At 41.2% G+C, this 72,089-nt stretch overlaps 3 protein-coding genes and 1 pseudogene across 4 annotated transcripts; 1 reads left to right on the forward strand and 3 right to left on the reverse strand.

The window, feature by feature from the left end:
* Positions 1 to 10,980: 10,980 nt before the first annotated feature.
* On the reverse strand, positions 10,981 to 12,213 carry LOC115258684 (trypsin-7-like). The gene is made up of 2 exons (XM_029859009.2): positions 11,988 to 12,213; positions 10,981 to 11,577 (listed from the first exon to the last, which is right to left on the reverse strand). Exons 1-2 carry the CDS (start codon positions 12,203 to 12,205, stop codon positions 11,037 to 11,039), a joined length of 759 nt encoding a protein of 252 aa, XP_029714869.1. The 5' UTR covers positions 12,206 to 12,213; the 3' UTR covers positions 10,981 to 11,036.
* A 3,708-nt stretch (positions 12,214 to 15,921) lies between these two features.
* On the forward strand, positions 15,922 to 17,476 carry LOC115258501 (uncharacterized; annotated as a pseudogene).
* A 14,451-nt stretch (positions 17,477 to 31,927) lies between these two features.
* On the reverse strand, positions 31,928 to 39,933 carry LOC134286218 (uncharacterized). The gene is made up of 3 exons (XM_062847801.1): positions 39,907 to 39,933; positions 32,181 to 37,130; positions 31,928 to 31,969 (listed from the first exon to the last, which is right to left on the reverse strand). The coding sequence occupies exons 1-3, from the start codon at positions 39,931 to 39,933 to the stop codon at positions 31,928 to 31,930; spliced, it is 5,019 nt and encodes a 1,672-aa protein (XP_062703785.1).
* Positions 39,934 to 41,602: 1,669 nt separating this feature from the next.
* Positions 41,603 to 44,473, reverse strand: LOC134289083 (uncharacterized). 2 transcript variants are annotated; one of them, XM_062855079.1, is made up of 2 exons: positions 44,191 to 44,473; positions 41,603 to 44,113 (listed from the first exon to the last, which is right to left on the reverse strand). In XM_062855079.1, the coding sequence occupies exon 2, from the start codon at positions 43,610 to 43,612 to the stop codon at positions 42,443 to 42,445; it is 1,170 nt and encodes a 389-aa protein (XP_062711063.1). In that variant the 5' UTR covers positions 43,613 to 44,113; positions 44,191 to 44,473; the 3' UTR covers positions 41,603 to 42,442. The 2 variants fall into 2 exon arrangements, with proteins under 2 accessions (XP_062711063.1, XP_062711064.1); XM_062855080.1 differs by having other exon boundaries at positions 41,603 to 43,715; positions 43,775 to 44,473.
* Positions 44,474 to 72,089: the final 27,616 nt, after the last annotated feature.

Here is a 72,089-nt window from a genome sequence, read left to right on the forward strand (position 1 = left end):
GTCGCTCCGGCTGGTGTGAGCGCATCATCATACCATCAATTTGGCTGGGTGAAAAGCCTGCTCGAAATTTCTGGTTTTGGGGAGTTAGAGGTGTAGCTTTCCTTTTGGTTCTACAACAGGTAGGATAAGAGTCGGAGTCGAATTTCTCCCAACATCATTACAATCGAATTCTGGAAAAATGACCATCGTCTGCAAATCAACAACTCGAATTATCACTGATTATCTTGTTGCATCTGTCCGGATCTGACTATCCACCACATACAAATATTGCTACAACCCCCAACATAATAAAACAACAGCGGGAGTCCGACACTCGAACAACCACCGGATGAACCAGTCGCCACCCCCTGCCTATCCATATAAATGTACAACATTGCACCGAACACGTATAGCACTTTATACGTCTAATTTTATTTTATGCAGATATAAATTTCACTTTCACTTCCAAGCTGCGCCGACAGTAGTAGCGGCAGTCGGGCACATTCCGGCCCCTGTCCAGGTGCACGACTACAATGTACGAAAGAGGCCCGGGCGTATGGGATGGTATGTGATGCATTCCTGTTTTATATCACCATCATCAGGCAAGACCTCCCCTGGTAGGAGTGGCGAATGAAACCGTTGTGAGCGACCTTGTGTCCAAGCGGACCCTTTCGTTTTCATTAGGCGGGGAACATACGGTTGGTTGAAATTTTCACGGAATCCAAGTCGAATGTTTCATGGTGGAATGGCCACTATTCAATTGAATCTATGTGAAGGCAGTCTGCGCGAACTGATTCAGTATTTTGAAAATCTTCGTTTAGTATAGATTCTTCCTTATCAGGACAATAAACTTATGAGTCGACAGCCTGGATGCTTCCACGGGTCAATCAATGACACAAACTGTCCGTGGGGTGATGCCTACAGGATCGTGATGGCCAAGACGAGAGGTGTAATGGCTCCTGCAGAGCAATCTCTAGAGATGTTTGAGGGGATCATCGAAGGGTCCCGCGCCATGATCTAGAGGCCAAGCTTTTCATAGGACAGCCGGGAATTAAGGCTAGCGATGAGGAGAGGGTCACCGATGTGGAACTTGTGGGGATAGCAACGTCTCTTAGCGTAAGTAAGGCCCCAGGTCCGGACGGAACTCCGAACTTAAAAGTAGCTATTACAGAGACTCCCGAACAGTTCAGGTCTGCTATGCAGAAACGCCTGGACGAGGAAATTTTTCTAGAGGTTCGAAAGCGGCAGAGACTATTTTTATTGCCAAAGGCGGGAAAACAACCCAAAGAAATATAGACCAATATGCTTGGTCGACACGGCGGGGAAGGTGCTTGAAAAGATCATCCTCAATAGAATATTGAGGCGAAGGGTGTAAATGGTCTTTCGAGTAGTCAGTAAGGCGTCCGGAAGAGGAGGTCGACCGTAGACGCTATCCTGTCGGTTACCAAAACCGCCGGGAAAGCAGTCGAGCGTAAGAGAAGGTGATTTTACTACTGTCCAGTAGGGACTCTGGATGTAAGGAACGCGTTCAATAGCGCCTATTGGGCGGCTTTTACCGATGTGCTCCTGCGACGGGGTGCCTGTACAAGATTCTTGGAAGTCACTTCCAGAATCGAGTACTAGTTTATGACACAGAGGTGGGTCGGAAGTGCTTTCACATAACCTCAGGAGTCCCGTAAATTTCCATCCTAGGTCCGGTGTTATGGAATGTTATGTACGACGCCCAAGCAACACGCTTGGGCATTAAAAAGTTCCTGTAATTTGTATGCAACTATATTGAAAGTTATGTGATTTGAACCAATCGTCTCATTAACGACTAAATTGTAACCAAAAAAGCGCAAGAGGTGGAGCCAATATAAAACAATCATTCGTGATATAAACGGTTTTAATACGCAATCGAATTATAACCAATATACAACTTATAGTCGACTTAAAAAATGGTGACCGATTCGACAACTAGTCAGCTAGTCACCACATTCGTCACTGCCAGTTATTATGCATCAACAGTTCCATTCATATGATTAATAAATTGTGTGCATAAATATACCGCAAATAAGGCTGACCGGCGAGAACGTCAATTTGTGTGCCGTTCCAGATTTATCGTTAAGTTAAGCATTTTAGCTCCGTATTCTCAACGCGCCTCAGTCTACCTATCATTTTGCGAGTGAAAATTTAGACATTTGTGGTAAAAATTAACTCGACATATTGCTTTGGCGGAGTGCATTTCAGCAGCTTATTTAATGCATCCATAAAATGCTGAAAATAAATTTAAGAATTTATAAAGATACTATTTGCTGAATCATGTCTATGGGAATCCGTATTGACAAAGTAAATGTTGCACGTGTTATACGGAACGGCCAAACTACCAAAAATTGGATGCTTTTGACGCAATCCTATAGTTCGGCCCAATAAGTCAACATTTGAGTGAATCGATTAAACTCACGCAAGGTAAATTGCCTTTACCTCCAAATAAAAATATACTCAAGAGAAGGTGAATTCAACCATCCTTTATTCAACCCAAAATTGACTTATTGACCTCAAGGATCCCCGTTGGATAGACGCATCTCTGTTTATTTACGACAACATCTGTGGGGGAGAGAAGAAAAACAACCTAATTTTTGGGTAACTAATCAATTTGACGGGGTAAAATCGACCCCATAGTTTGAACTTTCCGTGTAGGACATAAATAACCAAAAAAGCAGACACATGGACGTGTACTTCCCATTTACGTCGACAAGAGGCTGTCCATTTATTAAGTAACGAAAATTTACCGTTTTTAACGTTTAGACCCATTGTAAAGTTTTTCGTGGGAAACTCCTAATATTTTTGTACGTTACGTTAGATTTCTCAAAACGCCTTATATTCAAATCTTCCCAGTGGCAGGTACCAGTCGTTCAGTACTACGAAAATGAGACAATTTTTTTTATTGGGTCAATATTATACTTCCAAACAGATTTTTTTTTCTATTTTACCACTTTAATTTTATAAAATTTGGAATATGTCGATACATTTATGAAGAAAAGGTTACATTTTATTTGTACATGATTTCGTAATTTTTGAAACATTTTGGTTTTTTATAGTGCATTTTATATTTTTCGTGATCACAAACACATTTTGCCGCACATTTCGGAACTTCTATCTCTCCTGTCAAAATTGTTCGTTATGCTCTAAATAAGTTCCAAGTGCAACATATTTATAACAATCAGAATCAATGTTTTGGTTGATTTGGTTTGTAAACGGTTGTAACTAAGATTCGTTGAAACAATCAGATTATACTTTAGTTACAAATTGGTTTCGCAAGTTTCGACTAATGATGATGTTTGTTTTTATTTTGCTAGTTGTTATTAAACTGTTACTCCTCAGTTTGGCATTACAAAAGGATGATGATTAACCTGGGCTTGTTAGGGGAATATCTGTAAATAAAAAGAAAATCGGGTTAAGTACGGTTCCTTTGAATTCCACTAAGAATTTGCATCCTTTGACAGATACGTATTTCGACCTCAACTGTAAGGTCGTCTTCAGTGTCTTGTACTTGACTCGAGTCAAGTACAAGACACTGAAGACGACCTTACAGTTGAGGTCGAAATACGTATCTGTCAAAGGATGCAAATTCTTAGTGGAATTCAAAGGAACCGTACTTAACCCGATTTTCTTTTTATTTAATTTCAAAAGGATTTTAATAGGTTTTAATTTTGTTTGTTTCATGAAAACTCAGTTGCAACATGTTTGCAACGATGAACATTTCCATTTTAGTTTCAGGAGCTACTTGGGCGAGGTGTTGAGGTTGGAGTTCCCGGTGGGAGTGGAGATTGTCGGCTTTGCTGACAACATTACGCTCGAAGTCTACGGTGAGTCGATCGAAGAAGTGAAGTTGACTACCACCAACTCGATCAATGTTATGGAGGCGTGGATGCGGTCCAGGAAACTGGAGCTGGCTCACCACAAGACAGAGGTGACGGTTGTTAACAACCTGAAGTCGGAGCAGTAGACGGAGATCAGTGTAGGAGAGTGCACTATCCTGTCAAAGCGCTCTGTCAAACACATGGGCGTGGTGATCGACGATAAGCTTACCTTCGGTAAGCCAGGATGGCCTCCATGGTCAAATGGCAGCGCGCATGGGACAGTTCCACCAAAGGAAGGTGGACCCATAGGTTGATACCGAGGGTAGATAGTTGGATTAATAGGCGCCATGGGGAAGTTACATTCCACCTGACACAGGTCCTTACAGGTCATGGTTGCTTCCGACAGTATCTACACCGATTCGGACATGCGGATTCTCCCGAATGCCCAGAGTGCAATGGTTTAGAGGAAACGGCGGAACACGTTTTGTACGTGTGCCCGCGTTTTAGCACAATGCGTGACCGCATGCTTGCCACATGCGGGGAGGACACAACTCCGGACAACTTGGTCCAGAAAATGCGTAGGGATGAGTTTAGCTGGAACGCCGTTTCAACGGTTATCACCCATATCGTCAGCGAGCTACAGAGGAGGTGGCGCGTGGACTCGGAGAATGGCTAGTTCAGATGCAGTACAAGAAGTGGTCCAGGGGTTCGGAGTCAGCTTCGTAGGTCATACCGGTGCCCTGCGGTCGAGATCAACCGTACAGCGATTAAGTGGCCGCGGAGAGGAAGTCCCGGTAGCGGTGCTGTCGTGGCGTCGGTCTACTGGGTTGGATCCGAGCCCGCGGTTGGAGAGGGGTCCCCGGCAAGGGTCGGGGTAGGTGAGACTCTGCTGTCTGCAACCTTCGGGTGCATCTGATAGGGCCTGAAGGGTAGTGATGCCCTTGCCTTCAGCAGGTCAGATCGGGTCGCACGTGGGCATCAGTTCTTGATGTCTGCAAAGCAGTTGGGCGCGGGCGGGGTTGATCCTGCCCGCCTTCCGAGGACAAAGGGAGTGGCGAGGACCACTCGGGAAACTGGCTAAGCGCAAGCATGTTACTCCAGAGCGAGTCATCGATGTTCGTTGCTGCAGGCTACGCAGCCAACCTTGAGAGTGCGATGTGCACCAGCCCCTCTCTGAAGCAATACCTTCTTGGTGGTTCCGGAGAGACGTAGGGTTTGGCGACCATAGGAATGGTTTAGTGGGTACGAGGAGAGAGCAGTCCTGGCTTTTACTTTTGTTGTAGAAGACGGCCTCAGCCCCACACTACCCTAACCTTCCTGTTAGGGTGTCTGTTGAGCAGATTATCCCCCTATGGTAAAGAAGGAAAAAAAAAATACACACAGACATCATCTCAATTCGTCGAACTGAGTTGACTGGTATGAGGCACTGCATGTAATTCTCCCCTTCTCTTTCACTCTTAAATAAATTGTGTAATAAAACGATAGAGATAGGGGTCACGGGCTCTTCGGATAGCCAACCGGTCTGAACGCACGGGATGCTGTATAGAGACTAAAATGGTATATTCAATTATAAAGGTATAAAGAGTATCTTTGGATGGATTATGATTGTGTAAGTGTTATAAAAATTCACAGAGGGTTCTTCCCATTTGGTATACACATTACATTCGGACACCCAGAATTCACAGATGCCCCCATCGTACCCCTTACAAATTATTGATAACAAATTCAACTCAATTGTCTTCATCACTGCTGCCAATTGTGTCCTCCAAATCGGCAATCGCACACCATCGCTTCATCCGGTCGGCGGAATACACAGTGGTGAACCTTCTCGGAGCTTCGAAGCCAGGAACAGTGGCCACCCGGTATCGATCGTTATCCAAAACCTCCGTCACGATTAATGAACCCTTGAATCGAGCTTCCAGCTTGCGGCTTCCTCCAGGAACATACTGGTCCTTCGCAACCAACACTAAGTCATTTACCTGGTATCGTTCTGCTTCACGTCGATGATCGTCGAAGTACTTTTTCTGTCGGGCTTGACTCACTTGCGTAGCGTGCTGGACTCGTTCACGCAGCTCATCGGTTGTCGCTTGAGGATGTTCGCCTTCCACTGCTATCACAGACACAATTTCGTTTTGTACCATATCCTTCGGCCGATACGACAACACCAACGACGTTGGCGAGATTCCCGTCGTCGCGTTTGGCGCCGTGTTAATGGCACTCTGCACTGCTCTCACTTGCTCATCCCATTTACGATCTCCGGAATCCACCATGGTTCGAATGGCAGTTAGAATGGTACGGTTGCTCCGCTCCACCTGACCGTTTCCTCTCGGAGTTCCTACCGCTACCAGGACGTGGTCTATTCCGTAGTCGTCACAATACTTCCGCAGGGCATTCGAAGTAAACGCGGTACCCCGATCAGTCACGATGCGAGACGGTAACCCAAACACACACGAAAGTTCTTCCAGCATTGTCACTACAGGCTGCGCATTGGTCGATTTCACCGCTTTCATTAACAGAAACTTCATAAAGCCACAAATCAGCACCAACAGATGTTCGTTCCCTTTTGCCGATCGAGGAAACGGCCCTAAATGGTCCATGTGCACTGTGTGAAACGGCACAGGAGTTTTCGGTATAGGGTTGAGAAATCCTTCCGGCCGGCCCTGCTTTGATTTGAAAAACGCGCACTTTGGGCACGCCGCGATGTACGCACGAATGTATTTTCTCATTTTGGGGAACCAAAACAACTCCTGCATCATGGCCAGCACTTTTTGCTCACCAAAATGGCCTTTCTCGTCATGGTAACTTCTCACTATACGCCAACGCACATTGTTCGGAACCACCCAGCATTTCCTATCGCCAATCTTCCGATACAAACGATGATTTTCCACGACGTAGTTCTGCTGCACCTGACGATCTTCGTCACACCTTGGATCACGAGTCAGTATATCAATCACTTCCAACAGTCGGTGATCTTGCCGCTGCATACTAACAATAAAGTCCGAATTCGACAACTCCAACACCATAATACAGTCCGCTACACTCTCAGTCTCTCTGGGTTCTTCAGCTGGCGATCTACTCAGAGCATCGACATGGAGCATTTTTGAGCCTTCGCGATGCTCAATACGGAAATCGTACTCTAAAAGCTTCAAAAAGTACCGGGCCACTCTCTTGTTCATCTCCTTCTTCGCGTAGGCATCCCGCACTGCCGAACAGTCTGTACGAATCACGAAAAATCGCCCGACGAGATATTGCCGGAACCGATCAACGCTCGCCACCACCGCTAACATTTCCAGCTCATAACTGTGATAGTTCACTTCGGTTTTCGAATTCTTCTTGCTAAAATAGCTCACTGGTTTCCACACCTCGTCCACTTTCTGTAATAAAATTCCAGCAACACCCATACTTGACGCATCGGTATGTAGTTCAACTTCTGCATTCGGGTCGTAGAGCACAAGCACAGGTCTTCGCACTAAAAGTTGCTTGAGCTTCTCGAATGCTCGCTGTTGTTCAACCTCCCACACAAACTCGGCTTCTTTCCGCAGCAAGCGGAACAGCGGTTCCGCTATGATACTGTAGTCCTGCACGAATCTCCTGAAGAATCCTGATAAACCCAGGAACTGCTGTACTGTGTGGACGGTTTCAGGAACTGGGAAATCTGCTACAGCTTTTATTTTTCTTTCACCTGGACGCACACCTTCAGCACTGACTTCAAATCCCAAAACCTCAACCCGGCGCATAAAAAAGTAGCTTTTCTTCAGGTTTATGGTGAAACCTTCTTCACGCAAAGCCACTAGCAATCTCTCAAATTTGAATAGCAGCTCTTCTTCACTTTCCCCCCACAGGATCAGGTCATCGATGTAAGCCACGATAATAACCTTCTGCTTTCTCAGCTTTTCCACTATTTTGTTCATCGCTCTCTGGAACACCGCGCACCCATTCGCCAAGCCGAACGGCATTCGTAGGAACCGATAGTGACCGTCTACTGTTGAAAACGCGGTATAGTTCTGACTCTCGGGTTCCAGTGGTATTTGGTAATATCCACTGTACAAATCTACGGTAATGAACATATCTGCTCCTGCCAACTTCTGGAGACACGACTCAATATCGGGCATTGGGAACTTGTCCTTTATTGTTCCGGAGTTGAGTAACCGATAGTCAATAGCCATCCGGAACTCGTTGTTCTTTTTCGGTACCAACACCACTTGGCTATTATAGGGCGACTCAGTTTCGGCAATAATACCAGCTTCCAACAGTTCGTGTACTAACTCAGTAAAAACACTCTCTCGGGCGTATTCCAGTTTTCGGGGTTTTACGAACACAGGCTCAGCACTCATCAAACTAATTTTCATCTCGGCCGATGTAGCACGACCCATCTCTCTCATGTTCACCGCAAAACAATCTCTGTAGTTCGTTATCAACTCACACAACCGCGAATTGCACTCATCCGATCCATCACTGTTGATCTGATCCTCGGTTATCGCTTCCACTTTCGAGTCAATGTCTATCGCATACATATGCGCAATCGCCGATTCTACACTGCTATCTCGTTGCCGAGGCTCACGAGGGGGTCGTTGTTGTTTTTGTGGCGCTTCCCATTCGAACTTCACATCCCCCTTGCGTTTCACCATCACCAATCCATCACTGTCGATGATATCTTCGCCCAAAATCACCGCCGTGTCTTGGACCCAGGTTGGCACGACCTGCAGCTCCACCGGTAAGGACACCCCATCAACCTGTAACTCAGCGCAAACTTTCGAGGTCACGTTGATTTCCCTTTTCCCGAATCCACGGAACACTTTTTGGCTGGGTTTTACCTCACCTACGTTCTTCGCAAACTTTTCTTGTATCGTAGAAACCTTGCCACCCGTATCCACTAGCGCTCTCATCGATACTCCGCCCACTAACACATTTTTTACGAAAGCACTTTTCTGGTCTACAACCCGAATCGGTCGGGGTGTGGAAGCTTTCACATCACGTTTAGGACCAACGTTAGGACATTAATTTCTCATATGCCCATCCCTTTTGCACAGATGGCACATCACTCTTGGACAACGGCGCGCGATATGTCCCGCTTGGTGACACTGAAAGCACACTTCTGCTGACGATTCACTTTTTCGCTGAGCACTGTAGACAGTTGGCGTCGTATCTGCTACTTTGGTAACTGCCACCGCATCAACAGTGTCAATCCATCGCAACTCCTCAAGCAACTGTTCAACCGTAGACACTTTGCTGAGAGCCATCCCTGACCGCTTCACATATTGCCGGAGACCACTTGTAATGTACGTCACCGTGGTTTCTTCGTCAAATCCACCTTTCCGTCCCAATGCCATCATTTCATAGACGTATTCTTCCACAGTTTCTCCAGTCTTCCACTTACGAGACGAAAGCAAGTTGTGGTAGTATATTGGGTTCTTTTTAGATGGAAAGCCTTTCACGATCTCAATCTTAAAGGTTGTCCAATCTCGCATCGCACTTGGACAGCTATCCAACCACAACTTTGCACAGCCACCGAGATTTAACCGAGCACAATGAAGTCGAACCGCACTTGACCACTGATACACATCCCCAGTATCATCTATAGACTTCACCCATATGTCCGCAGCTAGACATGAGGGAACTTTCGGATCAAACGTCGACACATACTCCTCCAACTCGCGAAAATCAGGCATTCGTGTGAGGTTCCCCATACTGCTTGAGCTGGCTACGGCCTGCGACGCAGTTGGAGTCGACAATTTAATCTGAGCAAGCTCCTCTTTGAGAGCTTCTATCTCGGCTCTATATTGCTCTTCCATCTTCAACTTTACAGATTGCTTCTTTCTTCGATCGGCTACGTTTGGCGGTAAATCGTTTGCTCCCGGGATTCTGATCTTCTCCGAATCTCTCGGGTCTGTGTCGCCAACGACACTCAGGCGACCTGAAGCTTCTTCAAATGATAGATCACTTTCAGTCTCACTCATCACATCACTCTCACTCTGCTGGTCAGCTCGTCGTTGAGCTCATCCCGTTAGCTGTTCTCACAATTTCTCACTGTCTGTTCTCGTGTGATGTGATATCACGATATGATACGGTTGAAACTTTCTACGGCGCGACGATGCCAGAGTCGTTCCCCGACGAAAGAACGCTCAACGAAACGGACGCGACGAAAACGGAGCTTTCAGTCTATTATTCTCCGTAGATAATAGGCATTCAATAGCACACTCACGAGCACTTATCCGTGGTAATGGCTTAACCACGCGGTTTTCACGAGGTTACTGGGTACTTCTAGTACCACTAATATTGCAGCTGTTTTACTTCACCGAAGCACTGCACCATGCTAGGTAACAGTTCGATTATGTTCAAACACTAGCTTTTCAGCGGTCTTGATCCCGTGCCGCTCACAATTTGCACAACTCACTCCGCGATATTCCCACACGGAATATTTAATCGCGATTACCACCGACTAACGCGCTAGTACGTTGTTACCCAAGATCTCTATCCTGTCTACAGGATGTAATAAAACGATAGAGATAGGGGTCACGGGCTCTTCGGATAGCCAACCGGTCTGAACGCACGGGATGCTGTATAGAGACTAAAATGGTATATTCAATTATAAAGGTATAAAGAGTATCTTTGGATGGATTATGATTGTGTAAGTGTTATAAAAATTCACAGAGGTTTCTTCCCATTTGGTATACACATTACAATTGTTTAACCCTAAAAGGGATACCTTCATGGCCTCAGTTTCATCACCTCGCTGAGTGTGTTCCATCAAAGACGAGCTCTGAAAGGCGCCTGGGGTCCAATGGACCCCAGGTATCCCTTTTAGGGTTAAACAACAAGGCAAAGAAGCGTCAGAATCCCATACAAAATCAAAACAATGCAGTGTCCTGTGACTTAACCATCCGACCCTTCTATCAAAAATTGAGTGAACATATAGCCTTTCAGTTCACTTTGGTGTACAAAAAAGGCAAAAAATAGTGAAAAATTATATAAAAGCACTATTTTCAGCTGTCACTTGAACGAATTCAACATTATGGAATTTGACAAACATGATTGCCGAATAACCACGATGATTGTTAACATTTGAAACAAAATAATGCAAACAACCGGAAGATGAATACATGTAACTCGAAGACTCGTACTAGATCGGACAGTTAAAATATAAATCAAAGTCACTGTATCAGTTCGACAGAGAAAATTTATTCCTAAACGATATTGTTTCCTTTATTATTCGATTCAATATCCGGTAACGCTCCTGATCCAACCTCTTGCAAATACAACATTAGCATAAACCCCCGGATAGTCACCGCATCCTTTCCCCCAAGAAACAATGCCAACCTGTTTCCCCCGGCCAATTAGGGGCCCTCCGGAATCGCCTTGGCACGAGTCCCGACCGGCTTCCCCAGCGCACACCATCGTCTCCTCGTCCACCTTTCCATCGTAGTACCCGTTACACTGCTCTTGGGGAACCAATCGAACCTGTGCCGCTCGCAGCTGATCGGTGCTCTGCGAATCGTTCAGAGTTTTGCCCCATCCGGAAATCACACAATCAAAGTCGAAATCCAAATCCGAGTCGGACGATGCCAACGGAATGGGTTGTACGGTCGCAAGTCGAAAATCTAACGCAGTCGTCAGCTGCAGCAGGGCAAAGTCGGTCAACCAACTGTACGGAACATGATCGGGATGTTGAACGACTGAATCCACTTGATGAACCACTCCACCGTGCTGGTGGAATGATGAACCCACTCGAACGGTTAGATAGCGGGGGATGGTGTCACTGCAAGTATTTAAATGTTTATAATAATATCATAATCTGTTTTCAAGCATACAGTTTATTTCATCGATATCGTTACTGGGTAATTTCATAACCATTGAAATATCATGCAAACAATCGTTCTATGAATTTATTTAATCATATTTAATTTAACGAAGAAAGACAAGACTTGTTATGATTTTTACATAATATAATATTTAGTCAATTGCTTGATTTTTTTTTATTATTTGTTCTGTTTTCGTAGGACTGTTATAGACGCATTCTCTGTCGAAGCGGTATTTTTCAATATATCAATAAAATATTTATTTATAATTTCCATCTTGTTGACAAAACTGATGATAATAAGAACTGATTGCTTTTTTTCAGCGTGATAACAGTCTTCAATCCACATCTTAGTAACATAGAAAACTTACTCGGTGCAATGGGCTGCCGTTAGGATCCATCTATCGCTGATTATTGAGCCACCACAAATTTGGTTATCCACATCAAGCACTGCCACCTGATAAGGAAATTGTTCAATATTCACGATTTCTCCTCCAACGATCTTGTCATGAGTCTTGAGAACAGACCCGAAAGTGATACAGAACTGGATCGTGAAAGACACGAGAAGAAGAACGGAAAACGTCTTCATTGTAACTGTTTAAGTGTGAAACTGAATGCAACCATTATTATCATAATGGGAAGCAGTTTGTGTCTTATCGGTCGCTGCAACTCTCAAGGAGCAGGATATCGGAAGAATAGCTTGATGGCGAGGTTGATTTGGCGGATAACCTACCGGATGATAAGATAGCTGGATGATAATGGTGAGTGATAATGAATTGCTGGGTTTAGCTTGTAATAACCTGATAGCTAGAATTCTTACTCTTGATCGCGGTAGACTATCATCGTTCATACTTAAAGACTGCCCCAGAAAGTATGGACGCACCTAGTCTTCAGTTGTCTGGGCCTGATCGATGGTTCTTGTTTCGGGCTCCGTTTTGTCTGTTTCTGCTTACTATATGATCGAAAATACAAACTTTCTTTGCCACGATGAACATTGGAATTCAAAATGGTAACTTTTTTGGTGTGTGTTAGTTAGAAGGTTTTTTGTTGTGCTCAAACACCTTCATTATTTGTTTATCCAAACGAGGGATAGCAGGATCTGTATTTTTTACCCAATTTTCGCCTATGCTTTAACGTGTTATTCCCACCGTGGTTGCTAATTGCTGGTTGCACAATTTTCTAACTTATTCCCACCATATTTTGTTCTTTTTCTAAGTGACCTTTCAAACTCTGTACATCGTTTGTGCACATTTTTTCAATGATGTTCCGTTGAAAGTTCATGTATTTTGAAATACACTCAAACCTCCATTTAGGTAGGATCCATTTAGGTAAAATCTATTTAGGTCCCTCCATTTAGGTAACGTTACCTAAATGGAATTTGATTGTGTTCAGATCAGTTGGAGAACTTAAGATTAAGTATAAGGTTCGTTTACGGGACAGAAGTAGTAAGTGGTGTTAAGGGGATATGGGGGGAGGGGAGGGGAATGTAATGTTGAGATATGCCCCCTAACCACCCCCCCCCCCCCCTTTATGCAGTGTTGAAAACTGTCAGTATCCAGCGTCATTCCCAGCTGAAATAGAGAGAAGCAACCATCCTTCCATCATACAATTGATATCAGCTCCAGCATTGATGACGTCAAACCCGACATCAACCTATCATTCACCTGTTTTTATTTTGGCCACCAAACCCAACATAGACCCAATAGATGTTCGATGTTGGTCCAACAATGGCCCAACATACGATAAAAATTTACCCGACTTTGACCCGACATTCAATAATTTTTCAGTCTGACGGAATTTTGCAGGGTTTTTCGTGTTTCGTGCACAACTAGTCATTTGAATGACAATTCTGATCTAAGCCCCTCGAAATCCCCTGAAAACGCCCCTGAAACCCCTCCCCTCCTGAAACCCATTCCCCACTGAAACTTATTGAAAGCCATCTGAAACTCCCTCCACATGACCCAAACATGACATCCTTTAAATCTCCTAGTAAATCTCCCTTCTTAAACATCTTTGCAACCTTGTACTCCATTTAGGTAATGAACTGAATCCATTTAGGTAATGAATCCATTTAGGTAAAAATTCTATTTAGGCAGTCCCGACTCGTTACCTAAATGGAGGTTTTGGTGTACACTGTTGGAACCGCAAAAACCATCATACAAATGCTGAGAAAATAGGTTGACCAACAGGATGTAGCTTTCAAAAAAAAACTAGTCATCAATAGTTATGAAATGCCAATATTTTCTTACTGCGTCCATACTTTCTGGACCGGTCTTTATTTCAATATATTTGTTGAGGATAGAGCATCTTAGCCAGATAAAATACACAAAAAAAAATTTAAGAAAAAATTAACCAGATATGCACTATTGGACATTAAAAAGTTCGGCATAAACACAATCAAGCATAAAATATGGTTTTGTGCTTACCATACTTAACTTTAGGTCATGGTTCCCCAAACTGTGGGTCGTGACCCCCCAGGGGGTCACCGATCTTCATTCAGGGGGTCTCGAGCAGAGATGCCAGATATACAGATTATTCTGAATTATACAGATGTTTTACCTTCTGTACAGGCAAGATACAAAGTACAGAAAAATACAGATTTTTTAAATGTGATACAGAATCCTCCAGAAAGAATAATTTTTATATTAATTTTAAACTTAATAAATTGCTGCTGAAACTTCAAAGAATTTATGAAAATTGGTACATTTCCACACAAGTTAAAAAAAATAATAATACCAGTAAATATTGAAAACCGTCAAAAGTTGTAGTTTTTTTTATTGAAATCTAGAACTCTCGGTGTCTGCTATACCCTCAAATAGGGCGATACAGAAAAATCTGTATTGATACAGATTTTTGATAAAATAATCTGGCATCTCTGGTCGCGAGGGGTCTCCAGTTAGCTTAGTGGTTAAGGCTATGGATCGCCAATCCGAAGACGGCGGGTTCGATTCCCGTCCCGGTCGGGAAAATTTTCTCGACTCCCTGGGCATAGTGTATCATTGTGCTTGCCTCACTTATTCATACAATGGCTGGCAAAGAAAGCCCTCCAATTAATAACTGTGGAAGTGCTCAAGGAACACTAAGTTGGAGAGAAACGGGCCAAGTTCCAGTGGGAACGTAGAGCCATACAGAAGAAGAAGAAGGTCGCGAGGAACAGCCGAATATTTTACAGAAACAGAAAACAAATGAGAGAATTTCTATATTGGTTGACAATATCAACAAAATTAAAATAAAGTCCAGAACAGTCTTGTAAACATTCGACACTTTTCATTACCTTCATTTTGGTGCCGCAGACGAGTGTCAGCTTGCTTTGTTACATTGATGCGCTACCGTTACCTCTTACACACAACACGATCGGTAGGACGAAAATCAATAAATATAAACAAGGGTCAAATCAATGTCGTCTGACACGTTGGCATTTGTCTAATTCTAGCGTTTCGCATGGATTTCAGCCAATTCCGATTATTAATGTTAATATTAGTTTGCGTAATTATTCGACTGGATGATTTCTCAATTTTAACTGGCTTTCGCAGTCTAGGGGATCAAAACGGATAGTTTTGTTCTGCCCGACGTTTCGGCACTTTGTATTTGGCCTTTTTCAAGGGTGGACTAAAATAGAAATTACATTGGTATACAACATTGAACACTGAACATATAGCATAAAACATAATATTTGTTATAACATACACTGTCTACCGTTTTTCGTTTTTAGTTTTTGCTGTTTTGTGCATTTGGAGCTTCTTGTATGTCTAGAAGTTTCAAATCTGATTACATTAATTGTTCGGGACATGATAGGTACAACTTACAATTTTAAACATTTATACAATTATTGGTAGAAAATGGGGCACTAACTATTTCTAACGACTTGCACTACACTGTTCTCAGAGATGTTGTTTAACTGCTATTTTGAAGATGGCGTAATAGTTGGTAAAAAAGCTTTCTGTTTATGGTAACTGTCCTAACTGTTCGAAAGCTCGTGTGGTGGTATTTTGTGTATTGGTTTGTTGGTTTTCTCTGCGAGAGCTCGATGTTTTGACAGTATGCAGAATACCGGCGTACGCTATGTTGAGCCCGTCTACATCTGTACGGAAGTTGACCGTGTTAGGTGTGTTTTGTATGTGGCACATTTCTAACATGGGCAAAGCTGTTGATCTGAGAGTGCGATCGATAATCTTGGTTCTGTCTTGGTTCTTCTTAGACACAGTAACCATCCGATGCGAAGATAACTCTCTAAAAACCAAATGGTACGCGAAACCCATCTCGTCCGGCCGCCTGCTCAACTATCACTCTTTTCATCCGATTAACATGAAACTAAACGTAGTTTCAAACTTCATCCAACGTGTGACGAAACTCTCCACCGAAAACTCAGCACAACAGCAGAAACACCAAATCTTCCAAATCCTGAGACAGAACGATTATCCTTCAACGCTAATCAACAGGATCATCAATCGCAGCTCCATCAACAATCCCCTTGATACATCCAACCGCCGAGAGTCATCACAACCAATCAGCCGCAACCAGCCATCCCAACCACCACCACCGCCGCCGCCACCACCATCGCCTCCAACAACATCCACCGCCTCACCGCAACACATCACCATCAATGCACCATCCACCGAGAATCCGATAGTCAGCAGTTCACAGGAACCCAATCATTCATCAACTAACGACGTCCAACAACGACGTCCAATACCGATCGATGCCGAACATCCCAACGCTCACACGTACCATCTCCACAATCCTACAAAGAGACTACGGTCAGATAAAAATAGCAACACGCAACATAAAAACAGTAAGATCCCTCCTAAAACCGGTAAAAGATCCAGTACTACTCCAAGATCAACATAACGTCATCTACAGCATCCCATGCAATAGCTGCGAGAAGACCTATATTGGTATGACAACTAACCATCTAAAAAAACGTATTAGTGGACACAAGTCTGATATAAACAAACTTGCTAACATCCCAATAGACGGTAACATACACGCGAAAACAGCTCTCATACAACACATGGTCGACAACGAACACACTTTCTCATTAGACAGAACCTGAGACGAGACTCGCGAAGAGGAAAAAAAGCAACGTCAAGTGCAGCCCAACTGAGCTGTCAGTTGTAGCCCGTTTGATTACGTTACCTAAAACGAGGAAAGTATTGCTATCCGAGATAAAATCTGAAGCCAAAATTCACTCCAAGCAGCATTTTCTTCTCCTGTACTGTCAAAAATAAATTGAAAACAAAATATTAAAATGATTACTTTGCTTGGCGATTGTTGGCGATGCAAAATTTCACCTCAACATGATTTTGTGCGTGAATGGGGTTCAGTCACACTCCATGTGAGGTGATGCGGTCACGTACGTGTTTGAACCACCAGCCCAAAACATAATGTCAACACAGATAGGAAGGAGAAAAAAATAACAAAGTGGAGAAAAAGAAGACCGTCTCCGCGAGTCTCGTCTCAGGACAGAACCAAGATTATCGATCGCACTCTCAGATCAACAGCTTTGCCCATGTTAGAAATGTGCCACATACAAAACACACCTAACACGGTCAACTTCCGTACAGATGTAGACGGGCTCAACATAGCGTACGCCGGTATTCTGCATACTGTCAAAACATCGAGCTCTCGCAGAGAAAACCAACAAACCAATACACAAAATACCACCACACGAGCTTTCGAACAGTTAGGACAGTTACCATAAACAGAAAGCTTTTTTACCAACTATTACGCCATCTTCAAAATAGCAGTTAAACAACATCTCTGAGAACAGTGTAGTGCAAGTCGTTAGAAATAGTTAGTGCCCCATTTTCTACCAATAATTGTATAAATGTTTAAAATTGTAAGTTGTACCTATCATGTCCCGAACAATTAATGTAATCAGATTTGAAACTTCTAGACATACAAGAAGCTCCAAATGCACAAAACAGCAAAAACTAAAAACGAAAAACGGTAGAGAGTGTATGTTATAACAAATATTATGTTTTATGCTATATGTTCAGTGTTCAATGTTGTATACCAATGTAATTTCTATTTTAGTCCACCCTTGAAAAAGGCCAAATACAAAGTGCCGAAACGTCGGGCAGAACAAAACTATCCGTTTTGATCCCCTAGACTGCGAAAGCCAGTTAAAATTGAGTTAATATTAGTTTATTCTTGCTTGTTGAACAGAATAAGGAATATCAAAAGCCGAACCATCTCCCGAAGGCGCAATCGTGGTCAAGTGCATTCGTTTGACATTTTTGTTTCGTACGGTAGTTTGATTGCGTGTGTTGCCAATGTCGGAGACAAAGGCAGCCGAATGTCGACGAAAAAGTGTCAATGACTGTGATCTCTAACAAGACTGGTCCAGAATGTCAACTAAACCTGAGAACTCTCTGAAATTTGAAGATTTTTTTTTGTTTCTAGGATAACCGAAAAAAATCTGTGTCGTAACGTGTATGGAAACTGACATAATTATTAAAAATTATTAATGTCTATGTGGACCTTATGGCCTTCCTAGGAAAAAAAATCACGTGTACACAAATTTCCAATGAAATTTCTAGGGATTCTGACATCCCTAAAAAATAAATGTAAAGAAACTTCGATGGTGAATATTTGTTTGTTTTCGTCTTAAATATTAAAGAAACATGGTTTCATGACCTGATTATGGCTTGAAAATTTTAGTTTTAATTCGAAGGCAGATTTCTTCATGGAATTTTCAATCAAAAACATGAGTTTCAGATAAATTTCAACACACTTTTCGTTTCAAATTAGTCACACATTGATAGGAAATATTTTTCCCAAGCTCCAAGGGTTCGATACCTCCCAAAAGTTTGGGAAATACCGGTGTAAGGGGAGAGAAAAAAATCCATGTATTGTAATCGGTGTCCTATGTAGTTCGTATCCCATGTATTTTGTCCCGAAGATCAAGGTGAATGAGGTTGAGGTATTAAATACCAATTTTTAGTTTGGTTTGTGGCATGCAGGAAAATGCTCTTACCACAGACAAACAGACGTAACACCTGGAACAATTCTCGTGAAAATAATTGTCCGGATGACTCTACCATCACCTGATGGATATGTTACACAACACATTGCGTTGTTCAATAACGTCAACAAAAGGTGATAGTGTGAAACTTCGAACGCAAAGAAGAACGATGCGCGTGCCTCTGGTTGTGAAAACCATGACTATAAACATCCAAAATGGTCGTTAAAAGCGTGGTCCATGGAAATTTTGCCAGTGTTGCATCTGATTGTAGGTGGTGGATGTTTATTGAGGATTTCTATTGCTTCACGTACGTTTCTAGAGGTTTTTGAATTCTATTGTGTAAGTTACTGGATAGGTGGCCCGAACATGATCCGGACCGTTCTGTAGTCTTTCGTGGGTGTGTTAGTAGTATATATAGAGTTCAGAGTACACTGTATTCGTAATCACTAGGTAACGAGAAATAAAATACAAGCATGGTGGTCCAGTGGCTTCCGATTCTTATGCGTATGAAGAAGATCCTGGGTTCAATTCATGGCCCGTCCCTATCCTCCTACCTTGTATCTTTCTTTATACTTTCTCCCTCCTCTCTACATATATACTACTCAGGATATGTACATGTTCACAGCCATCTCTAGAACCAGATACGGGTTGAAAAAAGCCGTTTCCCTTCTTTCCAACTTTCACAGCAATGAAATGACACCTATCAGTTAACGCCTACGAGTTATGCAATCAAGCGAACTGTGCTGCTCATCTTCAGAATAAATAAAACACACAGTTCGATCACCTCTCGCCTGGCATCCACGCATCAATGTATGAATCCTCTGCCACCCATATCCCACCAACGCTCCGACCTTGGCTACGACATCCGCATAAAGTTGTGCAGACGCAGAGGTATATTCGGTCTGCTCTGGATACGAACGATTGCAATCATCATTTCCTCCCCCCTCCCCCACATTGACCTGCAACCTGACGTGGCAGGCGCCCTTGTCGCCTAGAAAACAGAAGATCACCAACGCTCACACACTGAAGATGCCTGCTAGCACTGTCAGATAATCTCATTGGTTCCTTGTGTGAGTGTAGCTGGTCTGGCGATACTGGAGTAGCATCCACGGGGTGTCAATCCTTCTCAGTTCAGCTCAGCAATCAACTATGGCCTCATGTATGTATCAAATTTATCAAATAATGTTAGTGATGTTTCATGAAATTGTGGATTAAAGAATCAAGGATCGCCTTGGTGATCGGTAAGTTAACGCAGGATATTTTTTGTTTTATTTAGAGACACTTTACCTCTAGGGAATTCGTCGCTGAGGATATTATTCAATAAGCGGCTTACGCTGTTTAGTGAATCTCCTTAACCTTTCAGGACGCGCGCCTGTCTGACCCTTAAACTGCACCGCGCTCGCGTTGTGTATGATGAGCGAGGTTTTTCGGTGGTGTTGTATTGTTTTACAACGGCGCGCACCCTGAAGGGTTAATAAGTTATTTTCTTGATTGTATACCAGTGACTTTTTCGTTACGATTTCAGTTATTTCAACGTCATAGAACTCAAATTTATGGTGTTTCCATATTTGGGGAACTTAAATAGTGTATTTGCGACAGCTCTTCGCCATGGAGAGTTTTTAACCTGTCAAAGTCAAATTAGGTGTATGATCAAATCTCAGGCAATTATATCACACCTTTCTATTCAGAGAGATCATCGAAGACTGTGAAGGCGGCTATTGAAAACCAAAATAATCGACTAAAGATATGAAATTTATGTACAAGTACTAAATTGAGTCACTGTAGTACGAATGATATTCATGAACACCATTTCGGATTCATAACACTTACCATGCATCGATGGAAACTTTCGCTCCAGTTTCATCATTTACCGACGATATAGTTTACAACAAAATTAAATTTATAGTTTTCACCGAGGCATGTAAATCTGTCACCGAGGACCGCCCTTCGATTCCGATCCGGCAATCCCGTTGAAATCAAATCCATGTAGCGCAATCTTTACTCCTCGGCGTTCGTTCTCTGGGAGGTGAATGGAATTTGCATAACAGTAAACAGGTAGTCGGTTCCTGATGGCCCTCTCTGTGCCAATCGATGGTACCGCTTCGTCGAGGCCTCCTCTTTCTGACAGACTGAATCGAGAGCATAGAGCAACACCGACGATTTTGTTGTGGAAAAGTTTTACCACACTCTTGAAAACAACCATAAAACAGGACCCGATTTCGTTTGACTGCCGTTCCCTTGGGGAAATAGGAAAATGTGTTCCGAGAGGGGTGAAGTAGCATCGCTGGTGTAGGCCCATGATTCGAAAGTATTCCACTCTACCCTTGATTTATGGCCTGTACAGAATTCCTATATACAGTAGTACAACATTCCACAGAGGGCGATTGAATGTCCTCGCTCGCAGCTGATGGCTGCTGCTGCACATGGCGGCATCCACTCCATTCCGGAACGTGGTGCTGCCTAGCTCGAATGCTTAACGCACATAAAGATTCAAAATGATTTCCTGACATCACCATGCACTACAAGGGGGGACAGCTCACCCTCCGCCTCTGCCGTAATTCAACGATTCATTCCTAGCAATAGCAATCAGCCAATCACCCTCCCTTTGGAAAGTGGTGCTAGGGATGTGTTGCACATATGGCTAGAATTTTGGCGCAATGTACGAAATGGTGATGTGTTTTTGCTGTCATGAAGTTTTGTTTAAAGTTTTCAGTGATTTTCATGTATTCATTGAAATCAACAGAAACAAATGAAGACATAAAAAAATATTTAAACCCAGCAAAGGTATAGAAACTTAAATTTGGCTAGTTAACTTACATATTTCAACCAGCAATTTTTCCTCCTGGTCTACCACGGTATTTAGAAGAGTAGTCTTGCATAAGATTTGTGCTCTTGAAAATTTGTGATGTGGCTTCATCATATCTTCACTATTTTAAACGATGAAATTGTTCACGACTGATCGAAGTCGTTGAGCCTGAGCTTGAGCTTGAGCTTGATTGACCGCCCGTAGATAGTACTCCAGTATCGCCAGACCAGCTACATTCACATAAAGAACCAATGAGATATCTGCCGGGGACTAGCAGGCATCTTCAGTGTGTGAGCGTTGGTGATCTTCTATTTTAAGCGACATGGCGCCTTCCACGTCAGGATGCAGGTCAATGCGGGGAAGGGGAAGAAAGTGATGATTGCAATCGTTCGTATACACATTAGACCGAATATACCTCTGCGTCTGCACAAATTCATGCGGATGTCGGAGTGTTGGTGGGATTTTGTTGGCAGAGGGTTCACACATTGGTGTGTGGATGCCAGGGTAAGGTGATATAATTGTGTGTTTTTTTATTCTGCAGATGTGCGGCACAGTTCGCTTGATTGCATAACTCGTAGGCGTTATCTTTTTTTTTCTTTATTAAAGAGGCTTTCAGCCAGACGCTGGTTCACCTCTCTGATGTCGCTGTTTAATGAACTTATTATTACTAACATTTATATCGAACGGTTAAATTTCAGAGTATAATTTGGTTGCTTTAAAAAATGCTATTAGTTTTGATTCAGTTACATTCGAATTTTGTAGAATATCTGCAATACTGGTTTGTAAATGCATATTAAGTCTAATTGTTTCAAACTTTGGACAGTTGACTAGAAGATGTTCTACGGTAACCGGAACTGTGCATGCCGGACATATTGGCCTATCGCTGTTCGAAAAGTAGTGTTGATGCGTTATCCTTGTGTGTCCGACTCTAAGGCGTGACTAGATTTGTTGTTCCCTACGCAATTTTCGGTCGTTCCACTTTCCGATGTCCGTTTTGATTTTTCTAAGGAAAATATCGCGATTGGTCAACCACTGTTGCTGCCATGACTGAAGCACGTTTTGCTGAATAGTTTGTCGTGCGTCGATTGCTGGTATGTTATGGTTCCACATTCTGGAGCTTTTTCCTCGGTTTGCTAGACGGTCCGCTTCCTCATTACCTCTAAGGGGCTGTCCATAAACCACGTGGTCATTTTTTTGGGACTTCTCAACCCCCCCGCGTGGTCATTAGTCCATACAAAATTTTTTATTCGTCCATACAAAATGGTCAATGGCCGAACCCCCCCTCATGGCCACGTGGTTTATGGACAGCCCCTAATGCCGCAGTGCCCGGGTATCCAGCATAGTGTAGTATTTGAAGGCATTTCAGCCTCAATTTCTTGAAGTATGGAGTGTGTCTGCCGTGGGTTTTCTAGTGCTGAGAGAACGCTTGCCGAGTCCGTGAGGATAATAGTAGGAGCAGAAGGAACGGTAATCTGATTGATGGCGAGGCAAATAGCTGCTGCTTCAGAAGAAAATACGGAGAATTCATCGGGAACCCTTCGTGCAATGCCAAAGTTATTGCTATATACTCCAACTCCTACAGTTCCACCGGCTTTAGATCCATCTGTGAAAATTTTGTCGTGATGGCTGTATTTAGTGTTTAGCAGGTTGTTGAGTACTGCAGACACTTTGGGAGCCGAGTCTCCAGCTCGAGCGCTGTGTTTCACTATCCAGTCGATCGCTGGGCAGGATTGATTCCAATGGCGGCCTCCAACACGATAAACTTGTGCAATCGGTGGGAAACTGATGTTGGCGTTCTCTCTAACTAGGTGTTTGGCTTTTTTGAGGACAAAAATGTTGCTGTTGTCTCCGTATGTTTTTTCAAGGTAGCTTATTGCCCTATGAGCTGCTGCAATGGTTATAAGATAATGAAACGGGAGTTCACCGGCTTCCACACATGTAGCTAGAGTAGGTGAGCTGGGAAGTAGGCCGGAAGTGGAGCGAAGTATCCTGTTGTATACTGGGCTGAGAATACGGATTAGAGCCTCGAAGGAGCGAATGGTAACTTCTAATCCATACAGAAGCTTGCTAATAACGATGCTACGAGCGATGTTGAAGAGCGATTTCCGACTGTTTGTTTATGTCTGCCACTTATTGCTTTAATCAGTCGCATTCTGCACTCCGTGTCTTTCTTTACTGCGTTGAAATGGGATTCGAAACTGCATCTCCTATCGAATATGACACCTAGTATTCGCAGCTCTTTTTTGAAGGGGATTTCACTATTTCCTATCTTGACTGGGTTTTTCCATGGGTGGTGTCCGAATGTACAGCAGTGCGAAATTGAACATTTCTCAGCTGTCATGGCAAATTCTACGGTTTCTGCCCATTTAGCGACCGCTCGTACGGCAGCTTGTAGTTTCCTTCGAATTATCTTCGGATGTTTTCCAACTACGACGATGACAAGTCATCGGGGTATACGAAAATGAAAATACTTTTTGGCAGTCGTTCGAAGACGGAGTTCATGGCGATCAAGAACAAAGTTACTGCGAGCACGGACCCTTGGGGTACTTCCGTTTCCTCCTGAAAGACTCTGGAACGCGTATTGCCAATCAGCACTTGGAAAGTTCTACGTTCCAGGAATCCTTGAATAAATTTTCCGATGTTCCCCACGAAGCCCCAGTCTACGAGTCGTTGAAGAACTTCTGGGCGCCAAACTCTGTTGTACGCTTTAGACAAATCTAGAGCAGCTAAATCCACGTGTAGACCATTCGATAAAGCATCGTCGATTACTTGAGCTAGGGAAGCAAAATATGTCCCGGTTCCCCTGCCTTTGAGGAAAGCATGCTGTCTTTCGTCCAACTTGTCCTGCAGCGCGGTTATAAGGCGCCTATTTACCATACATTCCATTATTTTACATGCGCAACTGGTTAGCGCAATCGAGCGATAGTCGGTTGGATCGCTTGAACCTGTTTTGTGTTTTGGTATAGGGACTATTAAACCATGCGTCCATCTAGTTGGGAATACCCCGGTTGTCCAGACGTAGTTAAAACTTTCAATCAAGGAGAGATATTTTGACCTGGAGAGGAAGACGCTTAAAGAACATGTAGCTTAGTTCATCCGGCCCTGCAGACTTTCCTTTGCCAGAGTCGAGGGCAAAAAACGGCTCTTCAATTATAAAAAGTACATTGAAGTCGCGTTTGTTGTTTTCGTCGGGAGTTACAGGATCGACTATCGGTAATGTGTTCTTATTCTTTTGGGCGGCTAAGAAGCTTGGTGAATACAGCGCGCATGATGAGATTTTCTCGAAATATTCGCCAATACTGTTGGCTACATTTTTCCGGATTGCAATTCCATGTGATCTTCTTTTGCCACTCAAAGCATTCACACATTTCAGTGGTGGATTGACTACTATCGAAACCTTCAAGAAATTCTTCCCAAGAGTCATTGTTCGCTTTTCGGATTATGTCTCTACATTCGTTTCGCCGATGTTGGTATTCTTGGTTGATCTGGTTCCAATCTGGGTGATCCTTGGGGGTTCGCTTGCGTCTATTGAGAGATTTTCTACGAGCTTTCACTGCCGCTTTCGTAACGTCGTTCCACCAATGCAACGCTTTCCTCCCTGATTTGCTGCTTGTCCTTGGAATATTGGCCTTTGCAGCATCAAGGATTAGTTCTCCCAATACCTCAGGATCATAGGTTGTGTTAGGTTCCACTAAATATCCCGCTCGTAGTTCTCCCAGTTTCCTTCGTCGAGACGCCATCGTGGCCGTCTTGTTGTTTCTGGCAATAGATCTGAGGTGTGAATTTCGATTGGGTGATGATCACTGCCCATCAGATCAGTGTGGATATTCCACCTCAAGAACTTAACGCGGAAGCCAGTGAAACATCGATGCAAGATTGATAATCCCCACGTGAAAAGGTTGCGTTTCCAACGTTCAGCACTATGAGGACGTTTTTCTCAGCTAGGGAATCGCGCTACTTGGGCGGTGGCTTCTATATTCGTCTGTTTTCCACTATAACTCAGTCAAATTTGAACCAATTGACACAACCTTTGGAATGTGGTGAGATAGGTATAGTATCTACCCGGGTACAACATTTCAAGTCAATTGGTTCAAAATTGACTGAGTTATAGTGGAAAACAGACGAATATAGAAGCCACCGCCCAAGTGGCGCGATACCCTACTTCTAGTATTGCCGCCCCTCTTTTGACAGTTTTTGATGAGCCCCACGCGTAATGGTGGCTATTTAAGTCACCTAGAAGTAGATATGGTTTTTCGAGTTGATCGAGCAACTGTTGCAGAAGAACCCGAGTAGAAGTAAAAATCAAAACAATATCATCATTTGATATTCCTTAGTGAAGTACTCAAGATCACAATTAGTTATTGGTTTGTTTGACATAAGAGATAAAAGATCAAAAATAAGATCAAAAATTAGTATGGGGAAGAACATAATAATATCTCATTTTGATATTATAAGATCAGACTAATATCTGGGGAGATCTGGGCTGTAGCACATCAAACCAATATCAAAAAATGATCTGACAGATGGATTGGAGTAAAAAAAAGAAAAATGGCCGCGACCAGAATCGAACTTGTGACCTCGTGGTTTATGATCAGTGACATTACCACTGCACTTCGACTCATATCTGAAAATAGAAGGTAACAAGAGCATCAAGTTCTACGTTTTCCAAGGTGCTTGCGGCTAATGGTAGTTGTGTTGGTTTGGTCGCTCCATGTTGTAGATGAGTGTGTGAAAGAACTAATTATGATCTTGAATAGTAGTTTTCAGATCTTACAATTTTCGGATGTTAAAGATGAATGTGTGAAAGAACTGATTTTGATCTTGAGCAGTAATTTTCAGATATTTCGATTTCAGGATGTTGCAGATGGACATGTGAAGAGCTAATTTTGATCTTAAGCAGTATTTTTCAGATTTCCCAATGATAAATGTTCTATTGCAGAATATTAATACAGTTTCCACCCAAAATTTGCAAACTTAAGCGATAGTATGGAACATAAAAATGAATTAAGGCTTAATTAGGAATTGCATATTTCCATAAACTAAGAGAGCACTTTTCACTAGATGATTTCACATGTTATGCCTATTCTCTGAATTGTTAACAAAGCTAGTTATCCAATCTTTAAAAACGACATGTGTAGAAACATGTGTGGTTCATTTTGCGCGTAAAACAGGACGAATTTCCACCTAGGGCTAACATTTACACAGCCTAGAAAATCAGGACATTTTATGTAGTTTCTCGAAAATGAATAAAACTCATCGGATTTGTTAAGAAATTTTGGCCAAAATTAGTCCAAAATTAGGACATGTCCTGCTAAATCAGAACGGATGGTAATAATATTTTCACCAATAGGACACAATCAGTGAAGTACAAGATTGTTGTAATGAGATGAATTTTTGTATAGTGAGAAGATAAATTCTAAATTTCTGCAATGAAATGACGCAAAAAGCTTGGCTATTACGATTTCTTGCCTAATTTAATGCTGTTCGAGCAAAACTTTGGGTAACTGTGTAATTGTTTTCTCCATTTCTCCATTTCTTGCAACAAAGTTTTCCAAAGTTTTGTTCTAACAGCATTAAATAAGGCAAGGAATCATAATACCCACGCTTTTTGCATAGTTTTGTTGCAGAAACGGAGAATTTATCTTCTAGCCATAAAAAATCAGCTAAAAATCTAGTACTTCACTGAACGTGCTCTATTGTGAACTGTCGCCCAGAAAAGTTTAGGAAACATTTAGTATAACCGCGGCAGAATCGCTACGCAATTTGTTAATTGAAACACAAAAAGCTGGTCGTCTGATTATATGCATTTTTGTGCCGATTATTCTGTTTTTTTTTTGGTTCAATTGCCGCATCCATTAACCCGCATATTGAAAATGAAGGCCACTTCTAATTCCTTTTTATCCCAGTGTTCGTTTGTAAAATTTGTAGTGGACATAAGAGAACATCTATTTATTACGTAACGCTAAATTCGACATTTTTGAACTCGATGGTTGGTTCATTAGGATCTGGTGGACCCCATAATGTGTTTTTGTATGATAACTCCAACTTTTTTGTATGGGTCGTAACGCTAAGCTGTATTCCCTATTCCCCTGAAGCGTTACGTAATTTTTTAAACCCCTATCTCCTGAAGCGTTACATTATTTGGGGATGGCGCATAATGAAAGTTGAAAACTTAATAGTTATTTATGTAACTAGTTGCAAAAAGTTGATTTTTTCAGCTCGAGTCGTATAAATACGAAGAGTGCTGAAAAAATCGAGTTTTGCAACGAGTTCCCTACAAAATTTTATGCAATGATTTTTTCATTATACAACTCATTTGAGTTGCATAATGTTCATAATGCAACTCAAATGGGTAGCATTATGAACATTATGCAACTATTTTTCATAATGCAACTCATTTCAGTTGCATTATGAACCAGTTCGGAAAAAATGACCATTATGATACCGAAATTAGTTGTATAAAAAAGAAATTATAACACTGAATTGCATAAAAAAGTTTTCACGCGCAATGTTGGGAAATTTTGACATTCATACAGCGGGTTGCACTAGGCGTTCCAAAGATCAAATTAAGTACTAATTTTGAAATCATATCACGATGAGATATTGAGCAGATATGTGGCAACTTTTTGAATATCTCATCAATATCATATTAAGATATGACATCAAAATTTGATCGTTTTAAGATATGATTATGATATTCACGTCTACCCGGGAAGTTCTATATTTCCGGTTCCATTTTGCTGAAGATACAATGAAACAATTATATGTGGAAAGGGAAGTTCAACTCTGACTGCAAGTGCGATGAGAGTGGTGTCGAGTTTAACCAGTTTATGTGGGATTGATCGGTTTACAGCTATCGCAGCATTTTGGAAGAGAGTTGATCCCGTTTTTATGTACCATATATACTGTCCTTGTAGAAGTCGGTTAAAGGCACAGCCATATGAATCTCTGCAGTGAAGCTCTTGTAGTACTAGAGTATGCGGCGGGTTTACGTGCGTTAGTAGTTGTAGATCGCTGAGATTATTTAGTAGACCATTAATATTCCACTGTAACGCGAGCCGGGTCACTGTACCAAAGCTGTCCGATGAAGTAGACACCGAACGGTTTGGTGTCCGTGGAGGTAGACATCGTTCGATTCTTGGTGGGGTATCTTCGGGTATTGATCTGTATGTGGTTGTAGCACTTGAAAATGTGGGCAAGTCTATTGTAGCACTGCTGGAATGAGGCATCTGCTGAACTTGAAGCGTTTGATCATAGGCCACGGAATCGAATACTACATATGGCGGTAGTGGTGGTCTACTATTGCGCAACCTTGTTGCCGCGAGTTGAGTTGGTTGAGACTGGTCGAGTTCGCTGGTTGAAAGATCGGGTACTACGGGGATCTTGAGTCGGCTGGGTGATTCGTGGTTACCGATTCGATTTGTCCAGCTCCCTCCACAAGTGGCCAGGGTGGGAACTTAAAGAAATTGTGAGGCTGCATACGTTGTTGTTCCGGTTGTATGGTTGAATGTACTTGCCTGAGATATCAGGCCCCCCACACCTATTGCTGAATGTTTTTCCCTGTCGGGGTCAGTGTGGGGCAAGGCCTAGGGTTTCCGAAACCCATGGAACGTTCGCTGATTCGGTTGCAATTTGTGTTGATATCGGGGTTTGCGTTTGTTCTTGGTTTAGTAGTTCGTTGGCTTCTTCGGTTGCTGTCTTCAAAGGCCGCACTGAGGAATTTCCCATCTACGGGTTGGGGTATGACGTCCCGGACAGGTCCTCCACTCAGATGCGCTTCCGCTTGTGGAAGTGGAAGGGGTACTACACTTTCCCCGCTCCCAAACCTTTCCTCACTGATGGTACTGTTACGTAATATAGGAGATTCTGCATTTTGGATGGTGATCTGGTTAGATGTGCTGGTTAATGCTGTTGGATTTGGATGCATTTGTGTCTTGATGAACCTGAACGAAAGCCTTGTCACTTGGTGATATAGGTTCGCCATCCGTAATATCTACGATTTCTCCATCATCTTCTTCGATGTATTCTATCATTGCTTCCAGTTCCAGGTTAGTCGCAGCGGGTTTCATGTTTTTTTGGGAGGTGATCCAGGTCCTTCAGAGGAGGCTCTGTAGGCATCTTTGAGTTGATTCGGATGCCTTTCTTCCTTTTTGTTTTTCCGTTTAACGATTCCTTCAACGTGGGTCGTAGTTTTGATGCCTGGTTTGGGTTGCGGTCGTGGACCATACTGTGAAACGGGTGATCGTAGAGCTGGGTTTGGATAAAACGGACGAGTTTCAACATACAGAAGTTCAATTTTTACGTGGCTAGGGTATGTGGTTTGATTGAACGTTAAGATTAGGATTGGAGTGTTGATTACATTGCCGTTATCGTTCCGCGTGATTCTTTTGACGTGCGATACATTTTGGCTGCGCAGTTTTTCGAGCGCATCTGCCTCCGAGTAGCGCATGGCGTCAAACGAGAAAATTACACATTTGCTCGTATTAAGCCGTGGATGTGGGATGATAGTGATTTCAGTTCCATCGAGAAGAGTGGTTGTGTTCAATAACTTGGTCAAGTGTGCTTGATTCCGAATTCGGAGAATGTAGCGCGCGCCACGATCCTCGCTTTTGGCTGATTCAATCGCTTTATCTCCTACTACCGATTCAATACTCATTCCTATCAGAACCGGGTCTGCCGGTAGAGCGGCTCCATCTTTGCCGGTCATAAGCAATATCGTTAGCCTTCCGATTAATTCTGTGGGTCCATGAAACTAGGATATCTTGGACCCAGGGACCCTCCGGGGTCGCCCCCGTAGGAAGGTTTCATTGCGTCTGTCCTATCTGCTATGCTATTGGCATTCCTTGCACTCGGTAATCGAGGAAATGATGGGTAACAGTCACCTGTTACCTACCCCAAATTTGGATTCAGATAATGGACAATTTTTGCCGTTTTTCCTCACTGTCCAGTTGATCAATCGATGTTGTTTTTATTTCTGCGTGCACTACCTAATACAGCGACGGTCACAACTTTTGCGCTCACGGCTCGTACGTGTAGTTGTAGCACTATCAACACTATTACGGTAGTAGAAAAAGTTGTTCGGTATCGATGATACTGGAACAATGGAAGCTGTCTGTTCCCTTATTTGGAAGTTTGTGAGCCGATTCTGCAGCCACAAAGTGATGTGTTTAATTGACTATTCCAACCGAAGCGAGGGAAAAACTGTCCGTAGTCAATTTATTTACACGTCCGGTTGCCGTTGGTATTATTCGCGCAACGAAACACCAGTAATAAGGTAAATATCGAAGGTGAAAATTCGCGTCGTATTTACGCGGTGTATTATTCACGCATACTGAAGTAGTCGTTATCTGATATATTGATACTGTCATGTGAAAGTTAGGAAGGAAGGGAAACGACTTTTTCAACCCGTTTCTGTTCTACCGATAGCTATGAACATGTGGATATACATGAGTTGTATAAGGCGCCGTCCACAAATTACGTAACGCTCTAGGGGGAGGGGGGGAGTACGGCCAAGCGTTACGGCCCATACAAAAATTTTAGGATTTTCATACAAAAAAGCGTTACGGAGGGGGGAGGGGGGGTCGAAAAATGTCGATTTGAGCGTTACGTAATAAATGGATGCTGCCTAAGGAGTGTATCGTAAAGTAGTTGAAAATATTAACAATGGCCTCAAAAATAGTTTAATACAACTTTTAGGTAATTTATTTTTGGAGATATCGTATAAATCCTTGAAAAAATACATGGCTTTTATGATTTTCTAAAAATGTTCTTTTAATTAGATTTTTAACCTAGATTACTGAACTCATGTATTTAAATTTTTGCACACTGTTGGGCGGTAAGCGAATGTAGATTTCGTGAACTCTTTATTCCAATTTACACGGTAGGAACGGTTACAAAATTCCTGCAAGTTTACGATTTGCATTAATAATTACGTTTGGTTGTCTTAGTTACCTAACTCACTTTTGGTGATTCGCTATTGCCACCGTGATTATTTAGGAGCTGAGATACACTGACAATTAGTGCCTAATTAATAGAAATAGTATAAGGTTCAATAGCATATAGCGTATAAATTAAGACAATCTCACCACAGTTTGCTTGAGGATGATGGGTAGATAGATTCCAAGACTCTCGGGAAATGTAACTACATGCACCTATTTGTTGTGAATGTTTGTATAGTTTAAGTAATTGCATGTTCTGTTTAAGCTAACTAAGCGCATGTTCTCACCTTGTAGGTTTAGGTAAAAAAAAATACTGTTTCAGTAAGAATGGAGTGAATGAACACTAGGTAATAAGATTTCACTGTAAATAGCATAATATAGGTTTATCAATAACACTAATTAGGCACAAACCCCAATATTCAATTAATTCAATATTACCTAGTTTTAGATTATTTAAGAATTAGGGTTTAGAGAACTAGCATTTGAAGTAGCGATAAGAATCAGCTTTAGATTAATTTCATTTTTCCTAGCAATGAATATCGGCACTGTATCTTCACCAATGGCTGTTTTGTTTGTGTTCAATTTATCTGTCCATTCTTCTCATCTCGGATGCACGACCGTCCGCATTATCGACGATCCTCTCTGTGCGGATTGGGTGTGAACACGTTTGTTTAGAAATGGGGACGTTGGGGCTCGTCGGATCTCTGGACGTGGCGGAATCAACACTCCCCCCCGGGATACACCGGTGGTTATTCAGGGGTGTATCCTTACAGACGCCTACGTCTAGGACGGCGAGCTTCACGGCTGGACGCTCATAGATGCCGCTCGTAGTTTGGATGGTGGCCCACCTTACTTGGCCATCGGCTCCGGGTTTTGTAGATATTACACGTCCTTTCGGCCAGCAGTTGCGCGGAAAGCTTGGGTCCACAATGACAACTATGTCGCCGACTTCAATGGGCTTTGTTGGGTTAAGCCATTTGGTTCGACGAGTGATCGACGGCAGGTAATCTCGCAACCATTGGGTCCAGAACTGATTGGCCAGGATCTGAGAGAGCTGCCAGCAGTTCTTGAGCACAGCGGGGCTGTCGTTAAACGGTACCCATGACTTCGAACCGTTAGACGATCCAAGTAGAAAATGGTTTGGGGTGAGCACCGGGGATTCATCATCTTCAACCGGGATACTGGTGAGTGGTCGGGAGTTTACCACGTTTTCCACTTCAATGAGAAGATTCTCAAGAACTTCGTAGGACAATGTACGGTTTGGAAGCAGCTTATTGAGGTTTTGCTTGACTGTGCGGATAAGACGCTCCCATGCTCCGCCCATGTGCGGAGAGGCTGGTGGGTTGAAGATCCAAGTGGTGTGCGGAGTAGTAAACTCAGCTTTTAGTCGCTCCTGGTCAAGACTTTTCACAACGGCCTTCAACTCCTTGCTAGCACCACGGAAATTGGTACCTTGGTCGCTATAGATAACTGCCGGCGTACCCCTCCTACCAAAGACGTTTCGCAGGGCCATGATGCAGGAATCGGTACTGAGAGTGTGTGCAACTTGCAAGTGGATGGCGCGGATGGTTAGGCAGGTAGCTATTAGAACCCAGCGTTTTTCAGTTTTTCGGTTAGCAGTGACTAATATGGGGCCAAAGTAATCCACCCCCATGTGCGTGAACGGACGAGAAAAGGCGGCCAGACGGGACGGTGGCAGGTCACTCATGATTGGGGGCTGTGGCATTGCGCTAGCATTCATGCATTCCTGACATTGCCTGCGTATTGCGTTGTACGTGGATTTCAGACGTGGGATCCTGTATCGTTGGCGAATCTCGTTGAGAACAGTGTTGTGGTTTTGGTGGTGATATTTGCGGTGATATTGGAGAAGGATCAAATGTGTGACACGATGGTTACGAGGGAGTATGATGGGGTTAACTGCATCGTAGTTGATCATCGGGCAGGCACCGGTTCGGCCGCGAACCCTTAATACGTCGGTTTCATCGAGAAAAGGGCAGAAATAAGCAATAGAGCTACTTTTGGGTATAGCTTGCTTATCCGTTCCGTTCAAGCGATTTCCAAATAGGATAGCCATTTCATCTGCGTACTCGTCGCTCTGGGCAAGACGATGCAGAAAGTTCTCTGCTCTTTTCAACTCCTGCTGCGTCAACGGCCCTCCAGTTCGTTGTTTTGTCTTCGGCCTAGAGTTGTTTATATACCGGAACACGAACGCTGTTGTACGTAGTATCGTGCTCCACTTCGAGAAGTTTTGAGGATTAATGATGGATTCCACCGTAGAAACGTGCGTCATCAGATGTGCTCGGAGCTCCGTGTTCGTTGCTCCATACCGGGAGGTACTTGGCCACTCTTCTTGTGGTTCATGTAGGAATTCTGGTCCTTTAAACCAACGGCTAGAAGCGCTGAGATCAGGTTGACGCGTCCACTTAGTTCCTTCGTCGGCCACGTTCAGCTTCGTTGGAACCCAACGCCATTCCCTTACATCTGTCGTCTCCAGGATCTCGCTTACTCGGAATGCCACAAACTGACTGTATCTTCGATGGTCGGAATTCAACCAGCAAAGGACATCTCTGGAGTCAGTCCAGAAGAAGCGCTTGCTCACAATAATGGATAATGATTGGGCAACGCTGTTAGCAAGCCGAACACCGAGAATGCTAGCTTGTAGTTCTGAGCGAGGAATGGAGAGAAATTTCAATGGAGCAACTCTAGTTTTTGCACTGACGAGTGCAGTCTCAACAACGTCGTCTTCTTCGAACCTCAGATACACAACTGCTGCGAATCCGCTCTCACTCGCATCAACGAACGTGTGCATCTGAATGTTGCAACTGCTATCCGTTGACACTGATAGTCTATAACATCGTGGAAGCTGGACATTGGCTACTTCTGGTAGAACTTTGAGCCAAATCAACCACTTCTGGAACTGTGGTTCTTCAATAGGGGTATCCCAGTCAATCGACGACCTCCAGATCTCCTGCATCAGTACTTTTAAGTACATCAGAAAATGCGAGATGAAACCCAGCGGATCGAACATCATCATTAGCGTTCGAAGCACCTCACGTTTGGTGGGTCGGCGGCATCCGGCTAGCAGGTCCTGATCGTATCGTTGAGATACCTTAAACGTGAAACAATCGGTTGTTGTGTTCCACCACAGACCTAATACCTTTTCGGTAATGTTTTCTTCCTCGGCCCCGAGGTACTTCTCTGTAGTTGTTTCTTCTTGTAGGGAAGCTCGGACGATTGACGAATTGGACAACCAGTTGCGCATTTCAAACCCTCCTGCAGCGTGAATGTGCTTCACATCATGTGCTAACTTTACCGCTTCCGCTTCACTTTCGACGCTGGCAAGCATATCGTCGACGTAATGCTTTTTAACAATGGCTTCGACAGCTTGCGGATACTCGACTTCGAATCGCTCCGCATTGATGTTCTTGACGTATTGAGCTGTCGTGGGCGAGCAGCACGCGCCAAACGTCATCACCGTCATGGCATAAACATTCGGCGCGCTACCTGGAGTGTCTCCTTCCCAGTAGAATCTCAGGCAATGTTGATCTTCCTTCCTCATTAGGACCTGGTGAAACATGTCCCGAATGTCTCCACATACCGCGACTCGGAACTCCCGGAACTGAATCAAAACAGTAAGCAGGGATGTCAGCTGGTCTGGTCCCTTCAATAGAACCGAGTTTAAAGAAATTCCTTGAACTGTTGCTGCTGCATCCCATACCAATCGCAGTTTTCCTGGTTTGTTTGGATTGTAAACTGGAAACACTGGCAAGTACCACTCACGAGGCTGACGAGTTTTGAGCTCCTCCTCTGTCAATTTGCGGACGTATCCTTTCTGGATATAATCGAGCATTTTTGAACGTAGAGCCTCTGCCAATCCTTCCTCTTTCTTCATCCGACGCTCCAGGCACTCCCATCTTCTCAAGGCCATCGCCTTACTGTCAGGAAGTCGCACAGCGTCGTACTTCCAGAGAAGACCAGATTCATAATGGCCGTCCTTACGATGTGTTACTGCTTCCAAGATCTCCATTGCACGCTGGTCATCTACGGAGAGTAATGTCTTTCCAGGGTTGGAGATTCCCATGCTGTCAAGCGCGAAATAGTTCTTCATTGCTGTGTGGAGATTTTCATCGGAAGCGTCATTACACTCACACACTTGTACCGCATGGTAGTTGACGTAACTTTCGGAGTGGTAAACTGATGAACAACTTCCATACACGATCCACCCTAAACGTGTTTTGACGGCTATGGGTTCAGATGACTTGCCTTCTCGACTTTTTAATGCATGTCCTAGTTGTGCGTTGTCTAGACCGATCAGGATACGCGGACACACATCAATATAGGAATCGAAAGGTATGCCGACAAGATGACTGTAGCGCCTTTGCATTTCAGAGGCTATCAAGGTCTGTGGTCTTAGCTTCAGCTGCTGAACAGTACGAACATCCTCGAGTTTATGCCTTTGGGATGTATTCCTGGCGGAAGAAATAGCCACCTCAACCTTTTGAGAATCATTCTCCATTCTGCTGGTATCCCCTGTCCATTTCAAGCAGAGGGCCATCTGAGATCCTTGCAGTCCAAGCTCCAGCGCAAGTGATTTTTCCATGAGCGTGAGTTCGGATCCGTCATCGATGAAGGCGTACGTCCGCACCGTCTTCGCAGGACCGTGTAGTACTATTGGAATAATCCGAAACAATACATCGCTGGTCTGAGTTTGATGGATGTTGCAACTGGAATTCGTTGCCGCTACTGCTCCATGCTCGCTTCCAGTTTTCTCATTATGCAGCAAAGGGTGGTGCAAATAAGTGCACCCGTTGATTCCGCATTTGTTTTGTTGCCGACATGTACCGTTATGTTTACGTAGGCATTTACGGCACAGCTTCGCTTCTCGTATTACTGACCACTTCGACTCGTAGCTCAGTTCACCGAACCGTTTGCACTTTGTGATTACTGGACAAGAACCTTTGCAAACGAAGCATTCTTTGAATGGTTCTCGCGTTCGGTCTCGCGAATTTTTGGTAGACTCGGAGTGTACGTTGACAAACGCGTCTCCCTTATTACTGCGACTTCGCGGAGCAGTGGAGCATGTCTGCATAACCGCACTCGCATCTTCCGCCATAGAGTACAGCCAAGAACTGAAGTCCAAGAGATTTGGGGCCGAATTCCCTCGGGTATACTTCGCCCAGTCCAATCTAAGCGTCGGTGGTAATCTTTCAACCAGTTCGAATTTGAGCGAAGCGTTATACACAAAGTCTTGTACACCGCATGCTTCTATTGTTGCCACAAGGTTTTCGACAGTGAGCGCAAAATTGACCAGACTCTCTAGTCGATCTATTTCCGGGGCTGGAAGTGAACGAATTTTTCTAATAGCAGCTTGGACGATCGCTTCTGGCCTGCCGTAAAGCATCTTAAGCGTCGAGAGAACGCCAGAAACATTAGAAGGATGAAGCAGGCGACTCTTCACGGCATCTAGTGCCTTACCCTTCAAACACTTGCGTAAACGCAGCATATTTTCCTCGTTGGAGAAGCCGCACATCTGCGTTGATGAAGTGTACATGCAAAAGAACAGAGGCCAGTCCTCAGGGTTACCTGCGAACTCCGGAAGGTCTTTTGAGACCGCTTGTCTGGCGGCCAGCTGACTCCGATTGAGAATACAAACGGTCTCTTCCGCAGGGATCGGTTCTGCTTGTAGTGCCGGTCCGGTCAGCCGTGGATGCGTGATAGATTGCGGTCTCGCTGAAGGAATCGGGAAACATTGCGATGCTGGGTTGGTTGCACGAATCGCCGGCTGCGTCTGTGGCGTAGAGCGCTGCTCGGGAGCGAAATCCGGAATGGGGATTTTTTTTTATTATCGAACACTTTGGGCCGAAGAGTCTCCGATTTCAATGAAAATTTCACCAGAGCTAGAGGTCGTGGATATATGACCATATATGGAATTCAAAAAAATCATAGTCGTCTATTTTTCCGGGAATCACTAGATGAAATTTCACGATTTTTCAAAATTTTGTAAAACATCCCAAACTTCAAAAAATCATATCTCAAAAACTATGCATCGTAGAACAAACTTTTTTTAGTGAAATCGACGCCAAATTACCTCGGCAATTCGATAAAAATACATTGAGAAAGAAGTTTCTCAGAAAATTTTTCACCATAGAGAAAAAACTTCTAGAAATGCTGATAAAAGTACCGTCTGTATCATAGATTATTTTGAACAAAATTTTTCCTAGTGCAAAAATTAATGTTCTTCATTTCGTTCTTTGACGAAAAAATGGAATCTCTTACCGTTTTAGAGATATAGCCAAAAAATCAACGGCCAGTCGCTATATTTTCATAGGAAGCCATCAACAACAGCGGCCGTTCACCTGTTGCAACATGTTTGCTTTGCAACGAGCAAATGACATACGCTAATTGTAACGTAACTTTGACACTAACGTGCATCGGAGCGCACTGACAGCACATATATAGCACTTGAGTGCCTTTTGAATGCATTAAATAGTCATGTTTTGCAATGATCGGGTTTCTAACTAAAATGTGTTTCAAATAACAAGTTAACAACGAGCTAATGCCACCGGTGAGCGTAAAATTACTTATAGCACTCATGCCCTACTTGTTTTCCATTTCAATTTAAGAAAACAATGAAAACAAAGAAAACTATTAACGGAGAATGGTTACTACTCAGCAAAATATTTCAAATTATACCTAACGAAAAAAAAATTGCATACGAATTTCTATCTTATTGAACTTAATTTTACATCAAACAATTTCTTGTATGGAATGTTGAACGCAAGCTTCATACTGAGAGCAAGATGTAAATTTATAAACTGATGGAAAAATGTGTGCTATACGACGAGATCCTTTTGTTACAGGTTAAATGATATAACATTTTTAACTGTGTAAGTAACAAAAATACATAGTTGTGTAGTATTTTTTGATTATAATTCTTTTGCTTCGTTCAGAAATAACGAAAGCATTCTAGAAATTTTCAAAAGATATAGATAGTTAAGGATTCAATGACCCATGAAGCTTCGTAAATGCAAAGGCTGTGAATGAAAATGTGGACGTTAGAGGATTTCTTGAAATTAAACATTTACTTGACATCTTAGAGCATTAAACAATTTTAGACAATATATTAATCATTCGAACCGTGCACCGATTTATTGGTTGATTCGAATATATTATGGGTAGTAGTATGGGTTTGTCATGCTCGTTCTCAAAACTGATGAAGTCTTTTTGACAACAAATTGTTAGTTAGAAAAAAGTGATGAATTGATTGATCTTACATTTCAGTGTTTTTTCTATTAATCAATATCAAAACTTATTTTAACGGTAATGATCGATCCTCCAGCGTACCGTGCTGTCTCAACTGTTGTCAACTCAGTAGCTCTATACAGAGCACGGTATTAATCTTCGCTAACCATTGCTGAATATTATTATCGTCACTGTTGGAATTGTGTCGCTTCTTAGAACAGGAAAAGCTTGGTTTGAAGCAACAATGTTTTATTAGCGCGTTAAGAAGTTGTATGCATGGTAAACTTTAATTTGTTGCCCGTACTAATTAGTACATGTTTATTTTATTATCTGTATTAACGAGATTTTTAGCCATAGGCTAGTTCATCTCGGGACCCACACTTTACTTCCCTTCGTATGTCGGGAGTGGGATTCGATCCCAGGTCCTCGGCGTGACAGTCACGAGCTGTAATCATCACACCAGATCCGCTACAGAGAGTACATGTTTGTTCCTCTCATCCATGGTATATACAGTACTGGCCAAAATTATAGGCAGTGATGGTGATACGATGTTTAGGTTGATAAATCTCCCTTTGAAATAGCTTTATTCAAATGCAATAATTTTGGTGTTATTGTTTATTGATCACAAAATATAATTGCATTGTTTCCAACATGAAGTGAAACTTAACGAAAGAGAACGAATTTAAATCTTGAATTTGGTCGAAAATTGTCTGGCCAAAATTATAGGCACTTAAGACCTTCTTAAGAAAGTTTGATGTTCTATCTCAGACGTTAATAATAAAAATCATCAGGATTCTCAAATATTCTGTTTAGCAGAACTCTTAGTACGGTTTAGAATCGAGATCACTAATTTATGAATTTATTTTTTGGTATGTTTTATAAAATGTCCATGACAGGTATATCGAGATTCTTGTGATTTCTAGTTCATAAATTTGAAGTTAACAGTAAATGTCCTCCAACCGTGTCTAAATGATTTTAAGCTTGGATAAGTGGGCAACCCATCCAGAATTGGAACTCCTAGGCATTGTAATGGATTAGTTTTGATTGTGTGGCATTAAAATTTACTATTTTGAATAGTGAGGTGAAGCGTTGGCTTGTTCGAAATACCTGTAGCCATCATTACGACCAAAGTTCTAATTGAGATATTTCTCGCGAACATTGAAAATAATTCTGACATACCAAATGTCATTCAGTATACCTTTCTATGAAACGGGCAGTCCAGCTTTTATTGAAGAATTGCAGTCTTACACACTGTTAGTATCCAGTCCCACTTGTCGTTGTAAGTTTTACAGCTACTCAAAAAAGCGGTGTCCAGTTCGATACAGCAAACAAATTACCAACGCCTCGAATGGAGCCAAAACCATGTCTATTGGAACAAAATACAATGGTATCATGTTGTTTGATTGATTGATTTTATTGCTTTTGAGGAAATTCAGTGGAATATGGGGTGTCTGTTAGTTGGCGGGTAGAATAACGCCATATATCACTTAGCGTCCAAACACGATTGCAAAGAGGTGGAGTAGTAATAGTGTGTGGGGATATATTTTCTGCACAAGATATTGATCCCCTGATTTTATATAAGGGTATACTGAATGCCAAACGATATATCATCACCCTATCTATTGTCTAGGATAAACATTTTGATGAAAACTTTAGTTATAATGGTGATAAATGGTACTTCCAGCAAGACAATGATTCATATAACAAGTTGAAATATCAATTCTTTAGTTTCAAAGCCATGAATTTCCTGTCCCAGCTTAATTGCCAACTAGCCTAGACAACAACCGTATTGAGAACATATGAAGAATATTGATCATCAGTTGTAAAATTATCAAACTAAAAATTGCCAGGTACTCGTTGGAGCTTTCATAGGTATTTGATCAAAATACACCAAACGCCAATGGCCTAAACTAGTGATCCCGATTCCAAACCGTGTCAAAAGAACATTGAAAGCTCGTGGAAGTATTATAACCTCGATTTTAAGTAGTTACAGAAATAAGATATCACACTGTCTTTAGCAGGTTCACATAGTGCCTATAATTTTGGCCAGGTAGTTTTTGCCCAATTTCAATATTTTGATTTTATTTTCTTCATTGATAATCGTTCGAAGTAAGAAACGTTGTATTGTTATTACGTAGTCAATAAACAATAATACAAAAAATATTGCATTTGAATAAAGCTATCTCAAAGGGAGATTCATCAACCTAAATGTCGTATCATCACCACTGCCTATAATTTTGGCCAGTACTGTATCTTTTAAGGCCGTTCGCAATGCTGTTTTATTTTGTATGGCGAGTTTTAAAAAATTTAAAACTCGCCATACAAAATAAAACAGCATTGCGAACGGTCTAAAGTTCCGTTAAGTTTTAAATTAGTGTTTTTTCTAAAGCACATTATACAAACACATTATGCACAGACCATGCTATTTATTAAATACTAGCTGTCCCGGCAAACTTTGTCTTGCCAAGATGTGGTGGTTTGACAACTGTTGAGGTCATTGTTGCAACGCACTCTAGATTGGTTTCATTTCGATCGTGTTGATTTTCTTCCCTGATCATAAAAAATCAGAATTTTGTCTATTTTCTAACATTTTTAGTTCATTTTCCTGACTTTTTCTTACATATAAACACAGCCACCATGAATACGAATCTAACCATGCAAGAGTCATGCTGATCGGTTCAGCCGTTCTTGAGTTTTGTTGCCTCAAAGGAACTTCAAACTCATTTTTATATATATACTAGCTGTCCCGGCAAACTTTGTCTTGCCAAGATGTGGTTTGACATCTGTTCAGTTTTTGGAGCACCGCACTCTAGATTGGTTTTATTTTCGATCGGAGTGATTTTCTTCCCAGCTCATTAAAATTCCAACTTTTACTATTTTCATGCCTTTTTAGCTGATTTTCCTAACTTTTTTTACATATAAACACAGCCACCATGAATACGAATCTAACCATGCAAGATTCATTCTGATCGGTTCAGCCGTTCGTGACTTTTGTTGCCTCAAAGGAATTTCAAACTCATTTTTATATATATAGATAGATTGAGTGGAAAATGTCTCTTTATGGTGTATAGAAGAATCCACATACCAATGATCATTTAAGCAACAAAAACTCTATAAAAACAAAATAAAGCTTTACATGTGTAAAGAGACCTTATAGTTACCTGATATCCACTCATCTCTAACGGCATATGATTGCTTTGATTGAAAAAAAAAAAAAATATGTTTAAATATGCGTTTGCTCGTTGTAAACTTGTTATTTGCAACGCTTTCTAGTTACAAATCCATTAATTTCAAAATTTTATAAGTTGTTGCATTTAAAAGGCACTAAAGTACCATATATGTGCTGTCAGTGCACTCCGATTCACGTGAGTGTCAAAATTACGTTGAAATTAGCGTTTGTCATTTGCTCGCCGCAAAGCAAATATGTTGCAACAAGTGATCGGCCGCTTTTGTTGATGGCTTCCTATGAAAATATAGCGACTGGCCGTTGGTTTTTTGGCTATATCTCTAAAACGGTAAGAGATTCCATTTTTGCGTCAAAGAACGAAATGAAGAACATTAATTTTTGCGCTAGGAAAAATTTTGTTCAAAATAATCTATGATACAGACGGTACTTTTATCAGCATTTTTAGACGTTTTTTCTCTATGGTGAAAAATTTTCTGAGAAACTTTTTTCTCAATGTATTTTTATCGGATTGCTGAGGTAATTTGGCGTCGATTTCACTAAAAAAAGTTTGTTCTACGATGTATAGTTTTTGAGATATGATTTTTTGAAGTTTGGGGTATTTTGAAAAATTTGGGAAAATCGTGAAATTTCATCTAGCGTTTTTCGGGAAAATAGTCCACTATGATTTTTTTGAATCCCAAATTTGATCATATATCCACGACCTCTAGCTCTGGTGAAATTTTCATTGAAATCGGAGACCCTTCGGCCCAAACCTGTTCGGTAATAAAAAAAAATCCCCGAATGTGAAATGTGTTTCGCTGTCCACCTTGCGAAAAATGTGGCTGGCCTGGCTGTCGTTGTTCGACTAGTACTGACTGTTCAGTAGGTACAGACGGATGTCTATCCTCTTCCTGCAGGTCCTCCTCGACGACACCGGAATCTTGGACTGCTTCCCCGCCTTCTGTGTCTCTGATCCATTGCGAAATGTTGGACATTTTCTCGAGGTCCTCGTCGTCGAAATCTGTCTCGCTGTCACCTTCGCATTCCTCCAGGATTTTGAACTTCTCCTCCAAGAACTTCTGCTCCAACTTCTTCTGTTCCTCAAGTTTCTGCAACCGCAAATCTAGCTTCCGTTTTTCGCTTCGTTTGCTGCTCTTCTTTCCGCATGATTTTGTTTCGCCGTTGTCCATTGGGGGTGGATTATCTGCCTGCAACACTGCTCGGACGTCTTTAGGAGGGATTAACTGTTCCGTCTCGTACTGTGCGGCCGGGCACACTGGACAAACCCAACTGATTTCGGCTATCCCTTCGGTGACTTCCACGCATGTAAAGTGGAACCATCTCTCGCAACCATCACACTGCACCATTCTGCTATTGTCACTATCTGCACACAACTCACAACTTCTGTACCGATTCGGACGCGCGCGACGGAACGGGTTACGCCTGACAACGACCTTTCCGCGTAGATTTGACAGAGATGCCCTTTTTCCCTGCTCGGCAATCAAAGCCGTTTGCTTCGGAATCGCTCCTTTAGAACTAAGTTTATTGGCTACGTCAGCATTTACCTGCGTGGTAGGAGGGGGGTTTCCTGCCTTTACCAGATCCGTTGAACTGTTGACCGCTACCGCTGCAGTGCGCAATGCACCGACTCCAAGGTTCGTTATGCCCATTGCTTCGCTCGTCGCGACCGCTGCTGCACTTGCAGCGACAATAGAGATGTTTCCTGGAGAACTTGCTGCGGTCGTTGGTACGGTCACTCGAGTTGGGATTACCGCTGCCGCGCCTGTTACGCTCGTTCCACCTTCCCGGTGGTTGTTGAACGTTCCGGCAGAACTGTTCTTGCCAGATCCAGTCTTCGAGCTCTTTCCGGACATCATACAAGAGCCGCAAAAGAATTTTGTAAGATGTTGGGCGGTAAGCGAATGTAGATTTCGTGAACTCTTTATTCCAATTTACACGGTAGGAACGGTTACAAAATTCCTGCAAGTTTACGATTTGCATTAATAATTACGTTTGGTTGTCTTAGTTACCTAACTCACTTTTGGTGATTCGCTATTGCCACCGTGATTATTTAGGAGCTGAGATACACTGACAATTAGTGCCTAATTAATAGAAATAGTATAAGGTTCAATAGCATATAGCGTATAAATTAAGACAATCTCACCACAGTTTGCTTGAGGATGATGGGTAGATAGATTCCAAGACTCTCGGGAAATGTAACTACACGCACCTATTTGTTGTGAATGTTTGTATAGTTTAAGTAATTGCATGTTCTGTTTAAGCTAACTAAGCGCATGTTCTCACCTTGTAGGTTTAGGTAAAAAAAAATACTGTTTCAGTAAGAATGGAGTGAATGAACACTAGGTAATAAGATTTCACTGTAAATAGCATAATATAGGTTTATCAATAACACTAATTAGGCACAAACCCCAATATTCAATTAATTCAATATTACCTAGTTTTAGATTATTTAAGAATTAGGGTTTAGAGAACTAGCATTTGAAGTAGCGATAAGAATCAGCTTTAGATTAATTTCATTTTTCCTAGCAATGAATATCGGCACTGTATCTTCACCAATGGCTGTTTTGTTTGTGTTCAATTTATCTGTCCATTCTTCTCATCTCGGATGCACGACCGTCCGCATTATCGACGATCCTCTCTGTGCGGATTGGGTGTGAACACGTTTGTTTAGAAATGGGGACGTTGGGGCTCGTCGGATCTCTGGACGTGGCGGAATCAACACACACCTTCTAAAAAAATGAAAATGCGATAAAAGTTCGTTGATGTTCGAAAATTGTTAACTTTTTTGTGCAAATATAATAAGCTCCAGAACCCTCATGATATAAACAAATTATTTTTGTCGAGAAAAAATTCCACTGCATTTAAGCGCAAATCATAAAAATGAAAACGGCCATTTTTGAGAAACACCTTTTTTCTTTGCTCCTCCAAATCATGTTTACGTAAATAAAAGATACATAAAATGAAAAATTCGCATTTTTTTAAATGGAGAATTATTTTTAATTATAGACGAGAAAGTAAGAGCAAAAAATAGAATTTTATAACCTTTTAAGATATTAAAAGCAGAACTTCAAAATTTGATAAAAAATAGACGTTTTCTGGAGTGGACCTTTTTGTTGATATAGCAGATTTTTCTATCGAAAATATGAATTTTGAAAGTCGCTGTTGAATGATATGTTATGTGTACATAACTGTGAACAAGCATCAATATTTTCCAGATTTTTTATCGTACAAATTTTATTCACTGCAGATCTTTGAAATGTTGAAAAATCTTAACAAAATTGCATTTTGTGCAGATTTTTATTTTGTGAGGTGTATTCATTTAACCATATTTTCAATAGAGGAGCGGACCTGGTGTGATGGTTAGAACACTTGACTATCACGCCGAGGACCTGGGATCGAATCCCACTCCCGACAAACTCGCAAAAAAATGTGAGTTCTTCCTTCGGAAGGGAAGTAAAGCGTGGGTCCCGAGATGAACTAGCCTAGGGCTAAAAATCTCGTTAATACAGATAAAAAAAAATATATTTTCAATAATACTAAACATTTTCCAAATTTTTCCAAGCTGTTCTAAACTTAACTATATTGTGAAGATTTCATAGAAAAACCGAAATGAAAAGACCAACCTAGCTTCGAGATAGAACATCCTGAACATTTTCAACTACTTTTACTCCTTATGTGGAGAGGAGGTAGAAAGTATATAGAAATATACAAAGTAGCAGGAAAGGGACGGGCCAAGGATTGAACCCAGGACCTTCTGCATACGAATCAGAAGGGGTAGCCACTAGACCACCAAGCCTGTCTATTCACGACCGATCGAAGTGGTTTAAATCATAAAATTGTTTCGTCCCAACCTTTTCGACACTTTCGTTATTAAGCAATGACCCAGGTGTCAACAGAATGAAATCAAACACCTTTCCACTTGATGGACCAATTTGTACCCTTGTTCGTACCTCCCCCAGCCCACTTTAGTCAAGTTCAGCGCGTTGGCGGCGCCACTGACTGTTGGGAACAAGTTATTACCCAAAGGAATATTTACAACCAAGGGATGATGGTGGCGTTTCACTTGCCACCGCACATTTAACCTCGATTCTTTTGAACCGAGGTTGATCCTTGTAACGACGTTCCATCGGAGACGAAACGCAGCAAGTTCTAATTTGCTTTACACCAATCCCCCCCACCCCCCTCTCCCGCACAGTCAATGACGCTAAACATATCCCTAACGAAGCGTAACCCCTTCGCTTCCCGGAGGGGATTCATGCCGCCAGTCGTTTACTCACGAGAGTTGGGAAAAGGATTAAAATAAAATGATGGAAAAGCGTGTTCTCGGGAACACCACTGACTGACTGCACTGGCACTGGCTGAACCAATCCGTTGGGTTTTCTTTTGATCCCTGCAGGGATGATGATGCTGATAGGTGATACGCTTTATGAGCTTGATGATGTTGTAAATATTGAACATTTTGTGGAAGAGTATGATGATGTTAACGGTAGACGATATTGATTCTTCATGCAAGAGATTGAGGAGCGTTAAACGGGGTTAGTTTTATAACTTTCAAACAACTCTCACGGATATTCTTAGAAGCAATTCAAATATTGCAAAAAACTTTAAATCACGCGATAGAATGTTGTCTATTATTTTCTAACATAAAGTTATATGTTACTCCAATACACTGGGCTGTATCACTAGGCTTCGCGACTCCGAATCACAGAAACGGTACCAGACGGCGAATATGAACAATTGAAAAACGAGAAGAATGTAGCATGGGCGAGAATGTTGCAACACCGTACGAGGGCGAATGAGGCACGTTATAGACAGGCTAGGAACAAGCAGAACCCCGTTTTCCGGAGGAAGAAGCGCCAGCAGGAAAAACGAGATCGCGAAGTGATGGAAAGAATCGCTGGCGAGAATCGACATTTTCAAAGACAATCACGGAAATCTTCTCACGAGCGAGCATGAGGTGGTTGAGAGGTGGCGGCAGCATTACGATTAACGCCTCAAGGTTCTTGTGGTAACATATCTAGGGGTACGTGCGCAGGGCGAAAGATTTCCGGCCCGTAACCTCAATTTCTTGAGGAGGAGATTGGCCTGTTGAAAACGAGCAGCTCAACTATCAAGCGAACTTTTAAAATACGGTGGAGAAGCACTTTTGAGGCAATATTCAGGCTGAATTCATGGGCCAACGCACTGCAATAGACCAGATGTTCGCCATGTGTTGCAGAAATGCCGCGAATACAACGTGCCCTCACACCACTTGTTCATCGATTTCAAATCGGCGTATGATACAATCGATCGAAAACAGTTATGGTGGGTTATGAACGAATACGGATTCCCGGATAAAATGATACGATTGATCAAGGCGACGATGGATAGAGTGATGTGCGTAGTTCGAGTATCAGGGACACTCTCGAGTCCCTTCGAATCTCGCAGAGGGTTACGGCAAGGTGATGGTCTTTCGTACTTGCTGTTCAACAATGCTTTAGAGGGTGTAATAAGGAGAACGAGGGTAAACACGAGTGGAACGATTTTCACGATTTTCAAGTCCGTTCAGCTGCTTGGTTTCGCTGATGATATTGATATTATAGCTCGCATATTTGAGACGATAGTGGAAACGTACATCTTACTAAAGAATGAAGCCAGGTGAATCGGATTAGTCATTAATGTGTCGAAGACAAAGTACATGATGGCAAAGGGCTCCAGGGAGGAATCACCGCGCCCGCCACCCCGAATTCATATCGACGGTGATGAAATCGAGGCGGTTGAAGAATTCGTGTACTTGGGCTCACTGGTGACCGACGACAACGACACCAGCAGAGAAATTCAGAGACGCATTGTGGCAGGAAATCGTGCCTACTTTGGACTCCGCAGAACTCTACGATCGAATAAAGTTCGCCGACACACGAAGTTAACTATCTACAAAACGCTGATTAGATCAGAAGCATGGAATCCACGTGCAGAGGACCAACGCGCTCTTGGAGTTTTCTAACGGAAGGTGTTGCGTATTATCTACGGCGGAGTGCTGATGTAAGACGGGAGTTGAAGAAGGCAAATGAACCACGAACTGCATCAGCTTCTGAGAGAACCCTCCATCGTCCACACTACGAAAATCAAGTGGCTACGGTGCGCGAAAAGCGATAGCAACCCGATTAAAATGGTTCTCGAGAGTCATTCGACCGGTACAAGAAGACGTGGTTGCAGCGAGCTAGGTGGGTCGGTTAAGTAGAGGACAATCTGCGAACCCTTCGCAGAGTGCGGAACTGGAGACACACAGCCAGCCATGGACCGAGAACGACTCCTATAGTATACGTACAGTAGAGGTCACTCAGGCTTTAGTCTGACCGGTAAGATAAGGAAAGGGTAACCAGTTTGTCAAACTAAAAGTTTTCTCCAGTAATTTTACAACAGTCGTTGTCGAATTAGTGAGGTAATACGGTATTCAAGATTTCCAAATGTATGCGCCCCCTATACTGACACGTCCACAATGACACATATTGCCCATTTTACTGGCAGTTTACCAAATTTGCTGGAATGTCTGAAACATACAGGAAAACTAGTGATTAGAAGACACGAAATGTAGCTAATTGACAAATTGAGAGATGAAATTTTGTGGAAAAAATCGCTATCTGGTAGGATTCAAACCCACGACTCCGTATTCGCTAGACCGATGCTTTAACTAACTAAGCCACAGAACAGGTGATGATTCTGCGGAACAGAAAGTCAATCTGACTCCGTAACCACACCGTGAACACTCCTTTTTTATAAACTAATTTCTCTTTCGGCTTAGATGCCAATCCACAACACACTCGCGTTTGCGCCCACCAACTACAAGTAGGAGCGAATTGTATTTATGAAGCCGATACTTAGTCTCGCACTCCGCATACCTAGAGATTAAACAGTTTGTTTTGCTGATGTCTAATTAGTATGCGTCGAGAGTAAGGAAAGGTGAAAAAGAAGTTCACAGTGGTCCACGAACAGATTTTCGAGTAAAGATGCATTCGGCGCCTTCAAATGATTTTTTTGGGCAAATATGGTCTTCTAACAATAAGGCCTTTTTTCCAATGTACAAATTAGGGTGGTCCATATTTTCAAATAAAATGGAAACAAAATATTATATTCGCAGGAATAACTATATACATTCTTCGGGAAAGTTGTAGATCTATCAGTTTTGAGCGAGTTTGCTAAAGACAGTTTCTATGTACCTCCAAAATTGACCGATCTAGAGATATTTTTCTGAATAAGCTTAGGGTGGTTCAAGAAAACCAGTTTTCAGTTTTGATTTTTTTATCAAAGTCACACAAGAAACACAGAGCATTTACAGACGCATCGTTTCGTGCACAGAAATGGTCGCTATCCATTTTGGTTCAATAGTTACAGGTGTTTTTCTTGAAAAAAAAATAGTTTTTTGAAAAGGTGATATGATGGGTTGGAGCAAACATAAAAAAATATATTTTACCAGCATTCAAAAGATGAAATGTTGTTATAAAACATTTCCAAAAATTAGAGGGGTGTTATTGTTGTAACTCAAGTAAAAAATACTTGAAAAGTGCCTATTTTTTCTAGGTAATCATCAATATCTTTTAAACGGAATACGTAGCAACATTCTCAGCACACGAAAATGCACGTTTTTGGAAGCTCTGAAAGTGGTTCTTAGGCTACTTCGACGAGAAATTTGAAACAAAAAATCCAAACGACGACCAAATGACGCGTCTTCAAATGCTCTACAAGTCTTTCTTGGGCGACTTTGATGAAAAATCAAATCTGAAAAAGTTAATGCCTAAAAACCGGATTTTCTTGAACCACCCCAAGCTAATTTAGAAAAATATTTCTAGATCGGTCAATTTAAAAGCTACAAAAAACTGTCTTCAGCAAACTTGCTCAAAATTGATAGATCTACAATTTTCCCGAAGAATGTAGGTATATAGTTATTCTTGCAAATAAAAAAGATTGGTTTCCAATTTATTTGAAAATATGGACCACCCTAATTTTCATGTACATTGGAAAGAGGGCCTTATTTATAGGAACAACTTTGTAAAAGACCATATTTGTCTAAAAAATCATTCGAAGGCGCTGAATGCATCTTTCCTTGTAAATCCGCTTGGTGGACCACTGTGGAGTGTTTACGGTGTGGCTTTGGAGTTAGTTTGGCTTTCCATTCCACAGAATCATTACCTGTTCTATGGCTTAGTTGATTAAGGCGCCAGTCTAGCGAATACGGAGTCGTGGGTTCAAATTCCACCAGAACGCGTTTTTTCCAAAAAAACATCTCTGAATTTGTCAATTAGCAACATTTGTGCTTTTTCCAGTAGGAGGGAAAGTGATGGCTCAGCGATTGATTACAGGACCTTCTGCATACGAAACAGAAACCATTCCAACTAGATTACCAAGCCCGTCAGTCAGCAGAGTAGATATTATCGATTAAACTCATTTGTATTATTTGATTAGCCCCAGTGTGGAACGCTTCTCCAACTTTGTAATACTTTCTCAAACAGGTGTTTGCTCACTCCTGTATTCCATTCAACGTTTGCACAGTAAACATCAAGAGTTTCTCTCGCAAATAGGTTAAAAAAGTTTCGGAAATGTGTGCTGCATACTTAAGCTCGACTCTCATCAAACGCAATCTCCTCTTCTGTTTCAAAATGAATTTCACCAGATAGAAAAAAGAACCCTTGGCATCCTCCAACAGATGCAGCATCATCATCCTTGCTGGAAAAGAATGCGAAACACGAGATGCAAATAATGTGCAACTGTTGCAAATAGAATTTCCCGCTGCATCCCGAGAACAACAACAGCGAAGGTTGCGAATGCTGGTGAGTACGGTGTGTGGAATGAATTTCAATAATAGGAAATTATTTTAAATTATTCGTTGTGCTGCGCTCCGTAATCGAAATGTTTCCCGTTTGCACAATGTCATGCATTTTAATTAGTTCACCGAGGAAAAAGATTACTATTTTACTGCCCGTTCCATTGAGTCATGCTTGCATTCGATGAAGCGATTGATGGTAAAATAGCTAAACTGGGAATTTGTTTCCAAAATGGGCATTTTTATGGCTAACGAGGTACGAAAACGAACCAAATCGATTTCCGAACATAAAAATAACGCAGGCCTTCGCCCCTCTTGAGAGAGCCTGAAAGGAAAACCAAAATTATTTTTCTTTAATTAAAAATTACTAATTTTCTTTGATCACTCCGTGAGCTCGGTTTTATTATCCTTCGAGCTCTGTGAACGCGAGGACTGAGGAGTGACGGAATCCTCGCTCCAGCTCTCCACTTTGTTTTCGTACATCGAACCGAACAACCAACCAAACGGACCAAACGAGCCAAGGCTCATTGAGCCCTCGAGTCACGACTTTCTGTTTAGTCTATCATGCTAATTTCTTCCAATGGTATCCCCCTTGAACAGTCAGTGATGATGTAAACGAGGCAGCTGAAGAGGAAATGTTTTTGTATCTTTCATTCGATTTCGAACCCCGAAGCGTGCAATTTCTTCTTCATTCTCCGGTTCGACGAGCGTTGTGGCTTGGAGCGGGTAAGCTTCTGCTTATGATTTCATAAAACTGTAAACTTTGGAGCACTGTAACGACGTAGGTGTAGGCAGGCTTGATAATCCTCCTCGAAATCAAAAGAGTTTGGCAACATGCTCTAGAGCGGTGTTTTGCTTTTGCCTCGTCGCGAGGGAGCGAACGAACCCCAAACAGATAGGCAATAAAAACTGAGCGAGGAAGAGGGAAACGAAAAAAGAGCCGATGATTATTTCGGGTTTTTGAGTGCGATTTTTGCCTCGAGAGTCTTTCTTTGTATGGGAGTGGAACTCGCGAGAGCTTTTTGAGTGTGAGTGGACGTGAGAAACACAACAAGAAATTATGAGTGTTGGACGAACTCCTCGCTGCGCGGCAAGCTCGCGCTCGGTGCTATTGAGGATTTGCGTTGTGATTTCTGAGTTTTATTTTCACTCCTCAGAAAATCGCCAAAATCGCTTCCTCATTTTCTCGCGAGGGAGTTTCTGTCAAGCCTGGGTGTAGGTGGGCAAGACATAACGATTTAAATTTAAATTTCCGTAGACGATATACTTACTTGATACTCGATGGGTTACAATCGCCTCCTCTGGTCTCGTTCCTGGGCCAATCGCTTCCAGTTACCCTGACCGTTTTGAGTCCTTAAGTCTACATTAACTGCAAAAAGCCAACGTGTGCGCGGCCTACCTCGAAGCCGACTGTCCCTTTCTGGATTTTTGCTTAATATGGTTTAAGTATGTCGTTCCTCTGGCATACGAGCTACGTGAAGAAGACGGAATAAAGGTTTTTAAATTTCATGTATCGATTCTCATAAATGGAATTTATAGATAAATACAAAACAATATAATAAAAAATTTGGATTGCTTTTTTTTTTTCAAAAAACCCCAGTGGAACTAAATTATTTTTTTCGTGATTCTATTTTACACGACTTTCTTTTCAGGAATTCTTAAAACATCTCAAGAAATTATTTGAGGATTTTTTCCAGGAGCTCCACTCAAGATTTCTTCAAAAGCTGCATATTCACAGAGATTCTGCGATTCTTTCAGCGATTCCTCTATGGATTTCTTTTGAAATTCATATTGTGTTTCCGGCAACTTTTTCGGAACTTTTTGTTGGAATTTCTCTTGGTTGATCCTTTTATTTTTCTTCAGTTATTCTTATAATCTTTCAGGAATTCATTCAGAAAATAGCTCTTGAAAACTTTCAACAGATTCTTGTGGAAGTTCTTCCATAAGTTCCTCCAGGTGTTAGACCAGGAATTGCTTGAGATTCATTCAAACCCTTGTTTAAACCATTCTTCTTGAACTCTTTCAGAAATTTTACCGTTTATGTTTCAGGAATTTCTCCGCACCTGTTAGCTACTCTGGCAGAATTTACTCGTCTAATGCGGGTCCAGTTCTTACAAGTATTCTTTCAAAAATACATTTTTTCGAATTTTTTTTCAGTAGTAGTCTAAAGAATTCCTCCAGTATTTTTTTCTGTTGCAACAGGATTCCCTTCAGAAATTTTCACCTTCAGGAGTTTTTTTATACTGCTCCAATTGTATGGTAAATTTTCCTAATAGTTCCTCCAGAGGTATGTCTGAAAATTCTTCGAAATAATCATTCAGAAAATCCTCCAAGCAACCCTGAGCTTTTTTTTATTTATTTTTTAAAGAATTATCTCAATACTGTTTTTTGCAACTTATACTGGCATTACTGCTGACATTTTTAAAGAGATTCCTTCAGAAACTCCTCTACAGATTTTTCCAGGAATCCCTCCGAAAATTTATCAATCATTTTTCTCCTGAGGTGTCCTCCTTTTTCATGTATTCTCCTACATATGCATCCAGGAAATCCCCCAGAAAATTTTCAAGAATTTCTTTCAGGGATCTCCCAAGATATCCCCAGGACTTTTTAAAGGATTCCTTCAGACAATTCTCCAGGGATTCTGTTTTAGAAATTGCTTTAAGGTCTCTTTTCAGCATTCCAGTATTTTTGTGAAAATTATGGAGAAACTTCTGAAAGAAATTCCATATCAGAAGAAACGCTGTAGGAATCTTGGATGGAATTCCAGGAGCTATTTCTGAGGTAACTGCAAGAGCAATTTCTAAATTGAATCCTTATAGAAATTTCTGCAGGAATCTCTGAAGAAATTTCTCAAGGAACTTTGGAGGAGCACTTGGAAGAATTTCCGAAGGAATCACTGTGAAGAATTTTTGGAGAAAATTCTAAAGGAATTTCGGGAATAATCCATGACATAACTTTGAAGAAATCTCTTGCTGATGTACCTGAAGAAATCCTTGAAAAAAATCAGAAGCAGTTTAACCAGGAATTTCTAAGAGAATAAAAAAATGAATTTCTGAAAAATCCTTGTGTAAATTTCAAAAAGTTATCTTGAATGATTCTCTTCAGGAATATCTGAAGGAATCCCAGGGATATTCTTGGAGGAATTCCAAGAGAAATTTCAGAAAAACTTCCAGGAGAAAATCTTCGAGAAACCATTGGTGAGATTCCTAGAAATGTATATTTAGAAATTTTGGTAAAATTCCAAAACACATCCTCGAACAAAATTATTTGTGGATTTTCTAAAAGTATTCCAGAAGCAACCTGTGAACGTATTTTTGAAGAAACTTCTGTAGGAATACCTGGAGAACCACGTAGATGACCTTCTGTAAAGATCCTTAAAAATCTTTTAAGGAATTCCAATAGAAATTCCTTGGAAATATTTTTGAATAAATCCCTTGAAGAATCCGTTGAGAAATTCATGGAGTTATCCTTATAGAAAATGCTGGAGAAATTTCTGAGGAAACACATGGATGAATATCTGGATGAATTCCGGAAGAAATCTCTGTATGAACTGCTGCAGAAATCTCAGGAGGAATTCTTACTTGATTCACTGAAAGTAATAATGCAAAAATCTCTGGATGAATTCCTGCTGGATTTTCTGGATGAATCATTGAAAAAAAACACTTAAAAAACCAGGACACATTACTGTAGGAGTTTTTAACCCTGGAGCGGAAGCGTAGTGCACTTCGTGACCGTGGTGGTGTCGCTAAGGGTAGCCGACTGCTCGAGGGTTATTGATAACTCCAGAGCAATTCAGCAGTCTCTGGTGGACATCTTGAAGAATAACACGGTCCGACAAAAAATTAACGTTTGTATTGCCCAGCCCTAAATTTCATCTTTTCTGATTGTTTCCGACTAGAAACTCAGAAATCTGAAGTTTTGACCACCCCCTCCCCCCTTCCTGGGATTGAATTGAAATTTTGGAAAATCGAAAAATTTTGAGGTTTTTCGATTGCCATTCCGGCTAAATGCACGATATCAAAAAAAGGAAAAGTGTAAAAAAAAGGAGCTTTAGGGGCACAAATGTCCCAAATGGAGGATAACGTGCCTCTGGAGCCGGCCTTCTGATACCATGGAGCTTTAGGGGTGGTGCAGCCAAGGTGCAGCTACCATGAAAATTTCACGAAGATCCGTCAAGCCATTCTCGAGAAACGGTGTTTTTACGCAATGATGTTTTGAGTATTTCTCATATCAAATGTCGCAATACTATCTTAATTTTAATTCTGATTAGCCGAAAGAGCAATCGAAAAATCTCATTTTTTTTTATTTTCCATCTCTATTTTTTTTTTTTGATTGAATTCCGAAAGCAGAAAATTCTTAATGAATCCCTAGAGACAGTTCCGAACAATTTTCTAAACGAAAGCCTTGAAAAATTTCTAAAGTAATTTCCTTCGGACTTTCAGAAGAAATCCTTGGAAGTCTACTTTGAAGAATTCTTGGAGAAATGTCTGAATAAACTCTTGAGGAAATAATTTCTTTTAGAAAATACCTGAAGGAGTTTCTGAAAGTAACGGCGATATTTTTTTAAGGAATGTATGCAGCAATTTTGGAAGGAATGGAATACTTCTTAAAGAAATTACTGGACAAATTTGAAATCATAAAGAACTTCTGAAGAAATTGCCAGGAAAATTCATAATAGAACCTGTGGATACATTTCTAAAGGAATCATTGGATGACTTTCTGAAGAAATCCCGATATTATGATTTTTAAATGGAATTATTGAATCTTGAATCTTCCATGGATGATTTCTTGGAAGAGCTCTTGCTGTAATTTCTGAACACCTTGGAGGAATTTCTGAGGAAACTCATGGAGCTTTTCTAGAGATATTCTTGGATAAACTTCTTGAGGATCCTAAAGAGAAAACTGTGTGTGTGTGTGTGTTCCGAGGCCAACCAGCCTAGGGCTGAAATCCTCGTAAATAAAGCTAATAATAATAGTAGGACATTGTGAAGGAAATTCTTAGGTAAATTCTAGAGGAATTTCTAAAGCAACCAATAAAAGATTGTTTTGAGGAAGATGCAAAAAAATCCGTGGAAGACTTTCTGAAATGCATTTCTGGGAGATTTGGAAAAAATCGGAAAGAATCTATGAAACATTTTATGAAGGGGTTCCACTTTTTTTTTTTTGAATGAGGTTAAATTCTGTTTGATTTTGGATAAAATTCTATTCAACTTATTCTTATCTATTAGAATCTGCACCAGGTCACTCAGCTCTTTCCAAGTTCATAATTGGATTTTTCAAATAAAAATGCTAGCTAGAATTTGGACAGGTGTGTTGAGCTGAGTGATTACATAGCATTATTGGTAGTATCGAGTCGATGCAATGTCAATGTCAATGGATGAATATATCCTCACTCTACAATACCGTCCAGGATCTGTGCATATATTTATGCTATGCTATGCTATGTTAAGGAACTCTGGAGAAAATTCTAGAGAAACTATGCATTTTCTGAAGGAATACATGGAAGAACCCTTGAAAGAATTCTAAGAGAAATCTCATACGGCATTCCTTTCAAAAAGTCTTAAAATTTCCGAAGAAATCACTGGAGACATTTATGAAAAAATATCTGGGGAATTTTATACAGAAATTCATGAAGAAATACAGGGGATGGCCAAAATGTTTGGGGTAGGCAACTTTTTTTCTCCCACAAAAAATTCAACATGCTGTAACTTTTCATAGAGTGTATCAAAAAATTTCAAATTTTGACTGTTTGTCAACCTATTATATGTGCATCATTGGTACAAATTTGGGCTCGATTGATTAATTTTTCGCGAAGTTAGAACCGATCTGGTAAAACACTATTATTAAGACAACTAATTTTTGAACTGTCATATCTCGGAAACCAGTGAACCAGACTGAATAATTTTTTTAACGTTCATCAACAATGTATTGATACTTAATACGACGTTATAAAATGTAATATTTTCTCACGGCGAATTAAGTTATACCGGATTGAAATTTTTACCCATATAGAAAAAAATAAGCCAAATTTACAATACCACACAAAAATTACTAAATGTGTTCTTCCTTCAATCTAAATAGGCTCTAATATATCTGATTAGAGATAACTTGAGAACAGAAGTGGAAAATCTTTGGATATCAACACTAAAATTTATTGACATTGATGTAAAAAAAACATTTTTTCGAGAAAAATCCAAAAAGTGTCAATCCATGATAACTTTTTTGAACGTATAAAAAGTACCTATGTTTTAATAGTTTGTAAAGCATTTACATATTGTTAGTGTACGTTCAAATTTCATTCAATTCGGTTCACTGGTTTCCGAGATATGACACCTCAAAAATGAGTTGTCTGAAAAATAGTGTTTTACGCGAACGGTTCTAACTTTTCGAAAAATTAACCGTTATGTGTCCGACAAACTTTTTGCTTTTTTCTACACCGTGCTTTTTAAATGGGCGCTGGGTACCCGGGTACCCTGTCGGCCACATAAGGGTTAATCAATCGAGCCCAAATTTGTATCAGTGATGCACATATAATAGGTTGACAAACAGTCAAAATTTGAGATTTTTTGATGCGCTCTATAAAAAGTTATAGCTTGTTGAACTTTTTTGTGAGAGAAAAAAAAGTTGCCTATCCCAAACATTTTGGCCATCCCCTGTATCTGAAGATATCCATGGATGGTTTTCTCAATTAATGTTTCGGAAAATTTTTGAAGGAATCTCAAATAATTTCTAATGACACCACTATGTATGGCAAAATTTTTGTAGCAATCTATGTAAGTTTTTCTAAAATATTCTTTTGAAAATTTTCGACGGAATAGCTATTGAAACATCTACATTAATCCCTGTAAGAATCTTAAGAAATCCCTTGAAAAACTTTTCGAATGAATCTTTGATAGAGCCCATTGAGGAATATCTAAGTGAATTTGTAGGCTAATTCTTAAAATTGTGACGTCATGGTCGCGGATTAGATTTCCGCCGCAGCTGTCAGGAAATGTTTTAGACTGTGCCACTGGGCGTTGCATACTAGTCCGTTGTATAGTGTCATGCTTCGTTCAAAGAGCAAATAGCTCACTGGAAGCATTGAACATGTCCGTGTCGTTTTAAATATTCCTGAACGAATTTTAAAAAGAATCCCTGAAAAATTTTATTTTTTGGAGACATTCGTGTCCAAAAGTCGTGTTCTTACTTTACAAAGTGGAACAGGTGACTTAAAAAAAAGGAAAATTCATAAACATTTTCTATGGATATAAGAGCGCAAAAAATCGGAGGGGGTTTACTTGAGGAAACATTATCAATACATATGTTGGCATAAAAAATAGCAGACTTATATTATATAGGCAATTTTGTTATATTTAGAAGGGCAGAATAATATGAAATGGGTGGTTTTTCTTAAGTTTTTTTTTAAGTAGTACAGGTATGTTTTCGTATACTTGAGGGCGTAAATAATTTCGTAAAAAAAACATTTGCGTATTCACTATATATAATACAAGGAGGTCTTCCAAAGAGGCCAAAATCACAAAGCTGCTTTTTTACACGATAACGAATGGGAGAAGTGAAGAATTACGAAAAGATCCGGAACGGACTGGAAATGGAATCTGTCACTCTCACCATGTTCTTGCAGAATACCGACGTGTTCATCGCTTCAGCTACAGTCGAGGCTCCTATTAAACGCTGACGCCCACTTTACGCCCACTGCAATTTATCAGCTGTCTTGCATACAATTCAGCTGATTTTCTCAGCCAGCGCAGTAAGTGCTTACTATAGACTCAACACATACAAGAAATGAACCAAATTGGTTAGGCGACAGCCTGGAAAACGCGGTGGGAGTAAAGTGGGTGTCAGTGTCTTATAGGAGACCCATACAGTCGGGACTACATGATTGTAATCATACAATACAATTGTTAACTATATTGAGTGATTTTAAAGTACTACACTTCACGCGCAAAATCAGATTCAAGGGGTTTTCACTTGCACCGTCTATGTTCCAATAATCTAAAACTTGGGAGCAAGAAAAACGAAATAAGAAAGGAGATCATCTTCAAAAGCGACCCTAGCTCATCCCGGCACCCTCGAGAAGGGCTGTGATGATTACGACGCAGGCCGCCAGTAGTAGGTAGTGCTCTGCGAGGATTATTAATTCATTTCATTTTGCATTCAACAGACATTCACAATTTATTCGTGTTCATAAAGAATATTCAATCGCTATCGATCGATTCGCTCGGTCCTATCTACACAACAGTAGTGGAAATTCAAAGCAGCAAAATATTCCGCCGCTCGATTGGAGCTCAGTAGGAACATTATAGAATGGAGAAAACTTTTCCACCGAGATTTATCCGCGCTTTTCTTCGCTCCTGTGCGGCGGTGCTTCCCGAAGCTGGAATTCCCAGCAGTTAGTTTATTTATTCCGCTGAATCGAGTTTATTGCTGCACTATAAACTCGTTATTATTCGATTATTATCTTTTATTCAATAGTTGTGCGAGTCGTGCCGCCTGGATGCTTCAAATCCTGCAGAAGAGCACGATGGAAGCTTGCACTTTGGACAGTCCCATGGGGGGAGGCAACTGCGCGGGAGTAGCACATTTTCGTGATTGATTGATTTTTCGGATTTCGTTGCCGGTGCGATTTCCGCACCGAGGGATCAGAATAGGGATTTGCGCAATTTGAATACTATTGCGGCGGGTGCTGCCCCAGCCAGAGCCGATCAACGCGGTTAGCGGGTGGAAGAGGAAGGCGAATGCGAATTTCCGCGAATGCTCTCGACCGGAGGTCCTTGAAACATAATGAACTTGCAATGGTGCTTGTGTCCTTTTTATCATCTACCCGGCCGGCCCGGTGTGCACTAACGATGCTAATTGGATAGACAGCGACCGGCCATGGTCGTTGTCCGGGTGTGGGGACCTCAGTCATCGGAGCAGAGTGCATTGCTCACAGCACTAGGTAGAGGTACCTACTGATGGACAACTGCCGGATGGACATCATTGCGATGCATGGGATACCAGTCAGTCAGTCGGTGTTGTCGGCCACTACATTGCGACTTTTCCCGCTGTGAATTTGTTTATTATGACAACTGTGTGTACGTCATATATGTGATATAGGGTAGAATGGAGTCAACATATGTGTATGAGCCGTTGAAGCAGGGCATGTACGCATATTCAGCAAGACCATGCTGAAAGCATACTGTGGTGTTCTAAACTCCAAAGTTTACTTGCCTTACCGATCAGACTAAGGCCTGAGTGTCCTCTGCTGTACGTAGGATTCGTCTCCATTCTACTCGGTCCATGTCTATGCGTCTCCAGTCACGCACTTTGCAAATAGTACTCCACTTGATCGACCCACCTAGCTCGCTGCGCAACACGTCTTTTGTAACAGTCAGATTGCTCTCGAGAACCATTTAAATCGGGTTGCTATCCGACATCCTGATGACGAGACCCGTCCACCGTAGCCTTCCGATTTTCATGATGGGGACGATGGTTGGTTCTATCAGCAGCGGATGCAGCTCGTGTCTTATTCGCCTTCTCCAAGTCCTGTCTTCCATCTGCACTCCACCGAAGATGATACACAACAACTTCAACGCGAATTCTTCAACCGCGTCGATTTCATCACCGACGATAGAAATTCGGGATGGCGAGCGCGGTGATTCCTCCCTGGAGCCCTTTGCCATCATGTACTTTGTCTTTGACACATTAATGACTAATCTGATTCGCCTGGCTTCATTCTTTAGTCGGATGTACGTTTCCACAATTCTCAAATTTACGAGCAATAATATCAATATCATCAGCGAAACCAAGCAGCTGAACGGACTTCGTGAAAATCGTACCACTCGCGTTTATACCCGCTCTCCTTATTACACCCTCAAAAGCAATGTTAAACAGCAAGCACGAAAGATCATCACCTTGCCGTAACCCTCTGCGAGATACGAAGTGACTCGAGAGTGTCCCTGATACTCGAAGTACGCACATCACTCGATCCATCATCGCCTTGATCAATCGTATCAGTTTATCCGGGAATCCGTATTCGTGCATAATCTGCCATAGCTGTTCTCGATCGATTGTATCATACGCCGATTTGAAATCGATGAACAAGTGATGTGTGGGCACGTTGTATTCGCGGCATTTCTGCAACACCTGGCGGTTGGCGAACATCTGATCCGTTGAAGCGCATTCACCCATAAATCCAGCCTAATATTGCCCCACGAACTCTCTTGCAATCGGTGATAGACGGCGGCATAAAATTTGAGAGAGTATCTTGTAGGCAGCGCTCAGTAGTGTGATCGAGCGGTAGTTCCCGGAATCCAACTTGTCGCCCTTTTTGTAGATGTGACATACGATACCTTCCATCCATACCTCCGGTAATACTTCCTCCTCTCAAATCTTGGTAATGACCCAGTGTAGTGCTCTCACCAATGTTTCTCCACCGTATTTTAGAAGCTCGCTTGGTAGTTGATCTGCTCCAGCGGCATTGTTGTTTTTCAACCGGCCAACCTCCTCCTCAATCTCTTGGAGGTCAGGGTTGGGAAGTCTTTCGTCCTGTGCACATACTCCAAGATCTGTTACCACGCTACCTTCGGTACTTGCAACGTCGCCATTGAGGTGCTCATCATAATGCTGCCGCCACCTCTCGACCACCTCACGCTAGCTCGTGAGAAGATTCCCGTGATTATCTCGGCACATGTCGGCTTGTGGCACAAAGCCTCTGCGCGAGCGGTTCAGCTTCTCATCGAACTTTCGTGTGTCCTTAGCGCGGTACAGCTCTTCCATCGCTTCGCGATCTCGTTCTTCATGCTGGCGCTTCTTCATCCGGAAGACTGAGTTCTGCCTGTTCCGCGCCTGTTTGTAACGTGCCTCATTCGCTCTCGTACGGTGTTGCAGCATTCTCGCCCATGCTGCATTCTTCTCGTTTTTTAACTGTTCACATTCGCCGTCGTACCAGTCCTTTCTGTGATTCAGAGTCGCGAAGCCTAGTGCTGTAGACGAGGTACTACCTATGGCGGATCGAATGTCCCTCCAGCAGAGTTGGTCAATCCTCGCACTTGTACTTAAAAAGAGTAGTTTTATATGCAGCATAGAGAAGTGTGCCATGATGCACTTTCGTGACAAAGAGAAAAATCTCTCTTGCCGAAAAGTGATATCTAGAGAAGGAGTAAAGTGCACTGATTTTCAACCGGGAGTTAGAGTAGTCTGTGCACGTACACTCTCTTCCGTTGCTCGCATGTGTAGGAAGTACGTGGAAGAATTCATGTTACCATGGAAGCAACCCAAGCTTGGGTGCAAAACTCACAATGAAAAGTAAATTTGCATCAGCTGTCAAGGCCATTCCAAACGAAGTTGCTTGAACATGACGGTTTGTCGGGATTCACCTTCCCGGGAGGGTTCTGATTTCACAAATTTGCGTCGTGCTGTGTTTTATTTTACAAAGCCGTGTTGCGGACGAACTTAGTATTGTACAGCATCGAAACGTTCCGGGGTCAGTGTCATCGTTGATTGGCGTCCTGCAAATTACGTTTCCCCACCAATTACAACGCCTGAGTTATGCCTTTAAAAATTTAAGTAAATTGAGTGACCCTACATCAGGTACAATGAGCAGCTACTTTACCTTTTGAACCCAGACGAGAGAATTGGTTTAAATTTCTTTATAAAGTAGATATTAAATGCCATAAGAAAAGCTTGACCAATAGCTTGTAGGTATCTGCCAGGCCCGTATCAGAGCTATTACACTGACCCGCTACCATAGAAAACCCATCCTTGATATAGATTTCGGTCCGGAAGCAATCTATCGACTTTAGGAGATCCAACAATGTGAAAAAGCCAGAATTACCAAGATAATTTCTGTTCGAATGATTCTATCAAGCGAACTGTAAAAAACCGTCAGTCATCTGCTCTTTACTCGGAAAGTGTACGAGAAGATAAAACTCTTTCTCGCAGCTACGTTTGCACAAAAGTGCAAGACGAAGTGAGAGAAAAAAGTCGCCAGAGCAATGCGCATCAAGCAAGCCGTGAGTGTTGTGTAAAAAAATGCATCACTCTTTGAATTCTCCTCAGAGTTGACCAACCCTGCCTCCAGCCATCTTCAAGTGTAGCTGCACCAAGCTGCTCTTCCGTTGGTAGGGCCACTGCTAACTGCTGCGCGTAGTCTTGAGCCACTTCTACGTTACGAAGTTGCTCGATGTTGACCTGCGGCGTTCGACTTCGACGCGTGGTGATAACTGTCGAAAGTTTTGAGCGCATGCATACAGCGACTAAGTAGTGATCCGAATCTATATTCGCACTGCGGTATGTGCGGACGTTAGTTATATCCGAGAAGAATTTACCGTCGATTAGAAAGTGGTCGATTTGGTTTTCTGTTTGATGGTCGGGTGATCTCCAGGTGGCTTTGTGGATATCTTTGCGGGGGAAGAAGGTACTTCGGACTACCAAGCCACGGTAGGCTGCAAAGTTTACGCATCGCTGGCCGTTACCATTCAACACAGCGTGCAGGCTGTTTCGCCCGATTACCGATCGGTATATTTCCTCCCTTCCTACCTGCGCGTTCATGTCACCGATAACGATTTTCACGTCACGCGGCGAGCAACCATCGTATGTTTGCTCTAACTGCTCGTAGAACGCTTTTTTCTCGTCATCGGGTCTCCCTTCGTGTGGGCAGTGGACGTTGATGATGCTGTAGTTGAAGAAACGGTCCTTAACTCTTAACATACACATCCTTGCGTTGATCGGCTGCCACCCAATCACACGTTGTCGCATCTTGTCCAACACTATAAATCCTGTTCCCAGTTCATTGGTGGTGCCACAGCTTTGGTAGAAGGTAGCCGCTCGATGCCCGCTTTTCCACACTTTCTGTCCAGTCCAACAAAGTTCCTGCAACGCCACGATGTCGAAGTTGCGGAGATGTAGTTCGTCGTAAATTATCCTGTCACATCCTGTGAAACCTAGTGACTTGCAATTCCATGTTCCAAGTTTCTAATCGTAGTCCTTATTTCGTCGCGTGGGTCTTTGCCGATTGTATCGAGTCTTATTTTCTCTTATGTTATTCGCAATGGGAATTTTTACGGGTGGCTTATTGGGCCTACGCCAACACTCCTGTCTCGCCGGAGGGCCATCGTGCCAGTTCTGTTTAACGTCCCAACCAACACTGGGACGACCACGCTGATGGGGCTACCACCTTGGATCTAGTTGGGCGTGGTGCAGCGTTTCTTACTCAGCCGCTGGATGCCAGAACAGACGCTGTTTGAGCCGCACCTCCTTGGTGAACAGACGCTCGGATCGTACCTCCTCAATCTAGCTGAAGTCAGAAGGACAACAGTGCCCAGGCTGCACAACCAGCTAAGCACACAACTCTTAGCTGGCAGTCTTTGTCATCACTTGACCCGTGGAAGCATGAGGTAGGAACTTGTGAGGACCAGAGCTATATTGGACGCTCTCCTTATCGAATCACCGTTTTGCAGCCCAAATTTTGAAATTTTGAACATACAGGGGATGGCCAAAATGTTTGGGATAGGCAACTTTTTTTCTCTCACAAAAAAATTCAACATGCCATAACTTTTCGTAGAGTGCATCAAAAAATCTCAAACTTTGACTGTTATATGTGCATCACTGGTACAAATTTGTGCTCGATTGATTAAACTTTCGCATAGTTATAACCGTTCGGGTGAAACACTATTTTTTAGACAACTCATTTTTGAGCTGTCATATCTCGGAAACCAGTGAACCGAATTGAATGAAATTTTGAACGTACACTAACAATATACAGATGCTTCACAAACTATTAAAACATAGATAGTTTTTGAACGTTGAAAACAGTTATCATGGATTGACACTTTTTGGATTTTTCTCGAAAAAAGGTAATTTTTTTACGTCAATGTCAATAAATTTTAGTGTTGATGTCCAAAGATTTTCCACTTCTGTTTTCAAATTATCTCTAATCAGATATATTAGAGCCTATTTAGATTGAAGAAAGAACACATTTAGCAATTTTTGTATGGTATTGTAAATTTGACTTATTTTCCTCTATATGGGTAAAAATTTCAACCCGGAATAACTTAATTCGTCGTGAGAAAATATTACATTTTATAACGTTGTATTAAGTATCAATATATTGTTCATAAACGTTAAAAAATTCATTCAATTCGGTTCACTGGTTTCCGAGATATGACAGCTCAAAAATGAGTTGTCTAAAAAATAGTGTTTTACCCGAACGGTTCTAACTTCGCGAAAAATTATTCAATCGAGCCCAATTTTGTACCAATCATGCACATATAACAGGTTGATAAACAGTCAAAATTTGAGATTTTTTGATGCACTCTATGAAAAGTTACAGCATGTTGAATTTTTTTGTGGGAGAAAAAAAAGTTGCCTATCCCAAACATTTTGGCCACCCCCTGTATATGCTGTCTAAAGGAAATTCTAAAAATGTTGATAAATCATGAAAAAAAATCCGAAAAGAAATTTTGGTGCTCTACTATAAGCTCGGCGCTGAAGAAAAGTTATTCTTTAGTCATCGAGGCACAGAGATAAAATATTTTTCAAAAATGTTGCTTGACAGGTAACAAATCGTTTTTCCCCAACCTTCCGTTAGCCCTTTTCGCGTTTTCCGCGCACATATGGTAATGAAGTACACTCTTTGCGCTGGACTATTCAAACCAGCCATAAAACCACGTTTTAAAGCTTTGCGTTGATTTAATTCCAGCCATCATCGACGCTTGATGTACCTCACACTTCCTGCAGAACTGCAACACACGTGCAAAGCTATTGGACGCCGCAGCAAAAACACACCACTATCACGCGAAAGTACCTACATCGTACTGTATGGTGGTAGTTGAGCAGCTCATCTCCCGGTTTGTTGGGTGTTTTCCCGAATGAGAGCGGTTTGCATTTCCAATGCTATTCCACCAACTGCACTATTGCACCGAACCGGGATGTGCAGTATGCCAAGTGATGGTTTGACGCATGAAATATGCAGCGAAGCGCATTTCAAGAATGGGTCGAATTGAATCAAATGACGCCCTAGATGGGTATGTTGATGCAACATGTCATTTATGCAATAAGAACAACAGTGAATTGAATAGTATGTATTACGATTTATGAGCGACCATGACAAATCATGGCGAAGTAGATTTTTGATGATGTTTTCTCAAGCAATTCCTGAAGAAATCTCTGGAGAAATTCTTGTAGAAATCCCTGGGGGAAACCGCGAAGGAAATTCCTAAGGAATTCCTGAAGAAAAACCTAGAGGAACTTCTGGAGGAATTCGTGGTGGATTTTTTTAGAAGAATTCCTGGATAAAGTCCTGGAGAAATTGCAGCAGGAATTCTTATATAAGACTTTATAGAAGAATCATCAGAGAAATCTCTGGAGGAATTCTTAGAGGAATTGCTGGAAATATTCCTGTAGGGATCTCTGAAGAATGTCTAATGGAATCCTTGTAGGAATACCACAAGGAACTCCTGGAGGAATGCCTGAAGGAAGTCCGGAGAGAATGACTGGAAGAATATCTGGAGGAGTTCCTGGAGGAATCCCTGGATGAATTCCTGAAGCAAAAGAGGAATCACTGGAGAAATTTTTGAAGCAATCCCTTGAGGAATTCCTGGTGAAATTCCTAGAGCAATGTTTAAAGGAATTCCAGGAGAAATCTCTGGAGGAGTTCTTGCAGGAATCCCTGGGGAAAATCGCAAAAGAAAATCCTGGAGAAATTTCTAGGAAAAAAAATCTGGGGGCATTCTTAAAGAAATTCCTGAAGCAATCCCTGGGGCAATTTCTGGAGGAAGTCTTGACTGAATTCCTGGAGGAATCCCTGGATGAATTCTTGGAGAAATGCCTAGAGGAATTCTGGAAGCAATTACTGGAGATTTTTCTGAAGAAATCCCTTGAGGAATTCCTGAAGGAATTTCTAGAGCAATTTCTGAAAGAATTTATAGAGGAAATCCAAAGGAACCCATGGAGGAATTCCTCAAGCAATTGCTATAAAAATCTCTGGATGAATACTTGTACGAATCCCTGGGAAATCGCAAAAGAAAATCCAGGAGGAGTGCCTCAATGAATCCCTGAAGGAATCTCTTGGGCAGTTACTGGAGCAACAGACAAATTGATTAAATTCGAGCACTGAAGAAGAACCCAACATGTTGTAACCGTTCGTAGAATTCGCTTGAGAGTCTTAAAACGCGATGGCTTTTGCGCCACTCTTGCGAACAAGAGACCACCGCTTCATTTTTAAGTTTGCCCGACCGAGACGACTCTTACCTCAAGGCTTTCTCGAATGGCCGTGGCTCAAAATCTTTAAACGCACTAAAAACTCAGTACAAAAAATGCACGAACTGAAACAATAACGGAAATTTAGACTAAAAAGAGACTAAAAACAGAATTAACAACAAAAATCAAACAATTAGGGGTCGCTGAAGTGAATTTATTCAAATGGGAAAAAATAACAATAAAACTAAGCACAACAAGCAATCAAATTCATTTTACCGTATATTATTTTTCACAAACTGATCGTCAAAAAGTTTTGTGTGTGTGTGTCGGTGAGTTATCATGGCCATGATTAACGTACGTAATCCGGAGTCAAATTGATCACTTTAAAACAACTTTTACGGATAACATCAGTGCCAATTCAAATATTGCCAAAAGAATTTCTGTAAAACCAGTACCCAGTGGATCTCTATGGAACCATGGAACAGAATTTTGTTCAACAAATTTAAACTTTAAGTAAAATAACTCCAAATATCAAAAAATTGGAAATGCCACTTTGGGGCGAAATTGATCAGTGTACAATTAAGCATCGGTTGGAAAAGAAAATATCCTTTATGCAATTCTGTATCATAATTTACATGTTATCTAACTCATTTTGGTATCATAATGGCTATTTTTTCCGAACTGGTTCGTTATGCAACTGAAATGAGTTGCATAATGAAAAATAGTTGTATAATGTTCATAATGCAACTCATTTGAGTTGCATTATGAATATTATGCAACTCAAATGAGTTGCATTATGAAAAAATCCTTGAATAAAATTTTGTATGGAACTCGTTGTAAAACTCGATTTTTTCAGCACTCTTCGTATTTATCGTAAATGTACGACTCGTGCTGAAAAAATCAACTTTTTGCAACTCGTTACATAAATAACTATCTCCGCTTAATTTTGCTCTTCTAAAACCGAATAACGCGTTTAAAATCTTACAACTAGTGAATTTAATGCTTTAAATGCAAAATTAAATATTGAAATTTCCTCTTAAACGCCTAAAAGTAGGCAATTTCATTTGTAAATTTCTATCACAATAATTGACTATTTCATCAAAAAAAGAACTTATTTTTAACTATTTCATGCTCTGATTAGCTACAAAACTTCCCAGCCAAAGCTCCACATATATGTTAAAACATAGAATTTACGGGAAGTCCTAGTAGCAATCGAATGTTTAGTAGCAATCATTTCAGCTAAATGAGAAATACATTGCAAATTCCTAAAAAAATTAAGGCAAAACTATTTTTTCAAAAAATCAAATATCTACATTCATCTCTAGACTTCTACGAACCAGATGACGTAAAAAGTTTAAGATGATTACGACGCTTACGAGTTCCTAATATGGAATTACAATGTAGTACCCGAATGATCAATTTCACCCCGCTGATCAATTAGACCCCGGTTTATGGTACCTGCGCAGGTTTCGATCTTTGACGGTACTTCTTCGTGGCCAATCGTCGACGACTATGGGCTCTCCTTATTGTTCGCCGGGTTAAAGGTGCGGAGGGGTGTCGACGGTCCGGTACTCTGCCCGATCATGCGTCAACCGCACGCAGGTAGGCCGGAAGTAATCCCCTTTATTCCGTTTGACAGCCATTTGTTGGCGGGCGAGGAGGAGTACCAGTAGAAATGGCTTGAAGCCCAAAATAAAAAGCGTCTCTTGGACGCTGAGGTCCAAGGACGGAACACAGAGTTAAAACAATATACACTAAAACGAATTCAAATTCACAAATACCTATTTTACAACAAATAAACGCACAGGGAACAGAGTGTCTGTCCCTGGTGACAAAATCCAATATTAGTTAACTAACGAGCAAAAAAACCAAGACAATCAACATTAATTCACTTCAAACAACACTAATTTACTGCACTACATAAGCTCTAAAACACTACACATGTGTATATATAAGATCACAGAGAAAAATTCTCTGTGATAAGATATGTAACATGTAACATGAATCGTCATTAGCTTAGCCTAGACACAAACCATATATGAAACGGATAATCTCTACTAAATGAAACGGTTCAAACTCAAAGACAAATTCAACGAATCCAATTCAAATTAGATTTTACTTAAAAAGATAAAAACGCCAAAAGCTACAAATTAACTAAAATAATCATGAAAACTAATAATGAAATATAAAAAAACAAATTCTAAAATCAAAGTCGAAATATTTATTTTTTATTTATTTATTTATTTCAATTCAACGGATCTCTTGTGGATCTAATTGAATTTGGCTTATATCTAATTTGTACAGATACAAGATTTCAATAGCGATAACAATGATGAATGCTACTACACTAACTTCAACATATTTTCTTATTACAGGTATACCTCGATTTAGTTGACCCTCGATTATATAGACCCTCGATTTTATGTACTTCGATTTTATGTACATTTTACCTCGATTTTATGTACATTTTTTTTAATGATAAAATTTGTAATTTTCAATTAGTTTAATACTTGCAGTTTGTATCATGACGAATTATAATGCAGGGGTTTTCAGCACTTTTGACTCGTGGAGCACTTTATATCAATAAATTATTTTGTGGAGCACCCATATTAGACCCACATGACAAAATGTGTGATAAACTATTTCTAGTGCTGTCATGGTAGAATCAGAGCTAGTTAGTCAAGATTCCCCGATTCCAGCGTCCCTACACGTGTACATTTCCAAGGATGAATTCCTGGAGGAATCTCTGAAGGAACCACTTGAGCAATTCCTGAAGGAACTGCTGGAACAACTTTTAAAGAAATCCCTGCCGAAATTTCTGAAGTAATTCTAGTAATATTCAAGAAGTCTCTAAAGTATCGCTGAAGAAATTTCAGAAGCAATTTTAAAAAAAATCTGAAGAAAATTCTAAATAAATTTCTGAATGAATTTCGGAAAAAAGGAATATTTTTAGAATCCATAGATGGATTTTTTGAGGATGTTACGGAAAGAATAACTGGAAACCCCCGGTGGAATACCTAACAAAACCTCTTGAGATATTGTTGAAAAAAAAATCTTGGAAAAATCCCCAAACTGAAATCCTAAACATTTTTTAATGAACTCCTTGATAAATCCATAGAGAAATTCATAGAGGTATGCTTGGAGGAAATCCTGGAAGAGTTTCTGCGAAAATACATAGAGGAATACTCAGCGGAATTTCTGATGAAATCTCTGTGTCAATTTTAGCAGGAATCTTTGCAATAATGTCTTTCAACCTTTCCATAGCAATCCTCTGTAGAAGTCTGCAAAATCTGTAGGAAATTTTCTTTGAGGATTTCCAAAGACTCTCTTAAGAAATTCTTGAAGCAATTTCTCAAAGAGAAATATTTTGAAGGAATACCAAAAGGAATGTGAATAAATTTTGGGAATTTCCTTAATAATCTGTTGTAGAGAATTCCTAAAGCAATTTTTGGAGACAGTTCTTCAGAAAGTTTCTAAGCAAAAATTTGAAAGAGTTTTGATCTTCTGATTCTCAATGTTTTCGTGAATCATATTCTAAAAAAAAATTATGGAATATTGTTATGAAACTTCATGAAAGGTTTTCTAGATGAATGCTTTGAAAAAAAAAATCGGGAAGAATCTCTATTAAAGAAATCCGAAGAAATTCGTAGATAAATTTCTGGAACAATCTATGTAAAATTTTTTGAACCCATTTTTGGAAGCTACCCATGCAAGACTTTCTTAAGGTGTTCTTGGTGAAATTTCTAAATGACATTCTAAAGTTTAGAGAAATCTCTAGAAGATTTTGTGAAAAAATTCTGACTGAATTTCGTAAGGATTCCCTGGATAATTTTTTGAAGTAAATCTACGAGCAGTTTCCAAAGAAGTCCTTGACAGAATTTCTTTAAAAATCTATGGAAGATTTTATCAAGAGCTCATGAAAGATGTTTTAAACGAATCCTAGGATTGATTTCAGCAAGGGTCCATGGAATATTTATCGAAAAATCTGTAGAAGTTCGTTCAAAAACATCCTTGGAGAAATTTGTGAAGAAATCCATGGAGGAAAATCTGGAGATATTTTTGAAGAAATTATTGGTCGAATTTATAATAAAAATGTATAAGAAAAACCATGGGAGATTATCTGAAAGAACCCCTGAAAAAAAAATGTGAAGGAATTCCCAGGGTAGTTTCTATAGGAATGCCTGGAGAAAATTACCGAACGGTTCTCACATTTTTTTAAGAAACCCTGGAGAAATTCCTAGAGAAATCCCAGGAAGATTTTTTTTACAAAAAATTAGATTAAAAAAATCTTTGAAGCAATTTCTAAAGCAAACCCCGGAGAAAGTTTTGGAATAAATCATTGGGGGATCGTTTGAGAGAATGCTTAAAGGAATTTCCGAAAGATTTTTCGGATAAAAACTGAAACAGTTTCAAAAAAGGTAAAGGAGGAATTCTGAACGCATTTTTGTAAGAATCCCTATAGAGATTCCTCCATAAAGGAATTTCTACTCATATTCATGGATATTTTTTTTGAAAAAAGGAAGAATTTCAGAAGTAAATCATGCAAGACGCTTTGATAGAATTTTTTGTGAAATTTATAGAATAAAAGGAATATCTAAACAAATCTTTGAAGAACGTATTCATGAAAGATTTTTTGAAAGAATCCGTGAAGGATTTTTTGGCGAAATGCTTGGACAAGTTTCCGCAAATAAAAATAGAATAGAAAAATTTCTGAATTTTTTTTGTAGATTTTCTAATGAATGCTCCAGAAGATTCTCGTACGAATGCCTAGAACAATTTCTGAATAAATGACTAAAGGAATTTCTGAAACAATCCCTGTGTGAATTTCTCGAACAATCTCTGAAATGATTTGTGAAAAATCATGGAGGAATCGGTGAAGCAAATCTTGCCAAATTTCGTTAAAAAATTCTTTGTGGCTCTTCTGGAGGAACACATGGAAGATTTTCTGAAATATTCTGTAACATGATTTGATGTGGAAAGTTTTATTCGGATACCGTCGTAATCAAGTTTAAAATTCTGGGTTCACTTAATTTAATTTAACACCCTAGAATTGCAACAAAAGACGACCAAGTAGATAGCGGCACAAACCTACACTACTCGTACAGAAAGATCGTTCGGCAAATACAGCACAACCTGTAATCACGCTCTATCAGGTGCTTGTCATTGTCACGAATCTTTAAATTTCCGAAGGAACCCTTTGAGGAAGTTCAGATGCCTGGAGGAATTTAGGAACTTTTTCAATTTTTTGGAACATTTATGCAAATTACGTAATTGTGTTTATCCATTGCTCAAAATATTGGCTGTTGAATCAACCATACATAGTTTTGCAGACAAAAGATTTCGATCGTAACAAAAAA

This window comes from Aedes albopictus, chromosome 2 (assembly GCF_035046485.1).
Source record: "Aedes albopictus strain Foshan chromosome 2, AalbF5, whole genome shotgun sequence".
Classification (NCBI taxonomy): Eukaryota; Metazoa; Arthropoda; class Insecta; order Diptera; family Culicidae; genus Aedes; species Aedes albopictus.

What these genes read in the sequence shown, in the direction of transcription:
- LOC134289083 (XM_062855079.1), bottom strand. Translation starts at nt 43,612, where the DNA reads ATGATGTCCGGAAAGAGCTCGAAGACTGGATCTGGCAAGAACAGTTCT.
- LOC115258684 (XM_029859009.2), bottom strand. Translation starts at nt 12,205, where the DNA reads ATGAAGACGTTTTCCGTTCTTCTTCTCGTGTCTTTCACGATCCAGTTC. An exon ending in ACGGCAGCCCATTGCACCGA is followed by an intron (nt 11,578 to 11,987) that starts GTAAGTTTTCTA and finishes AAATACTTGCAG; the next exon opens with TGACACCATCCCCCGCTATC.
- LOC134286218 (XM_062847801.1), bottom strand. Translation starts at nt 39,933, where the DNA reads ATGGTTTTGGCTCCATTCGAGGCGTTG. An exon ending in TGGCTCCATTCGAGGCGTTG is followed by an intron (nt 37,131 to 39,906) that starts GTAATTTGTTTG and finishes GCTCCCGAGCAG; the next exon opens with CGCTCTACGCCACAGACGCA. An exon ending in AACCCGGAGCCGATGGCCAA is followed by an intron (nt 31,970 to 32,180) that starts GTAAGGTGGGCC and finishes CAATCCGCACAG; the next exon opens with AGAGGATCGTCGATAATGCG.